Genomic DNA, 72,089 nt, shown 5'->3' with positions numbered 1-72,089 from the left:
TAGCAATCACACACCAAAATCAACGTAATACTCTGCAATAGGCCAATATGCCCTTTTTATCTACAAAGCAGCATTAACAGTAAGTTTGGAGAATGGCCATTTACATGGTAGTAATGGTGTATTACAAGATGAGGGGAGGATCAGGGGATCAAACCTTCTAATTTACGTGGAAGGGATCACAACTCATTTTTATATGTTTGGGTGAATTCACAAATGGGTACACCAACCTCAATAGTGTGTATTAATGTGTATTAATGCATGCCCCAAAACAAATTGTAGCATTGAAAGCAACACTATTATTTTCATACGGGTGTGGAAAATCAGCAGTCGCCCATATGCTGTGAGACTTGTTGGGCCTGTCTAGTTCATGAATCCCATTTTTAAATACCCATTGATGGTATTCAGTCGCAGGGTGTAACATTCAGAACTTTAAGTATCAAGAAAGAAACTGAAGTTGAGTACAAGACTAATAGCCCATATAAACAATAATGTACCACCAATAAAAAAAAAGGACCATAAGACACACATCCAATATATAAAAAATATAACAATCTTTATTCAAGCCAACAACATACAAAAGATTAAAATACTGTACACAATAGAAACTCTATGAGGAACGAGGATCAGTTCCTATATAAAAAGTCTACACCCAGTTCAAAATGTGAACAAAAATAAGTATCATACATTCCTAAATAAACATGTATACAACAATAAGATGATAAAACATGACATCCAATACCAAAGATCGATTTATCTATCTATAACCATAATGTAGCACAGAATATCCAGGCTAGGAGTCCACAAATGTACCACCCCAAGCGTATCGCCAACAATTACCACCTTTCTTAGGGGTCTTATGCTAAAACCTGTGGCCAGAGTAATAAATATATATACAGTATATATATACAGTACAAACCAAAAGTTTGGACACACCTTCTCATTCAAAGAGTTTTCTTTATTTTCATGAAAATTGTAGATTCACACTGAAGGCATCAAAACTATGAATTAACACATGTGGAAATATATACATAACAAAAAATTGTGAAACAACTGAAAATATGTCATATTCTAGGTTCTTCAAAGTAGCCATCTTTTGCTTTGATTACTGCTTTGCACACTCTTGGCATTCTCTTGATGAGCTTCAAGAGGTAGTCACCTGAAATGGTTTTCACTTCACAGGTGTGCCCTGTCAGGTTTAATAAGTGGGATTTATTTGCCTTATAAATGGGGTTGGGACCATCAGTTGCGTTGTGGAGAAGTCAGGTGGATACACAGCTGATATCCTTCTGAATAGACTGTTAGAATTTGTATTATGGCAAGAAAAAAGCAGCTAAGTAAAGAAAAACGAGTGGCCGTCATTACTTTAACAAATGAAGGTCAGTCAGTCCGAAAAATTGGGAAAACTTTAAAAGTGTCCCCAAGTGCAGTCACAAAAACCATCAAGCGCTACAAAGAAACTGGCTCACATGCGGACCGCCCCAGGAAAGGAAGACTAAGAGTCACCTCTGCTGCGGAGAATAAGTTCATCTGAGTCACCAGCCTCAAAAATCGCAGGTTAACAGCAGCTCAGATTAGAGACCAGGTCAATGCCACACAGAGTTCTAGCAGCAGACACATCTCTAGAACAACTGTTAAGAGGAGACTGTGTGAATCAGGCCTTCATGGTAGAATATCTTCTAGAAAACCACTGCTAAGGACAGGCAACAAGCAGAAGAGACTTGTTTGGGCTAAAGAACACAGGGAATGGACATTAGACCAGTGGAAATCTGTGCTTTGGTCAGATGAGTCCAAATTTGAGATCTTTGGTTCCAACCACCGTGTCTTTGTGCGACGCAGAAAAGGTGAACGGATGGACTCTACATGCCTGGTTCCCACCATGAAGCATGGAGGAGGAGGTGTGATGGTGTGGGGGTGCTTTGCTGGTGACACTGTTGGGGATTTATTCAAAATTGAAGGCATACTGAACCAGCATGGCTACCACAGCATCTTGCAGCGGCATGCTATTCCCTCCGGTTTGCGTTTAGTTGGACCATCATTTATTTTTCAACAGGACAATGACCCCAAACACACCTCCAGGCTGTGTAAGGGTTATTTGACCATGAAGGAGAGTGATGGGGTGCTGCGCCAGATGACCTGGCCTCCACAGTCACCGGACCTGAACCCAATCGAGATAGTTTGGGGTGAGCTGGACCGCAGAGTAAAGGCAAAAGGGCCAACAAGTGCTAAGCATCTCTGGGAACTCCTTCAAGACTGTTGGAAGACCATTTCAGGTGACTACCTCTTTAAGCTCATCAATAGAATGCCAAGAGTGTGCAAAGCAGTAATCAAAGCAAAAGGTGGCTACTTTGAAGAACCTAGAATATGACATATTTTCAGTTGTTTCAGACTTTTTTGTTATGTATATAATTCCACATGTGTTAATTCATAGTTTTGATGCCTTCAGTGTGAATCTACAATTTTCATAGTCATGAAAATAAAGAAAACTCTTTGAATGAGAAGGTGTGTCCAAACTTTTGGTCTGTACTGTATATATATATATATATATATATATATATATATAATATAATATATATAGTATATAAAGCTGAGTGTATGTGTGTGTATGTACAGTACAGACCAAAAGTTTGGACACACCTTCTCATTCAAAGAGTTTTCTTTATTTTCATGACTATGAAGGCATCAAAACTATGAATTAACACATGTGGAATTATATACATAACAAACAAGTGTGAAACAACTGAAAATATGTCATATTCTAGGTTCTTCAAAGTAGCCACCTTTTGCTTTGATTACTGCTTTGCACACTCTTGGCATTCTCTTGATGAGCTTCAATAGGTAGTCCCCTGAAATGGTCTTCCAACAGTCTTGAAGGAGTTCCCAGAGATGCTTAGCACTTGTTGGCCATTTTGCCTTCACTCTGCAGTCCAGCTCACCCCAAACCATCTCGATTGGGTTCAGGTCCGGTGACTGTGGAGGCCAGGTCATCTGGCGCAGCACCCCATCACTCTCCTTCATGGTCAAATAGCCATTACTTTCAAAGTTTTCCCAATTTTTCGGCTGACTGACTGACCATTATTTCTTTAAGTAATGATGGCCACTCGTTTTTCTTTACTTATCTGCGTTTTTCTTGCCATAATACAAATTCTAACAGTCTATTCAGTAGGACTATCAGCTGTGTATCCACCTGACTTCTCCTCAACGCCACGGATGGTCCCAACCCCATTTAGAACGCAAGAAATCCCACTTATTAAACCTGACAGGGCACACCTGTGAAGTGAAAACTATTTCAGGGGACTACCTCTTGAAGCTCATCAAGAGAATGCCAAGAGTGTGCAAAGCAGTAATCAAAGCAAAAGGTGGCTACTTTGAAGAACCTAGAATATTACATATTTTCAGTTGTTTCACACTTGTTTGCTATGTATATAATTCCACATGTGTCAATTCATCAATTCATAGTTTTGATGCCTTCAGTGTGAATCTACAATTTTCATAGTCATGAAAATAAAGAAAACTCTTTGAATGAGAAGGTGTGTCCAAACTTTTGGTCTGTACTGTATGTATGTCCACTAAAGGAATCCCCTCTGTCGCATTTACAATCCCCACACAGGTACATCAGGTGTCTGGGAAGGTTTTAGACCAGGTCTCAGCTTTCTAGGACGTACCGTTCCTGAGATATTCCCAAAAAATGCATTAGCCAATAAAAGCTTAGTCACATGACCCTTATCAGCCAATAGAAGCTCGCAGGCCGTTAGCCTCCACATACACAGTTTGACACCAGGTTTCCATAACAACCCATCCATTTTTCTTCACTGCTGTAGGTCAGCTTTAAAGGAAATCTGTCACCAGGATAATCGCTATTGAAGTATAGCCATGGCTTAATAGCTGTGGATGACACTGTTAAGGGAGAAGAGTGCCGTGGAGGTCACAGTTCAGGGGACAGGTAGGGTGGCCACCCTGAAAAGACAGACTTAAAACCCCGCCCCAAGGTCCCACTAAGCCATGGCACCGATCCGGTTAGGACATGCCCCCTCCCACTTCTCAGCCAACAGGGATTGAAAATATTTAGTTAAAAATAAACTTCTAGGTCCCGCTAAGTCACGCCCCCGATCCAGTTTGGCAACGCCCCCTTCCACTCCTCAGCCAACAGGGATTGAAAAAATTAAGTTAAAAATCAACTTCTGTCAGCTGCACAGGTGGGAGGGATGGTGACTTTCTCTCTGCAGCTCACACTCAGACAACTCAGTGCTGCTGTCTTAGAGTGAGCTGTTCAAAGGGACACCCCCTCAATCCGGTTAGGCCACGCCCTCTCTCACTAATCAGCTGACAGGGATTGAAAAAATGAAGTTAAAAATCAACTTCTAGGTACAGTGCTGCTGTCTGAGAGTGAGCTGTTCAAAGGGACATCCCTGTGTCCGTTCAGGCCCTGCGCCAGTCGGAGGACAGGAAGTCTGAAAGCTGGACTGTCCTGCCTAAAACTGGACCTCTGGCCATCCTAGGGGTGGGCTACTCTGCTGTGGAGGTGTCATGGAACCATGAACCAGACGTACAACAAGAGATGAGTGGAAATAAGAAGGCTTTATTGAAAATAAAGCTGTAAGGCAAAAGTCCAAACGGATGGCTAAACCGAAGCAGGGTCTTGCGAAACCAGAGATCAGGAACCAGAAGGGTAGTCAGATGAAGCCAGGATCAGGAACCAACAGGGTAGTCAGACGAAGCCAGGATCAGGAATCAGCAGGGTAGTCAGACGAAGCCAGGATCAGGAACCAGAAGCAGCAGCAGTCTTAGAAGCATGTGAGCACAGGAGGACCAAGCAGGGAACTGAAGCCACAGACCTCCTATATATATGAGCTAGGCATCCAGCTCCTCCCAGTGGGAAGGAGGAGCCGCAGGATGGGAGGCTACAAGAAACCCAGAAACCAAGATGGCCGCCAGCACATGTCAAACGAAGGAGAACAGCAAGGAGGTAAGACCATGACAGGAGGTCACCGTTAAGGGGATGGTCCGCAATGGAGGTCAGTGTTAAGAGGCAGATTGCTGTAAAGGCCACTGTTATGGGGGCGGGCCCCTGTAGAAGTCATTTTCAAGGGGGTGGTGTGCTGTGAAACTCACTGTTAAAAGGGCAGGCTGCTGTGGAGGTCTCATTTTGAGGAGATGGGGCACTGTGGGGGTCAGTGTTAAAGGGTGGGGGGCTGTGGGGGTCAGTGTTAATGGGTGGGGGCTGTGGAGGTCACTGTTAAGGCGGCAGGGTGCTGTAGATATCACTGTTGTAGTGGATACTGTGGATATCTTTTAACGACACACAAACATTAAATGAAATAGATAAAATATAGTCCTTCAGCTAGTATATATATATATATATATATATATATATATATATATCATTACAAAAAGTAATACACCTGCGTGTTCAGAAACATTAAAGTGCATAAAACTCACAGTAATATCCAGTACAGAAGGTCCATGACCTAAAGTAAATATGTGCTCCAAATTGCATTCCACTGACTAGAAGTGACAAATCGCAACTCATAAGGCGCTATGGAACGCACATTAAGAATAAGGATGCCGGATGTAGTTAAGTAACTACCATAAAGAAGACATTTATATATGCCCAATAATAATAAATAACTCATCTTATTCTTAATGTGCGTTCCATAGTGCCTTATGGGTGGCAATTTGTCACTTCCAGTTTTTGGAACGCAATTAGGAGTGCATATTTACTTTACATAATTTCTGAGCATACGCAGTCTGCACTCTGGAATGCCAACACATCACCTTCTCTACCAGATGTTGCTGAAGATAAAAAAATATTGAAATTCCTCAGTGGTTGATACCTTTGGATGGCTAACTAAAAAGACAACACAATTGCAGGCATTTGAGACTACTTATGCCGCTTCCTCAGACATCTTTTAAGACAATATCTAAAGATTCATATATTTGTACACCAAAGTACATAGGAATAATGAGGTAAATTAAATGATGTAAAGCAGACCAATATGAGTGGAGGAGTAAACAAACAGTTGTAGCAGTAAACTGTTATAGCAATTATAGATAAGAAGTGTAAAAGTTTTATTGTCCTGTAATCGATATTCAGTCCATGAATGTGATGAACCCAAGAGGTCTGAGGGGCACATTCCTCAAGACATGTAGAAGGACATAAATCCATGAGACACATCTGATCTGTGTGTTAAAGGTCGTCATGAGCTTGTATTCTCAGATTCTTCTGTCCTTCTGAAATTTTAAATTCCATTTTAACATCAAGACTTTCATGTCTGTGAGGTTGTGGTCATGGCCAAGTGTTTCAGTACAGGCAGATATTTACTTTCTTCTTTTATTATGTGGCAATGAGAATTTACTCTTGTTCCAAGGTTTTGACCAGTTTCACCGACATAGAGATCTCCAGTAGGACATTTGGTACATACAATGAAACAGACCACATTTGGCATGACGCAGGAAAAGGTACCTGAGATTCTGTAGGTCTGATGTGTATTATGAATCTGTACCTTGTCAGTGGTCATTATGTATGGATGGGTCTTACATTTGGTTGCAGGGGAATGTTCTGTTGTTGGAGAGGACAGTGAGCTTCCAACAATTATGTTTTTAAGATTAGCTGGCTGCCAATAGCACATGAGTGGGGGTGTCTTGAAATACAGATTCCAAAACATCATCTTTTTGTAGTATTGTATATAGTCTTCGAGCAACCCTCCTTAGAATTTCTAGATTTGGGTTGTCGGTGACTACTAGAGGTACACAATGATTTTATTGTTTTGTTTTGTATTTTAGGAGCTTACTCCTTGGTAATCATATGTTGTTGAGAGTTTCCTGTACTTTAATGCTCCTGAACTCACAGGTGTATTGCTTTTTAATGATGTATAGGTATATACTGTATAAACAGTGAGGAACGGAAGTATTTTAACATCCTGCGATTTTGCAAGTTCTCCCACTTAGAAATCATAGACAGGTCTGACATTCACATTGTAGGTGCATTCCCACCCTGAGAGACAGAATAAAAAAATAAAAAAATCTGGAAATGACATTCTATGATTTTTTAAGAATTTATTTGTCTTGCTCTGCTGAACATAAGTATTTGAACACCTGAGAAACCGCAAGAATTCTGGCTCTCAAAGACCTGTTACTGTGCCTTTAAAAAGTCCACCTCTACTCCACTCATTAATCTAACTTAGTAGTACCTGTCTGAGCTCTTTAAAGACACTTGTCTACCCCACAGCCAGTCAGACGCCAACTACTACCATGGGCAAGACCAAACAGCTGTCGAAAGACACCAGAGACAAAATTGTGGACCTCCACAAGGCTGGAAAGGGCTATGGGGCAATTGCCAAGCAGCTTGGTGAAAATAGATCAACTGTTGGAGCAATTGTTATAAAATAGAAGAGGCTAAAGACGACTGTCAGTCTTCCTCGGACTGGGGCTCCATGCAAGATCTCACCTCGTGGGGTATCACTGATGATAAGAAAGAGAAAAAAAGACAATGCAACAGCACTCTGCAAACCAGATAAAGTACAATAATGCAATAGTCACAAAAAATTTTATAGTGCTAATACTACGCTTATTTATAAAGTGAGATCCTTGGCAAATGCATTTTGTACAAAACCAGGAGAGGTATAGAGTGGGCTCGGCATGCATGTTGTTACCTGCATCCCCTGGAAGTGATGGAGGCCATTATGGCACAAAAAATGGTAAAAGGCAGAGTGGACCAAGCATGCATGTGGAACAAACACTTCCTGAACTTTATGGCGGCCATTATGGCGCATAACAGGTAGTATTTAGTGTTAGGTTCCCGTCTTACAGAGATCGCCTTGTCGTTTGGCAGAAGGGCCCAAATGGTTTTGTACAAAATGCATTTGCCAAGCATCTCACTTTATAAATAAGCGTAGCATTAGCACTTGAATATTTTTTGTGACTATGGCATTATTGTACAGTACTTTATCTGGTTTGCAGAGTGCTGTTGCATTGTCTTTTTTTCTCTATGTCTCTAGCGATGGCAGCATGCACATGCGCATTAGGATGTCCTGACTAACCCCCTTTTTCTTTGCTGATAATAAGAAATGTGATGAATCAGCCCAGAACTACAAGGAAGAAGCTGGTCAATGACATGAAGAGAGCTGGGTTGGTAGAACACTATGCCGTTATGGTTTCAAATCATGCATTGAACGGAAGGTTCCCCTGCTCAAGTCATCACATGTCCAGGCCCGCCTAAAGTTTGCCAATGACCATCTGGACGATCCAGAGGAGGCATAGGAGAAAGTCATGTGGTCAGATGAGACCAAAGTAGAACTTTTTGGTCAAAACTTCACTCGTCGTGTTTGGAGGAAAAAGAAGGAGTTGCATCCCAAGAACACCATCCCTACTGTAAAGCATGGGGGTGGTAACATAATGCTTTGGTGGTGCTTTTCTGCAAAGGGGACAGGACAACTGCACTGTATTAAGGAGAGGATGAATGGGGCCATTTATTGTGAGATTGTGAGCAACAACCTCCTTCCCTCAGTCAGACCATTGAAGATGGGTCGTGGCTGGGTCTTCCAACATGACAACAACCCGAAGCACACAGCCAGGATAACCAAGGAGTGGCTCCGTAAGAAGCATATCAAGGTTCTTGAGTGGCCTAGCCAGTCTCCAGACCTAAATCCAATAGAACATCTTTGGAGGGAGCTGAAACTCTGTGTTGCTCAGCGACAGCCCTTGAAACCTGACAGATCTAGAGGAGATCTGTGTGGAGGAGTGGGCCAAAATCCCTGTTGCAGTGTGTGCAAACCTGGTCAAGAACTACAGGAAACGTTTAACCTCTGTAATTGCAAGCAAAGGCTTCTGTACCAAATATTAACACTGATTTTCTCAGGTGTTCAAATACTTATGTTCAGCAGTGCAAGACACATACATTCTTTAAAAATCATACAATGTGATTTCCTGATTTATAAAATTTTTCTCATTCTGTCTTTTATAGTGGGAATGCACCTTCAATGTGAATTTCAGACCCCTCCATGATTTCTAAGTGGGAGAACTTGCAAAATCGCAGGGTGTTCAAACACTTCTGTTCCTCACTGTATATACAGTGTATATATATATATATATATATATATATATATATACTACTATGGCCAAAGTTTTTATCATACGTCCCCTGGGGAAGTTGTCAAGTGCTGGCAATACTCATGGGGGATTACATGTCTGCATGCCTAGGCTGGGCATTCTGTGCTACATTATGGGTATAGGTTTTTCATCTTTGGTATGGGATGTCATGTTTTATTGATATATACACATGTTTATTTAGGACTGATTGGTACTAATTTTTGTTGACATTTTGAACTGGGTGTACGTTGTTATGTAGGGACGGAGTCTGGTCCCTCATAGGGTTTCTATTGTATACAGTATTTTAATCTTTTGTATGTAAGGGCTTGAATAAAGATTGTTAGATTTCGGGATATTGGATGTGTGACTTTTTTTTTTACAGTCCTTCTTTCCTGTTGGTGATACATTCAGGACTAATAATTTCATAAATGCATAATATCTCCTGTGGTGGCGCTGCTGAAGAATTCTTGCTGCTGAAACAGATTGCAGCTGATCACTCAGGGTCTGGGCAGCAGAAGACCTAGATACTAGGCCCTTCTAACCAAAAAGGATTGTCCAAAGAGGAAACTACATGGCCCCGTCAATCTAGAGATCTTTCGATGGACCCAACTTTTATTCTCTTCTGACATCATGTCTCAGTGACTTGGTATTGAAAATAAATGCATAAATATGATTGATGCCATCAAACAGCTAAACAGTGGGGATGCTGGGAGTCAGACCTCCACTTATCTGATATTAACGGCTAGTCCTGAGAATAGGCCATCAATATTCTGAACCAGGAATAGCCCTTTAAAGAGTATTTCCTTGAGATATCAAATTTATAAACTTTAATTATAAGCACATCAGTGGCAGCACAGTGGAGTTTGTAGGTTCTCCCCGTGTTAGTGTGGGTTTCCTCAGGGTACTTCGGTTTCCTCCCACACTCCAAAGACATACTGATAGGGAACTTAGATTGTGAGCCCCATCACAGTGTGATGATAATTGATAATATCTGTAAAGTGCTCAGGAATATAGTAGCGTTATATAAGTGAGTATAATAAATATATAAAATAAAATCAGTGATGTATTGTGTGAATTGCACTGTATCAGTTCTTGAATGGTTAAGGTTACATATGGGAAAACTCCAACTAAAGTGAACAGGTGTTTCAGATAGTACAGAGGATTACAGTAAAAAGCAGCACATTTCCACATGGCATAGTTCAGACCCTCACTCTCATTCATTATGCACTGTTCCTATAAGCCAGGTACAACATTAATGACTACAGCTGTACTTGACAAATTGGGCTGTTAACTGAGAGGGTGTGATGGGGCGACGAACCAGCGCCATAAAATGAAATGGTTATGAGAAGTCCTTCAACACATTAGTGAGACTGGGAACATATTAAAGAGAAAGGAAACATAAAGAAAAAAAATAGAAGAGGAATTCTCTGCAGGTACTGTCCCAGCACTGACAGCAGAAGACAACAGGCCTCGCTCATGATAATCCCACTGATAGTCCCTTATTTAACCCCTTACAAAATATTATTTTATAAACATCGGCAGTGCTGCTGTGTAGTCATGGCCAGTGGGCTGATGAATCGGTGCTGTCCAAGTGCAATGAAGGTGTAACGGAGTCACAAATGATTGCCGCAGAGGCAGTGGATGCTGCAACAACAGGTAGTTTTACTAAAGAATGGCAGATTAATAAAGAGGTGCTCTGACCACTAGTAGCAAGGCAGCAATTCATCTCAGAAGCGAGGCACTGTCCAACTCACAATTATGGCTGATGTTGTAATAGAATTGTGTGGAGTCTACCTAAGAACTGTTTGTAGGCCAGGCTCTCTTGTCCTACTGTCTTGGTCACTGTGTGGCAGATTGGTGCCACACTGACCACTGGGCAACCAGACTGTGAGTCCATAGCACCAGCTCCCAGCACCTTCACAGTAACATTCCAGGTCATCGCCTTCAATGGAACCTGACTCATCCACTAGGAGCAAAGCAATCACATGGGCATATGCATCTGTATCTTACCACAGCGCCATACTGGAAAAAGCATAGTCAATATTGAGTGCTTAGAAGTAGAAAACAACCACACTTTAACCATTTTATATATATATATATATATATATATATATACTTATACAGTACAGACCAAAAGTTTGGACACACCTTCTCATTCAAAGAGTTTTCTTTATTTTCATGACTATGAAAATTGTAGATTCACACTGAAGGCATCAAAACTATGAATTAACACATGTGGAATTATATACATAACAAAAATGTGTGAAACAACTGAAAATATGTAATATTCTAGGTTCTTCAAAGTAGCCACCTTTTGCTTTGATTACTGCTTTGCACACTCTTGGCATTCTCTTGATGAGCTTCAAGAGGTAGTAACATATTTACATAGCACTAAAACTATGCATATTCCCACCAAAGCAGTAGCATTTCTTGTTTGGGCTGTTTTATATTGCTTCACACCTATAGCCCTCCATGTTTGGCTGTACTAGAGGGAGGGCTGTCTGCAAGGTATTATGGGGAAGCTTCCTAGGCCACCACCGGAGGTCATGTTTTATTCTGTCTCTTTTCTGATCTGCAAAATGATTCAAGGACTTCCTGAAATTTGATTTGCCTATCTCTCTTTTTGAGAAAATGGGACAGGAAAAGTCAATAGCCCAACTTCTATGTAATCCTTGCTGAGAGGGGGATCCAGCACTGAACTGCTTCTCCTGTTTGACTTCTGCCACCACTTGCGGGAGCTCACTGTCTACAGGATTAGCTCTCCCTATTGAAGGCAGCATGCAACTAACATTATTTCTGTAATATTCATAATCTGTGATATTGATCACCTATTCTAAGGATAGACCATTATCAAATCAGCAGGGGTTTGGCTCATGGCACTCTCACCAAATGGTTGTTTGAACTGGCTGCTGCATTCCAGCATAGTAGTCAACAAGAAAAGCATATGTCCATACAAGGGGCAGTGACCGTGGATCGTCTTGCAGCACTGGTCTCGTTTCCATGTATGGGATCAGCACTGCATTACCATTCTTGGTCACTCTGCTGTTCAGGTGCCCATGCTGAAGCGCAGACGCCCATTTAAACAGCTGATTAGTGGGGATGCCATGAGTCCAACCCCCGCTGATCTGATATCCTTTCCAAATGATGTCATCAATACTACAAACCCAGAGAACCCTTTTAACTGTAATAAAGGTATAGTACATTTATAAGACCTCTCACTAGCGGTGGGAACCTTTCTTGCTTTATTATGGGACTCTATGACTTCTTACTACTCCTTCGCTCATACAGATGACAAAAAGAAAACAGCATTTTTGGTCCTTTAACGCAATGCTAAGTGCTTGGATTCCTATTGTGCCAGGAGCTGTAAATTACATGTAAAATAACTGAAATTAAAAATGTATAGTGTTCCTGACAACATTTTGGAATGCGAGAGCAGAAATCAAACATGTCTGCTACCTTCAGCATCTATATGTAATACCTCTCTGATTCTGGGTATTTGTAATATGAATTATTAAGCAGTTGCTGCTTTTATTTTGATGGCGAAGGTTTTTGATGAATGTGGCAGAGTAATTACTTCACATCCCGGTAGAAAAATATTTAATTTTATTTACTCTGATAAATAATTAAATTGCTGCCATGATTGCGTTGTCTTAAGATTCCCTCCCGCTCGCTGCTGTTTGCATCCTTCTAATTAAAACTTGGGTGCCAGCATTAGGACCCATACACAGGAAATAAATACTGACATGCAAGGGAAAGAACCTAAATAAATGAAAATACAAGCGCACATGAAAATGGAAAAATATATACGAGAGCAATTTCTATGTAAGATTATAACATAGGGAGATGCCGCTACAACATAATGCAATTTTATTGAGTGCTTACACAGGTATTTATGTACTTGCCGGTAGGTACAGAAAAAGTGGATGTCAGCCATTTTAGTGTGACCTCCACCCATAATTGACCCAGACAACCCACTCTCCCACCTAAATGAGAAAGTCATTTAAAGCAAATTCTTTGAAGTGAATTTGATAAAAAAAATATATATATTACTCATTGCTCATCTTCATCTATTTCCTTTAAACTTTGTAAGGAGCACTTTAAAAGGGTTATCCAAATTCGAAAAGACCCCCCCTCCCCCAATGCCCGGGCACCTCGTATACACTATACTTACCTGCTCCCCGGCACCCATGTCGTTCCGGATCCCTGAATGGCTGCCGCTGCATCTCCTCATCGTTTAGATCAAACGGTGCCAATAGCAGGCCGCAACAGGGACAAGCCCCCTTGAGGCTGGTCACAGCCGCGGACTGCTATTGGCTGCTCCCCCTGTCACCGGATGTTTTGATGGAAATGCAGCAGCGGCTGTGCAGGGATCCAGAGCAACCCGGGTTTCAGGGAGCAGGTAAGTATAATGTATACAGGGGCCCGGGCATTGGAGGGGATCTTTTATAATTCGGATAACCCCTTTAACTACTGTATGTGTGAATAGATAGTTGTAAAACTGTAGTAGAATTGTGGCAGAAATGCAACTAAGATGGGTGCAGGAAATTTAGTGACATCATAGTCACATGGCAAAGGTCCTAAACCATAACCACAGATGAGGACACAGACCAGAATAAATTGTAGGAGGAGGACACAGCTCAACAAAAGGTCTAGGATGAGGAATCATCTGGAGACTGAAGAATGTGGAAAAGGTCTCCAGAACCATAGGAACCATTCTCAGTGAGTAGGATGCAAGGGGACATGGGGAGCCGTATGTGACAAAGGGGACAAGGTGAGCAGTCTGTGGGAGGGAGGCATGTGGAGCGGTGAGTCTGAGAAACAGGTCAGCATGTGGAGCAGTTGTGTGAGAAAGAGAAGAGCATGGGAAGTTGTCTGTGTGATAAAAGGGGAATCGGGGGCCGCCTTTATTGTTAGTGATGTGGGGTGCACTGGAGGCACATGGGGAGCTGTGGGATGTTTTCTAGTGGTGTGTTTTAAGTAGTGTGTGAATCTGTAATGACATCGATTGTGCAGACCTGGACTTCACCTATACCAGTCGCCTTTCCCAAGTCCTAATAATAGCTCTTGGTATTCAGGTACCCACAGGATTTGCAGTAGGGCTGAATTGCACAACAAGTGGATAGTATCCAAAACGACATATATGAAGCATGTATCAACAGTGTCATATAAACAAGACTCTCAAACAAACTCACTGTTAGCCCAGCTCTATGTGCCTGCGTTGCTGCCCCTATACATGGGTGCCGGGCACCCTCGCTCCCTCCTGCTGCTGTGCTGACAAGCGCAGGCAGTAGTTAGATTAAACTGCTGTATCTGTGCCCGTGCCACGAGTGCAGCTGTGTGTCTGGCATCCTCCAGTGCAGCTATGTGTCGATGGACTTAGAGTCCTGTACTGTTTGTTAGGGCGTGCGTGGGCTTGTCTCTCCTCCTTTTGTGAGACAGCATATGCACTCTCTTTATCTCCCAAGCCTATGACTGGGTCGCACAGGATGTATTTAACGGCACTTCCTGCCTCAGAAAGGCACCTGAGCAATCTTGGTCACTAGATAATTTAGTCCCTTCTGTGAAAGTGTTTGGTAAGTTTCTGCTTTACTGCGTACCGGACCCTGCGCCACAGGTTCTTTGCGCCACAATCTGCGACTTCTCCCTGTTCACGCAAGGTCTAAGAAAAGTGGGCATGGTGTGGGTGAGGATGGTGCAGCAGGTCTTTTTTAGGAGTAGAAAATGGCAGTGTCTCTATATAACTGCTGTGAATCCTCCGCCAGGGCAGGGCTTTATTAAGAACAGGGTCTAAAACGCTGGTCTTAATAAATGTGCCCCTAAGTCCTTTACAGCCTGTTTGTGATCTTTTTGCCACAGCAGGAAGACTACAGCCTGGGGCGTCAGTACAGTGCAACATCTACAGTAGATGTTACCCACTGTAAGCAAATCTGAATCCATACTGGCTGGAGATCAGTAGCTCCAGTGGCAAGTTCAACCTGAGGGAGAATGTGCAGGACATTGGCATTATGGAGCCAAGCAGCCCACTAACAATTTACACAACACAACGGGGACCTGGTATAAAGAAGGACTAACTGCAAAGGGAGGTAGAAGAACAGACCTCCTGCTTCGCTGTCACATCTCTGAGTTATTCTGTTTGAGACTGCTTCCAGTATCAATCTATTGAAGAGACTGTTGTGCAAAGAGACTATTTACACATATACAATAAAGAATAGCCCTGTTGCCATTTGTCATTGTTATTAAACATTTGCTCAAATTGTTCCAGTAAAGCGTCTATTTGTCATTCATCCACCTGCTTCTTACAAATGCAGTTGCACCCAGGGGCGTAACTACCGTGTTTCCCCGAAAATAAGACCTACTTCCAGTTTTGCCTCTTGCTGTAATATAAGGCATCCCCCCGAAAATAAGACCTCCCCGATAATAAGTCCTCCCCGATAATAAGGCCCCCCGGAATATAAGGTCCCAGAAGTTACTGTAAGACGTCTGACTCCTCTGGATCGTAGCCAGAGCTGTTCAGGCGGTGCGAGGTCTCTTTAAATCAGAGAGCCCGCGCCGCCGCCACTGTCCGCTGGCACAGGGGAAGAGGGTCACTTAAAATGACACAGGGGGATCAGAGGGGGGAATCAAAATGACACAGGAGGATAAGAAAGGGGTACTTAAATGGTAATCCCCCCTCAGATTCTCCTGTGTCATTTTGATTCCCCCCTCTGATCCCCCTGTGTCATGGAAAAATAAGACATCCCTGAAAATAATACCTAGCGCCTCTTTGGGAGCAAAAATTCATATAAAACACTGTCTTATTTTCGGGGAAACAGGGTATCATAGCGGCAGACCATGCGACTGCTATGGGGCCCAGAGGAAGAGGGGGGCCCAGTCTTAGTTGGGATTATATCCTCTTCTACTGGAGGTAAAAACCTGGTCTGGACTCTGCCCTCGAAAGGAACAACTTTTAGCAAATGAGGCAGTGGAAAAATGTCCCAAGGGTCATTAAAGGGTTTCGGCGGAAACCCTTCTGTCCTGTGTGGGGGGCCTGGTTTGATCCTTGCTATGGGGCCCTTACTGCTCTATGTACGCCACTGATGGCACCTTAGCAAGCATCACTAAACACTGAAAATGTCAGGTAACAATTACATTTACTGATCTCCTTGTTAATACCATATCTAGACATCCAGTCAAATACTTTGTTGAATCTTTGTTCATATGTAAGGCACAGGTGGACAGGGGACAAACTGACTTAACAGCAGTTGCAGTCAAAGGGGTTGTGCAGTGTCAGGATATTGATGACCTATCTTCAGGATAGGTCATCAATATCAGATTGGTGGGGGTCTGACTCTCGACAATCAGTGGGAGTGCTAGTCCTCTTCTATATTACCTGCACATAGTCTACATTTGTAGCACCATTGCAGTGTAATTACAGCGTCTTCCTCCATTCAAGTGAATGGGATGAACTGCTGTACCACACACATAAGTGTCTCTGGGGACTACTCTGCACATACATGCCTGAACAGAAGTAACAGATCTCCACTGAATTGAGGACCTGAACAGCCTGGTCATGTGACAACAGGTCCTTCAACAGCTTCTGCTTTCTTACATCTGTAGGTTACACATACTGTACATTATTATGGAAACATACTACTCTCTCAAGCAGCATCTGTGAAATATAGTTCCATAGATACAATTTACATTTCTCCTACTCCCCTCTTTATTGATAGAATACAGAGAGTTAGCTTTCAAAAGCACTAGATAAAATAGTCATTTAGTAGTGGCAGATTAAGTAGGCCAGTCTTCCCCCAACTCCCGTAACCTCCACTCTACCGTGTCTATAGTCAACCCCATTTTCCTGTGCTAGCAATGTTTCATCTAAGACTTTTTAGTTAGTGTGGTTATTAAGTACTGTGTGATCAACTAAGCAAATAATCCTTTTTTTCGGACATTGTACAAACAAAACCCCTATGCGCATATATTATAGATACCAAGTTGTTAAGGCTCTTTCTCAAAGAAGCACATATTTAAAGCCACATAAGCCGCAAACATAAATTATACTTTTTCTGTTTGGGACATAACTATAGAAGGGTACATGCAATCATTGCACCCAGGCCCTGCTTTCATTATGGTCTGGGGCAGGGGTGGCCAACCAGCGGCTTGCAAGACGCATGCGGCTCCTCACACCTTCACTTGTGGCTCTCAGAGGAGCGCGCTCACCTCTACATATGCGGCTCGCAGGGGAGTGGGCCAGGGATGTCGCAGGTATCAAAATATTAGCAGCACAGGGAAGAAGGAAGAAGAAAGCAGTCCCCCCCCCCCCCCCTTCCCCGTGTGCTGCTGCTGCTGCTGCCACCAATGAGAATGCAGAGGGGAAGAGGAGAGGAGGGGAGGGGCTGTGGCCACTGCCACCAATAAAGTTAACTCACTCATTTATTCAAAAACAGGAGGAGGGTGTTGGCTGCAGAATAATATAGCCCGTACCCTACCTCTATGAGTGGTAGCTGAGATCCGCGGCGGTTAACCCCTTAGGTGCCACACCTGAGGGGTTAACTGCCGGGGATCGCAGCGCCGTCATAGAGGCCAGGTGTCGGTTATGTGATTCTGCCGACACCCGCCTCCTTTATCTGTAAAAAAGGTTAATTGTCATTGGTGGCGCAGTGCCCCCCCTCCTTAATATGTGGAGGCCCGCACTCTGACCTGACGCTGTGCACGTCAGGTCACTGTGGAGAGGGCGCCACAGTCTTCAGAGCAGCGGCAGCAGAGGTAGGATAAGCCCGCTCCAACACAGTTTTATATCAAAGTACTGATCATGGGGGTCTTATCTGACATGGGGGTAGTATGTGCTCAGATAATACCCCCAAATCCTCATCAGACCCACAAAATTAGCCTCCCCAGTTCTCACATAAGACACCAAAAATCAGACCCCCCATGCTCACATCTCCCCTATGTCAAATCACCCCCACACACACACATGATATCAGAATGGGGGTGGGGGAGTAATCTGAGCATGGGGAGTCATCTGAGCATGGGGGATCATCTGAGAATGGGACGTCATCTGAGAATAAGGCGGTCATCTGAGCATGGGTGATCATCTGAGCATGGGGCGGTCATCTGAGCATGGGGCGGTCATCTGAGCATGGGGCGTCATCTGAGCATGGGGCGGTCATCTGAGCATGGGGCGGTCATCTGAGAATGGGGCAGTCATCTGAGCATGGGGCGGTCATCTGAGCATTGGCGGTCATCTGAGCATTGGCGGTCATCTGAGCATAAGGCGGTAATCTGAGCATAAGGGTGTCATCTGTGCATAGGCGGTCATCTGAGCATGGGGCGGTCATCTGAGCATTGGCGGTCATCTGAGCATTGGCGGTCATCTGAGCATAAGGCGGTAATCTGAGCATAAGGGTGTCATCTGTGCATAGGCGGTCATCTGAGCATGGGGCGGTCATCTGAGCATGAGCGGTCATCTGAGCATGGGCGGTCATCTGAGCATGGGGCGGTCATCTGAGCATGGGGCGGTCATCTGAGCATAAGGGTGTCATCTGTGCATGGGGTGTCATCTGAGAAATCTTTAAACACATTGTGAAAAACAAAGATTGCCAGAAGTCTCACTAAAGCTGTCTACACTACAGGTAGGAAAGGTGGTTTAAATGCACTTTTAAATGTTTGATAACTCAATTGCAGTAATACTGTCGTGTGCACGCTTATTTGTGTAAACGGATAGCTTGTGGCTCCTGGCAGTCATACCATTTATTTTTATGGCTCTTTGTGTCTAAGGTTGGCCACCCCTGGCCTGGGGTTTTAATTTATTTAGGGATCTGTTCTGGGGTCTGCAATTTATTTAGGGATCTGGTTTTGTTCTGAGTTCATACTGGGATCTGGCATAGGGTCTGAATATATTTGTATCTGCTATAGTAAACCATTGCATTACTTAGCAAAATAAAATTTGCTGTATTGTGTGCCAGATATTTTTCTGTGATATGGGGTGTGCTATTGTATGATGGCTGGTGGGTTTGTGTACCAGGGCCACCTAATAGTTACAGTCCAGCCCTGATATAAATGCCACATGATAGGTAGCAGGCTCAGTTACAGATTCCACAGTGGGGTCCAGAAACTTCATGTTTCACCACTGCTTTTTCTCAACACCACCCAGGGCTGGATTACCATGATTTAGATCTTCAGGCACAGTTAGGACTATGACAGTGTGAAAGAGCACCATAGATTGAGGGAATAAAGTAATCTTTAGGTAGAGGTTCACTACTGAGAAACAAGGATCCTTCTGTGACATGGCCCTTAAATCAAGATCCGTCAGCTTTCAGACACCACAGCAGTTGGAATGGTAGACTCCTGTGCCCTCAAAAATGCCCAATCTACCCAATTATCTAGTCGCCTTTTGGTACCATCTTTAACCATTGACTACTACCTCAAATTTTTTATAATCTTAGAAAGCCTTTTCTCAGTTCAGGAAAGCTCTGGACCATGTAAGTCCTATTGCCTACTGTAGTCTCTTCCTCCTTTCATCACCAAAAAGTTTTGTAAAAGACTTAGATGGTGGATACATTTTGGGGTGACTTGAAAATGCTTTGTATTATGAATTTAGAACTTGAGTCTTCTTTCAGCTTTCAGTGTTGCGCTCATCGGGTGAACCACATGTTCCCTTCTGAACTAAAAATCAAATATTTATGGTTGCAGTAAGAGAAGACAGGAAACACTGTAAGGATTCGAGGCAGGTGAGCGTTAAAAAAGGACACCTTTATTTTTCAATGTATATGCAGCGACATTATGGAGGAAGATGAGGTGTGTTACCTAGGACCATCTTCTCATTGTCTTATCCTTGCTCTGCACCTTGTGCAGGGCAAGTTTGAAAACAACAAAGAGAAATCATTATTTTTCCTGATAAATAAACCAGTGGCCTATATTCCTCGGATCACTCCATGAAGAACTAACCAGAGAGCTTCAATAATGCATCCCCCGAGCGCGGACTGATTAATTCATGAGAACACATCCCGCCTGCTCTACTTCCTTACTGCTATTTGGGAGAGCGAGGAGGGAGTGTTGCAAACTCAGGGAGGGAAGATCTGAAATGGCTGCCAGATGCCTGCAGGGACGAAAAGCCTTATACCACTGGGAACATGCCAATTTTCTCCAGTTTAAGAAAAAGTGTGTTGGACCCAAGAGGCCTTTTAGTTGTGGGACTCAGATGAAGTCACCATCCTCACAGCCTGGTGCACAGTCATACTTCAGTAGATGGAAAGAGACTGCATACTGCTCTAGAGCATTGTATATGGCAGATTATCAGATATACTGCTGGATTTTTTTACAGTCTAAGTTATGTAAGGATTCTGGTGCTTGAAAAACAAGGCTTCTTGTATACATTCCTGTAGATTTATGCAGAGTTGGTGCATCAATACAAAAAGTTTTTGTATTTAGAATGTTTGCAGTTTCACAATTGTAAGCAAAGTCTGGATTATAGAACATCTATATGTGTTGTGGGGATTCGCTCTGGTAGTTGGGATAAGCGGGTGCAGTACAGAGGCAAAGTACAAGTTCGTAATTCAAATGTCCGTGTTTATTCATACATAAGGTCAAACAAAAACACTCTTTGCAAGGTTGGTGTTTGTTCACACCAAGTAGAAAGTTCGTGCATAACAAAACAACGTCACCTTGTCGGCGGTTCTGCCTCCAGCAGTCAAAATGCAGGGATTAGGTAGCCTGCTCTCCCAACACAGAGGTCTCAGCTTTTCAGCCCAGCAAAGGGCTCAGTTCCCACACTAGCAATTGCCAGAGCTCCTCTGTCAGAGAGAGGTAATCACTCCCAGCTGACACTGCTGACTGGGTTTATTATAGGCCAGTCAAGACCCGGCCTGGAACGTGGGGAGTAGTCACCTACCACAGAAGAAATGCACCAAACGGATATGCCACTGACTATACTGGCTAGTCATAAATGCAGATATTAAAAGCTGAGACTTTTGCCAATATATTCCTGTCAGGAAGATATCGGAGCCCACATGCACCACGTCACGGCTCTCAGCATGGCAAGGGGTCCTACCACTACGTTACCTATGGTGTGAACAAGGTCTGAAGGTGATGTAATCCAGCTCATTAAAAACAAAAACACAAAAAATATTTTGCATACGGTGGAGGATGTCAGCGCGGTCCGCATGTGGACCGCGCCGACATCCTCCACCGTATGCAAAATATTTTTTGCTGGGGATAGTCGTTTGCTGCGGTCCACATGCGGTGGGACTGCTCCCCCAATGAAAAACACGCTACAGTGTTAGGGGTTGAGCAGCTCCCCAGATTTGCCACTATATTTCTGTGTTTTTGTCTTGTTTTATATGTAGTGTATGTGCCTTTACCTGGCATTTAAACACTCTCCTTTGCACCTGGTAGCCTCCATCACATGGTCTGATATGGGTGTGGCTTACAGTCTGGCTTTGTTCACATTGCACTAGTTGTCCTGCTAGGCGGTTGTGTGGAAGCTTGGCTGTGAGCTGGATTACATCACCTTCAGACCTTGTTCACACCATAGGTAACGTAGTGGTAGGACCCCTTGCCATGCTGAGAGCCGTGACGTGGTGCATGTGGGCTCCGATATCTTCCTGACAGGAATATATTGGCAAAAGTCTCAGCTTTTAATATCTGCATTTATGACTAGCCAGTATAGTCAGTGGCATATCCGTTTGGTGCATTTCTTCTGTGATTTATGATTATATTTTCATCCGCACAATGCTCCGTTTTGTGTAGGATGCCTTTGTGGAGCATGTGGACCGCGCTGACATCCTCCACCGTATGCAAAATATTTTTTGCTTGGGATAGTCGTTTGCTGCGGTCCACATGCGGTGGGACTGCTCCCCCAATGAAAAACACGCTACAGTGTTAGGGGTTGAGCAGCTCCCCCAGATTTGCCACTATATTTCTGTGTTTTTGGAGTAGTCACCTACCCATCACTTATGACTACTCCCAGTAAGAGCCGTCCCGGATCAGCTATGCAGCCATACTAACAACAAACAATGTCAATCAGCACTAGCTGCCGCTGACACTTAAAACAGGAACCTCGGTGACACATACCTTCCATCAATGACAACCCCTTGCGCCTTCGTACATACCTTCCCCCTTTGTTCAACTCTGAGGGTGTGAACACCGCCAGACAGTGTACACGGGACAGGGCATCTGCGTTTCCTGCCTGCCCTATGTGCCACGGAAAATTTAAAGTTTTGTAATGACAAGAACCACCTGGTGACCCGAGCATTCCTCTCTTTGGCCTGGCTCATCCACTTGAGAGGGGAGTGGTTGGTGACCAGACGGAACTTTCTCCCTAATAGATAATAGCGGAGAGACTCGAGTGCCCATTTGAAGGCCAGGCACTCTCTCTCCACTATACTGTACCTACTCTCGGCTGGGGTGAGTTTGCGGCTCAGGAAAACAATGGGATGTTCCTCCCCATTAATTTCCTGAGAGAGTACAGCTCTGAGGCTTACTTCAGAGGCATCAGTCTGTACCACAATTCCCTCTTGAAGTCGGGTGTCACCAAAACTGGTGACCCGCACAGGACCGACTTCAACGCGGAAAAAGCCTCTTCCGCCTGGTCATTCCAGTGGACCATCACGGACTTCCGTCCCTTCAAGAGCCCTGTCAACGAAGCCGCTAAAGTGTCAAAATGGGGAACGAACCTCATATAACAGCCCATCATTCCCAGGAACGACTTTACTTGCCTCGTGGTGACAGGTCGGGGCCAATTCCGAATCGCCACTATTTTGTTCACTTGGGGTTTGATAACTCCACTTCTGATGACGTACCCCAGGTACTTAGTCTTCTCTGACCATATTGCGCATTTCTTTGAGTTAGCAGTCAGTCCAGCCTTCCTAAGGGAGTCCACTACAGTCTGCACTTTGGGTAGATGACTTCCCCAGGCGGTACTGTGGATGACGATATCGTCCAGGTAAGCCAACGTGTACCAACAATGTGGACGAAATACAATGTTCATGAGTCATTGGAACGTGGCGGGGGCACCATGCAGACCAAAGGGTAACACTTTATACTGATACAGTCCCTCAGAGGTGACAAAGGCAGTTTTCTCTTTGGCAGCCTTCGTTAAGGGCACCTGCCAGTAGCCCTTTGTGAGGTCCAAAACAGAAAAATATCGTGCTTGTCCTAACCTCTCGATAAGTTCATTTTACCCAGGGCATGGGATACGCATCGAACTTGGAGATTTCATTTAGTTTGTGAAAATCGTTACAGAACCGTAACGTCCCGTCACTTTTGGCTCCTCAATGATGTCTAGTTTCAGCATTAGCTGCACTTCCTCCGCGATGGCTTGTCACCGGGCCTCGGGTACCCGGTATGGTTTTAACCGGACTTTTGCCGGAGGCTCAGTGACAATGTCATGCTGGATTGCGGAAGTGGGTCCAGGGAGGTCCGAAGACACATCTGTGTTCCAACTAATGAACTCCTTGGCTTCCTCAGCCTGTTTAGAGGAGAGACTGTCAGCAATTTTTACTGTGGCAACTGCCTTCTCTTGCATCAGACCGAAGAACCTGAACCTTTTCTCCTACAAAACCTGGCCGCGGGCTGTCTTTAGTAGAGGACTCCCTATCTTTCCCTGGTTTTAGTAAATTCACATGGTACACCTGCTCCGGGTTTCGCCGCCCCGGCTGGTGTACCTTGTAATTTAGCTCTCCCACTTTCTCAAGTATCTCCTAGGGCCCCTGCCACCTATCTAGGAACTTACTGTCTATGGTTGGTACCAGAACCCGGGTTAAAGTTCTGGAGCCGAGCATGCCCATTATAGACCCTATTCTGGGCTCGCTGCGCTACCTCCATATGCTCCCTGACCAGAGGCAACACTGTCTCCATCCGTCCTTGCATCTGGGTGATGTACTCAATAACACTTTTGTGTGGTGTGGGTTGTTGTTCCCTTGCTTCTTTGGCTATGTCCAACATACCACGAGGGTGTCTACCATATAGCAGTTCGAAGGGCGAGAACCCAGTAGAGGCCTGGGGCACCTCTCGCACTGTGAACATGAGATGGGGCAGAAGAAGGTCCCAGTCCCTCCCATCCTTAGACACCACTCTTTTTAACATGTTTTTTTTATGTTTGATTAAGGGATTTCTGTCACCTGAAAAATGGGTATTAAGTTGGCTGACATTAGCGATGTGCTAATGTCAGCTGAACATAACTATATTAGTGCCATCTCACTGCCTGAAGCCTTTATTGAGAAAAACAAACTTTTATAATATGCTAATTAGCCTCTAGGAGCAGGGAGGGCATTACACCTGCTCCTAGAGGCTCCGTTTGCCCACCTTTCACGCCCTTCTTCTCTTGATTGACAGGGCCAGGGCAGCACTGCTCTCCTCCCGCCAGCCGTGTCTAGTAAGAAAATCTTGTGCCTGTGCCATCCCGTTCAGTATTCGGCGCAGGCGCAGTGAGGGAAGGACGTTCTCTGCCAGCCGGATTCCTCACAGTGATGTATTCAGCGCAGACACAGTGAGGAAGCCAGCAGCTGCCGAGCGTCCTTCCCTCACTGTGCCTGCGCCGAATACTGAATGGGACAGCGCAGGCGTGAGATTTTTTTTTAGCAGACACAGCCGGCGGGAGGAGAGCAGCGCTGCCCTGGCCATGTCAATCAAGAGAAGAATGGAGTGAAAAGAGGTGGGCAAATGGAACCTCTAGGAGCAGGTGTCACGCCCCCCCCTGCTCCTGGAGGCTAATTAGCATATTATAAAAGTTTGTTTTTCTCAATAAAGGCTTCAGTCAGTGAGATGGCACTAATATAGTTTAGTTCAGCTGACATTAGCACTTTACTAATGTCAACCAGCTTAATACCCATTTTTCAGGTGACAGAAACCCTGTAAATCTTTCTACCAGGCCATTTGTTTGCAGGTGATATACGGACGTCCGAAGCTGTTTTATGTGGAGCAACTTACAGAGTTCCCTCATTACCTTAGACATAAAAGGGGTCCCTTGGTCAGTCAGAACCTTTTTAGGTAGTCCCACTCGGGAAAACATCTCCATTAACTCTTTGGCTGATGTATGTCGCAGTGGCACCGTCTCCGGGTACCAAGTGGTGTAATCGAGTATGACCAAGATGTGTTGGTGCCCTCTAGCGGACTTCATTACTGGGCCTATGAGATCCATAGCGATTCGCTCGAACGGGACCTCTATAATCGGGAGAGGCACCAGGGGGCTCCAAAAATGTGGCTGGGGGCTATTTATCTGGCAGGTTGGGCAAGACTTACAAGACTCTTCTACCTCTCTGAACACACTGGGCCAGTAAAACCGCTGTAGTATCTGGTCCTGTGTTTTCTGCCACCTCAAGTGACCCCCAAGAACATGTTGATGGGCAAGCTCCAATACGAGCTTGCAATATGCCAATGGGCACCACCAGCTGTTCAATATGCTCACCCGTAGTTGGTTTACCCAATATAGCATTTCCTGGTGAATGACAAAACGGGGAAACATCGACTCGGCCCCAGGTTTTTGTGGTTCCCCATCAATTACTATCACATTCTCCTAGGCCTAGGATAAGGTTGGGTCCCGGTGTTGTGCGGTTCTGAAATTTTCACTGGAGACTTTGAGGTCTGCCAATTCAGGACCCGGCTGCAAGTCCCCAACGTCTCCTACCAATACACTCAGCAGGGTTGTCTCCCCCTCTTCCACTGAAGTGGCGTACTCCTGACTCAGGAGCATCAACAACTCTCACAGCCGGCCACAGGGCCAGGAAGCACGGAAAGTTTCTCCCTAATATTAGTTCATAAGGTAAAGTCGTGGCAACGGCCACCTCGTGGGTCCACTTGCCGCCTCCCGTGGATAGAGACACCAGGGCGGTGGGATAGTCCTTTAAATCTCCATATATGCACACAACCCCGATTTTTCAGCCAGTATACTCGTCGGGCCACACCAGGGTAGCTCTTACCAGGGACACCAGACTCCCTGAGTCCAACAAAGCCACTGCCAGAGTGTATCCCACTTCTACCTGGCACAGGTGGTTATTGTCTATAGTCCCTGGGATAACTGATGCACACAGCTCCCTGGCGTACAACGAGTTGCGGTATCCATAGTTAATCTCCCTGGGTTCGCCCCGATGGTGACAGTCGGCCCTTGCGTGGCCAGGCTCCTGACACCGCCAGCATACTATCGGAGCCGGGCCTACGGGGGGTACACCCCGGGTGTGCTTGGTTGGCACAAGTCTCTGGGTCTGGGATGAAGATTACTGGGGTTTGGCTGCCCCCCTCCCAAATGAACCCACTTTCAAATACCTGGTAGCCTCATAGTGTTCCACCAGGTCCACCATCTCAAGGGCATTACCAGGAAACACCTGGCCGATTCAGTGCTGGAAAGGGTACGGCAAAGCCCTCCAGAACACGTCAGCCAACAGACAGTCCAACATAGCAGTGGGACTCGGCACGTCATGTTGCAGCCATTTTTGCAACAGGTGTAATAGGGTATAATACTAGGGCCTCGCGGGCTCAGCCGGGTTAAACTCCCATTAATGCACCCGCTGGGCCCAGACTAATACATTCACCCCCAGTCTTGCCAGGATCTCACCCTTTACTGTCGGATAATCAGCCGCTTGATCATCCGGTAAGTTAAAATACACCCACTGGGGTCCAGACGCCAGGAACGGAGCGACGACCTCACCCCATTGCTCCTGGGGTAGCTTCTCTCACGGCTACCTTCTCGAAGATCGCCAAATAGGTCTCGACGTTGTCTGCGGGGGTCATCCTGGGGATCGCCGCACGAACCGCTTTCTGGGCATCATGGACGCTCTGGGATGCTCCTGCTGCTTGTAAAGCCAACATGTTGTAACAGGAGCTGGTTTGTTTCCTGCTGTTGCTTATTGGTCTTCTACTGTTGCAGGTTAGCCTCCATGAGAGTTTTCACGACAGCTTCCATTTTGTTGAGGGACACGGGTTGTATTCTCGCTGGTTTGATGTAAGACATACAACCGTGCCCAGAAAAACTAAAATATTTCGGTCTTCACGCCAGCTTCACTGCTTTGCATACACCTTCCACCAATTGTGGGGATTCGCTTTGGTAGTTGGGATAAGCGGATGGAGTACAGAGGCAAAGTACAAGTTCTTCATTCAAATGTCCGTGTTTATTCACACATAAGGTCAAACAAAAACACTCCTTGCAAGGTTGGTGTTTGTTCACACCAAGTAGAAAGTTCGTGCATTACAAAACAACATCACCTTGTCTGCGGTTCTGCCTCCAGCAGTCAAAATGCAGGCTTTAGGTGGCCTACTCTCCCAACACACAGGTCTTAGCTTTTGAGCCCAGCACAGGGCTCAGTTCCCACACCAGCGATTGCCAGAGCTCTTCTGTCAGAGAGAGGTAATCATTCCCAGCTGACACTGCTGGCTGGGTTTATTATAGGCCAGTCAAAACCCGGCCTGGAATGTGGGGACTAGTCACCCACCCATCACTTTGACTACTCCCAGTAAGAGCCATCCCGGATCAGCTATACAGCCATACTAAAATAGCAAAGTGTCAATCAGCATTAGCTGCCGCTGACACTTGAAAATACCGGCTGTTACTTCACCTAGGCCAGGAACCTCAGTGACATATACATAAAAGTAAGGGAACATTTTAGGGCAACAGTTTAGTTCACCCCCAGGTGATCTACTTGGCCAATCTATTTTTCCATCAGAAATGGAGCTCATAAAAATTGGGCTCAAAGTTGTAACTATAGGATGTGAAGAGGGTGAGATATCAACTTGGGCTCTGAAGTGTGAGGGAACCACATGAGACTGATACTACAAATTGGGGGCACTGTTAGAAAATTTGCATTGGGGCCCAGTAGCTTCAAATTACGCCTTTAATTAGGTTGTTGGTAGAGCTTGGCATAAAGCATAGAATCCTATATAATACTGAGTATCTTTGCCTTCACACCAGTTATTAGAGCTTCAATGCGACTAAAATATTAACCTAACCTAAAATACTGAAACAACTTTGTGTCATGGAACCATGAACCAGACGTACAACAGAGATGAGTGGAAATAAGAAGGCTTTATTGGAAATCAAGCCGTAGCAAAAGTCCAAACGGATGGCTAAACCGAAGCAGGGTCTTGCGTAGACAGAGGTCAGGAACCAGGAGGGTGGTCAGACGAAGCCAGGATCAGGAACCAACGGGGTAGTCAGACGAAGCCAGGATCAGGAACCAACGGGGTAGTCAGACGAGGCCAGGATCAGGAACCAGAAGCAGCAGCAGTCTTAGAAGCATGTGAACACAGGAGGACCAAGCAAGGAACTGAAGCCACAGACCTTCTATATATATGAGCTAGGCATCCAGCTCCTCCCAGTGGGAAGGAGAAGCCGCAGGGTGGGAGGCTACAAGAAACCCAGAAACCAAGATGGCCGCCAGCACATGTCAAACAAAGGTAAGACCATGACAGTACCTCCCCCTCAAGGGCCCCTCCTCCGCGGAGTAAGGAACGGTTTCTGAGGGAAGCGTGCGTGGAAGGCTCGGAGCAAAGCAGGAGCATGGACATCTGCGGAGGGAACCCAGGAACGCTCCTCTGGACCATAACCACGCCAATGGACCAAAAACTGCAACCGACCGCGGACCAGGCGTGAGTCCAGGATATTGCTCACCTCATATTCCTCACGATTGCCCACTTGGACCGGACGGGGCCGAGGAACCGAGGAAGTGAAACGATTACACACCAACGGCTTCAACAGGGAGACATGAAACACGTTGGAGATCCGCATGCCAGGAGGAAGCGCAAGGGCATAGGCTACCGGGTTTACCCTGCGAAGCACTCGGAAGGGACCAACAAAGCGAGGCGCCAGCTTGGGAGTGGGCACTCGAAGGTTGAGGTTGCGGGTGGACAACCATACACGGTCTCCGACCTGGTAGGAAGGAGCGGGCGCTCGTCTGCGATCAGCCTGGAGTCTCTGGCGCTGCGCAGAGACCTCAAGGGACCTCTGGATCTGTACCCAAGAAGCACGTAGGACGGAAAGGTGATCCTCCACAGCCGGAGTATCCTGGGGAGAGAATACCTCCGGTAACACGGCAGGTTGGAACCCATAATTGGCCATGAAGGGAGACGTCCCAGAGGAAGAGTTCACCGCCGTGTTCCTGGCAAACTCAGCCCAAGGCAGGAGGTCAACCCAATTGTCTTGGTGATCGGAGACATAGCAACGAAGGAATTGCTCCAAGGCCTGATTAGATCGTTCTGCGGCCCCATTGGACTGAGGGTGGTAGGCCGAGGAGAAAGAGAGATGAATCCCCAACTGGGAGCAAAAGGCGCGCCAGAACCTGGACACAAACTGACTCCCCCGATCCGACACAATCTCCTTGGGCAAACCGTGCAACCGGAAGACCTCCCTGGCGAAAATCGTGGCCAACTCTTGTGCAGAGGGTAACTTCTTGAGAGGAACACAGTGGCACATTTTGGAAAACCGGTCCACAATCATGAGAATGACCGTATGGCCTCGGGATGCAGGGAGGTCCACAATGAAATCTATCCCCAGGTGTGACCATGGGCGCTCCCCGGTGGCTATGGGTTGCAAAAGGCCCAACGGAAGGTGCCTTACTCTGGGCACAAACGGAGCATGCCGCTACATATGCGGCGATGTCGGAACGTAGAGAAGGTCACCAGAACAGACGTGAAACAGCCCAGGACAGCTGGTTCTTTCCAGGATGCCCCGCGGCCTTGGAGTTATGGTAGGTTCACAACAACCGAGTGCGCAACTCCTCAGGCACAAAACACCTGCCGTTGGGTCTCCCAGAGGGAGCACCAGATTGAGCCGCCAAAATCTGCTCACCCAGGGGAGAGGTCAGGCTGGTGCGAATGGCGGCCAGGATCTGATTCGGAGGTATGACCAAAGTCGGAATCGACTACTCCCCGGACAGCTCGGAGTACTGCCGTGATAAGGCATCCGCTCTGATGTTCTTGGAACCGGGTAGGTAGGAGACCACGTAATTAAAACGTGACAAGAACAGAGCCCATCTGGCCTGACGTGGTGTCAATCTCTTGGCCTCAGAAAGGTAGGTCAGATTCTTGTGGTCCGTCAGGATGAGAACCGGAACCACCGAGCCCTCGAGCAAGTGCCTCCATTCTTTAAGGGCCTGCACAATGGCCAATAACTCCCTGTCACCAATCTGATAGTTGCACTCTGCGGAAGACAGTTTCCGGGAGTAAAACCCACAGGGAAGCAGAGGACCCTCTGGTGTTCTACGCTGAGACAGAAGGGCGCCTACTCCCGTCTCAGACGCGTCCACCTCGAGGACAAAGGGCAACCCAGGGTTGGGATGCGACAGAATCGGAGCCGACACAAAGGCGGACTTTAGAGCCTCAAAAGCTCGGATGGCCTCGAGCGGCCAGACCTGGAAATTACTGCCCTTCCTGGTCAGATCCGTGAGAGGCTTGGCTAGCATGGAAAAGTCCCTGATGAACTTCCGATAATAATTGGCGAAGCCCAAAAAGCGCTGCAGGGCACGGAGACCACTGGGCTGGGGCCACTGTAAGACAGCCGAAACCTTCTCAGGATCCATGGAGAACCCCTCAGCGGAAATGATGTAACCTAAGAAGGTTACCTGGGATCGGTGAAATTCGCATTTCTCAAGCTTACCGAACAGCCTGTTCTCTCGTAACCGTTGCAACACTCGTCTGACATCCATAATGTGGGCCTCCATGGATTCAGAATATACCAAGATGTCATCCAAATAGACCACCACACACTGCTGCAACAGGTCACGGAAAACATCGTTGATGAATTCCTGGAAGACTGCGGGCGCATTGCACAACCCAAAGGGCATAACCAAGGATTCATAATGACCGGTCCTGGTGTTAAACGCGGTCTTCCACTCATCGCCCGCCTTGATCCTTACCAGGTTATATGCCGCCCTCAGGTCGAGTTTGGTAAAGACCGTGGCCCCTTTGAGGCGATCGAACAGCTCGGAAATCAAGGGTATCGGGTAAGCGTTCTTGATCGTGATGCGATTGAGACCCCTGTAATCGATGCAAGGCCTCAACTCACCGCCCTTCTTTTTCACAAAGAAAAATCCAGCCCCTGCCGGGGACGAGGATTTGCGAATGTGTCCGCGTGAAAGCGCCTCCCTCACGTACTCCTCCATGGCCTCATTCTCCGCTACCGACAGTGGATAGACTTTGCCACGAGGAGGAACGGCACCGGATTGTAACTCTATGGCACAATCGTATGGGCGGTGCGGAGGTAGGGCAACCGCGCGCACCTTATCGAATACATCCCGGTACTCTTCGTATTCAGGAGGCAACAGAGAGTCCGAGGAAGTACACAGCAACTTGACAGGCCCATGGATGCAACTAACCCCACACTGCGGTGACCACGAGAGGATCTCGACCGATCTCCAATCGAAAGTCGGATTATGCTTCTGGAGCGAGGGGTACCCCAAGACCACCGAGTAGTGTGGAGACGAAATAACCTGGAGACAGACCGACTCTCTGTGAACGGCACCAATGGCTATCCCCACTGGAAGGGTCTCATGAGTCACGTGTGGCGGCAGAAGGGGTCTGCCGTCTATCGCCTCAAGAGCCAGTGGGGAACCTCGAGGCTGCAGAGGAATGGAATTGGCGGCAACAAACACTCTATCAATGAACAAACCACCAGCACCAGAGTCCACCAACGCCTGGGTCGTCACCGAGCCCCCGACCCAGGAGAGGACAACCGTGATCAGTGGTTTGTCAACACGGGAAACCGGGGACGAGGAGACTCCACCCAAGATCTGCCCCCGACAGGACCTCAGGTGCGAGCGTTCTCCCGGACGGTTCGGACATGCCAACCAAAAATGCCCACCGAGACCACAGTACATGCATCGGCCCTCGCGTCTCCGGAGTGCCCTCTCCCCCTCGGACAGGCGAGCAAACCCCCGCTGCATGGGTTCACCCCCAGACAAGTCATCCCCAGGAGGCGTGGGAGGAGAGGGAGGCACGGGTGGGACAGCAAACGTAGGCGCCAATCTGTTAGGAGACCTCCGCAGGCTCTCCTTAAAGGAAGGTCTCTCCCTGAGTCTGGTGTCAATCAAAATCAGGAAAGAAATAAGAGACTCGAGCTCCACTGGTAGGTCCTTAGCTGCAACCTCATCCTTCAAGGCATCCGAGAGACCATGAGAGAAAGCAGCGACCAGAGCCTCATTATTCCAGCCCACCTCTGCTGCCAGGGTACGAAACTCAATGGCGTATTCAGCTACGGATCGTGAACCCTGTCTGATGGACATAAGGAGCTTCGCAGCAGAGGCAGCACGAGCCGGCACATCGAATACCTTCCGAAGAGAAGCAACAAAACCGGAAAACTCGGCAACCACCGGATTGTTGTTTTCCCATAAAGGGCTGGCCCAGGCCAAGGCCTTGTCCGAGAGCAGCGAGATCAAGAAGCCCACCTTTGATCTCTCAGTAGGAAAGGCATGTGGCAGCAACTCGAAATAAATGCCCACCTGGTTAAGGAAACCTCGGCACTGAGTTGGCTCTCCCCCAAAGCGCTGTGGAAGGGGGGCAGAACCGGTCACACCCCGAGACACCGCAGGCGCAGCAACAGGTGTCGGGGTAGACTCTGGCGCAACAACCGGGGCGGCAGTAGGAGCGGGCCCAGGAGCGACAACAGACCCATCGGCAACGGAAGCGAAATGAGCCGTGCGTTCAAGCAGGGTTTGCAACGCCACAGCGAACCGACCCAACAGGTGATCCTGCTGATCAAGTCTGGCAACCAGCGTAGGTAGCGAGGATGGCCCTGTACCGTCAGAATTCATGGCTTGGTCCTAATGTCATGTAACCATGAACCAGACGTACAACAGAGATGAGTGGAAATAAGAAGGCTTTATTGGAAATCAAGCCGTAGCAAAAGTCCAAACGGATGGCTAAACCGAAGCAGGGTCTTGCGTAGACAGAGGTCAGGAACCAGGAGGGTGGTCAGACGAAGCCAGGATCAGGAACCAACGGGGTAGTCAGACGAAGCCAGGATCAGGAACCAACGGGGTAGTCAGACGAGGCCAGGATCAGGAACCAGAAGCAGCAGCAGTCTTAGAAGCATGTGAACACAGGAGGACCAAGCAAGGAACTGAAGCCACAGACCTTCTATATATATGAGCTAGGCATCCAGCTCCTCCCAGTGGGAAGGAGAAGCCGCAGGGTGGGAGGCTACAAGAAACCCAGAAACCAAGATGGCCGCCAGCACATGTCAAACGAAGGTAAGACCATGACACTTTGCAATAGTCTTAAAGAAGCACAACCACAAAATGTTTATTCTCTGATCAATTAGAACGGTACATAATTTGATATTGGCTGGGCGTCAGACTCCTGGCAGTCCCGCTGACTAGCTGTTTGAAGAGGCCACTATGCTCACTGGAGCTCCGGTGACTCTTCTCAGCCTCTTTTCAGTTTACCAAGCACAGCACTGTACATTGTTTAGCGACTGTGCTTGGTATTGCAGCTCCGCACCATTCACTTGAATGGGAATAAGCAGTATCTAGGCCAGTGATGGTGAACCTTTTAGAGACCGCCAAACTGCAACCAAATACCCACTTATTTATTGCAAAGTGCCAACACGGCAATTTAACCTGAATAGCAATATAGTATATCTTCCATGTACTTTATCATTTAGCTATAATAGCTTAATAGCCTACATTCAGTGTGCTGCCTGTGCTGTTCATAGTGCGTCCTGTGCTGATGAATGGCAGGAAAAGTCTAAAGCATATTGGTATGCCATAGACTTTTTCCAAGGCACGGGTGCCCACAGAGAGGGGTCTGAGTGCCGCCTCTGGCACCCGTGCCATAGGTTCGCCATCACTGATCTAGGCCATGTGACTGATAAATTTGATGTCACTGGCCTAGAGAAAGGCCTAATGGAGCACCAAAGCCTCTTCAAATAGCTGATGGGCGAGGGTGTTGGGTGTCAGACCCTCACCGATCTGATATTGACAATTTCCTGGATAACAATTTGACAAATTCCTGGATAACCCCTTTAATTAACCACTCCTTTCTGGTCCTCTGTTGTGTCACTCTGCATCTAATCGACACTCTGCATCTCCAACTGACACAGCATCTTATGTGTGGCAAGAAGGCAGTTTCTCCTATAAGATTGATATCGAGACTCTCATAGGACTGAATAGAGAAACTGACTTCCTGCCTACAAATAACATGCTGTATCAGTTGGAGAGTCAGTGTTGATAACATGACACAGTGGGAACCAGAAGGGAGTGTATAACTCACAAATATAGTCATTGGCTTATTGTTTCTGCAGTCCATCCCAACCCCCTATAGAAAAGAAACCTCCTATTCAGCTGCCCCCTTTAACACTGCCATCCTGTAGCTTCCACAAACACTCTGCCTACTGCTGGCCATGTGCCCACATTACTGTACTGTGGATATACATAGGTCTACACAAGAGGTGTAGACACAAAATAAGAGATTTTAATCAACACTTTGCCAAATAGCTTCTTTGTTTTTAGATGCAATGCAGAATAATAAAACATTGGTTGCAAAGGTGAACATATACTTTCAACAGCAGAGGTGATAAATAAGAGATTAGAGAACATATACTGATCACGAGAATTAAAATAGCAGTAGTTTAGTGTACTACACTGTATGGGAGTGATGGAAACAGCTGACCTCTTCAGTGAGTCCCTTTTCTAATAATTAGTGCGGTGCAGTTGCAGTACCCCAGAGCAAGGGGTACTTACAAATCATTGGCTGTTTAATGTTTGTCATGTTATTTAATGTCATTTGATGTTCTGTATACCTGGTAATGTCTGGAATTGACAGACCTCTGGCACAGACCACACAGGGATCTTGGGTGTGATCCTGGATCCTCCTGTTGCTGAGTCTAGAGAGTCCCAGTAAAGAGCGGAAGAATAAGGAAGCAACTCCTTGTACTCTATTCCTCACAAGACTGGACTAAAGCTACAGAGACTCAACAATATCTGAATGATCTACAAAAAGGATTCAGAAATCTACATGACTGAGCATTGGAGTTAGTAAAGTATCCTGCTATCTAAGCTATTTAGACTTTACTGCAATGAGGGGAATACTGTTAAGACATCTTTCACACTTGGACACTACTTGGCCAGTCATATCCCTAACACTTGTATGCCTCAGCTGCAAATTACAAGCATGATTAAAAAACATGAGATTGCCACTGAAACCTAAGAAAGATAGAGAGGAAAGAGTAGGATCATTTCCATTCTTTCTCAAATCCATACAAAATCATGTGGGGAGATTCACAATGTATATTGCTATAGTTGGATATACTACAACTCCCATTTTGCCCTACAGTAAAGAGAGATGTTTATTCTGTTAAATCTGGCCTGGTTATTGACTCCTGCACCATAAACGGGCCATTGTACTCTACATGTCCTGCTTTGCCCCCATACAAACACTGAACATCACGGGCACCCCGACTACTATCAGGCAGGAGCCCTGACATTAGGGAGTGTTTCCCAGAGGGAGAAAGGGTGCACCCTTCTTTCACTGCATGGCCCTAGGGAGCAATGGTCTGAAACTCACTGTGATTGACTGTGACAATTAGAGCCACTAATACTTCCATCCTCCGCCCCGGCTCCTCCTGGGCTTGATGCACAGTCAGACCTCTAGTAATCCAGTGGGTTGGTGAACATTTTGGGCTAGAGAACCCTTGTATGAACTGTAAGATCTTTCCATGAATTAATTGAATGTATTTTATTGTATTCATTTGACGTGAAATTCGGTGCAAACGTGATGCTAAAGACATATGGGTTCTATGTCAAAATCACAGCAAAAATCATATTTTTCTTAGGTGCCATAGAAACCTCCTTTTTCAGCAAACTGACAACTTTCTGTCAGTGTGGCCTTAAAACATGGTCACTACTCATATATTACTGCTTATAATTCATCTACTCAGAGCCAATGACGAGGTCAATGTCTGGAGCAGAGCAGACACTTCTGCATGAAAAGTGAGGCTCGGTGCTGAGATGCACTTCAGACTTAAATAACGTCACATGGAATTTATAGTCACAAAATACTCAGTCCACAATATGACACTTACAGATGACTGACATATTTAATTTTAATAATTTCAAGGCAGCACACACCTTTATTAAAGGGGTTGACCGAGTTATGAAAAAAATGAATATAGCACTGAAAATCTGATATATAACTGAGCTAAGCAAGTTTTATGCAAAAAAAAATATATATATATATTTCCTCATTTCCCTGGTTCTTTTCTGGCCCTTTATTTACATGCAATAAAAACAATCTCTGCCCCTCCCCCTGCACTGCTAAGGGAGTGGATACAAGAGGTGCCCTGAGTGACATGTCTGCCTGCTGGGAGACTCTGCAGCATGTTATATGTGTAGGACTACAAGTCCCAGCTGTACAATGACACTGCTAGGGGAGTGGATACAAGAGCCGCCCTGAGTGACATGTCTGACTGCTGGGAGACTCAGCAGCATGTTGTATTTGTAGGACTACAAGTCCCAGCTGTATATTGACACTGCTAAGGGAGGGGATACAAAAGCTGCCCTGAGTGCTGGGAGAATCAACAGCAATTAGTAAGTGTAGAACTACAAGTCCCAGCTGTATAATGACACTGCTAATACACACAGGATCTTCCCCTTACCGTCTTGTGCAATGCTCTCTCCAGTATGTCAGCTCCAGTGCCCAGCATTGTCTCCTCACTGCCTGCAGAGCTACCCAGTGTATGCAGCTGAAGGGGTTAAGAATCCTAGCAGAGAGTAGATGGCAGTGACCTTTATCAGAGCAGGGAGAGAAGCTGACATCACAGGTGATGTGACCCTCAGTGAAATCTGAGAAACCAGCCACTGGAGATAAAGGGAGTTAATTGGAAAGCTGTTACATTTGCTTAGTTAGGAACATAGAAAGAACAAAAAAAATAACTCGGATAACCCCTTTAAGCATTTTTACTATGAGAGTTTCCCAGCTAAGGTTCCTTCGATTCACAGGAGGCCCTGTAGTCAGAGACCCAAGCTAATGAGCCCAATAAAGGGGCCCACACTCACACCTCTTACACAGTCGCAGAATGGTACCCACATAGGCATATATGTATTATATGAGCTCCATTCATAGGCAATAAAGTGCAAACATAAGACCCATTAATTTCACAGACTTTGGGTAATCATCTGTCCCCCTACTCAGGAACCCACCAAATTTATGGGATAAAAGGTTAGATATGGAGCCCATAAAATTTGAATATCAGCCCTGGTCACATATACAGTAGGGATGACAAAATGTTGGACATTGGGCAGGCAAAACAGCCAACAAGTGTTAGCCAGAGCACAATGGAAAGTTTTGAAGGGCAAAAACAGAGATCAGTCAGTGGCGGCTCCAGAGCCTGGTCTCGGGAGGGGCACAGTCTGTCAGACTTTCACTGGCACCGCCGCAGTTGTCCACAACCTGTGAGATGAGGTCCCGTCCCTGTCCCGACTCCCGTGCAGCGCTCCTCTGTCCCGGACTTCCAGTTCCCATTTTTTTTCTCACTGGCTATGAGAGGGAGAAACAGGGCAGACTCCTCCCTGGTGTTCCGAAAGTAGCAAATACCATACAGCGCGGGAGAAGGTAACGGGGCCACAGCGGGCAAATGGAGCAGTGCCCACTCTCTTGCTATATTCTCGGGGGGAGGGGCAGATGACCCGTTGCCCCCCCTCCTGGATCCGCCAGTGAGATCAGTACCAGTAGCACATAAAGGGGTTGTCCCCACAATCTCACTGGACCTGTGGACGCATAGTTATCTGCTCCCCAGTGATCGGTTCTGGCTCCTTCAGTCTACAGCTGAAACCGCAGGGGTGAATTGAAGGAGCCAGAACGGTGGGGAACAGGTAAGTATGCTTCACTCTGCAGGTCTAGCAAGGTGGGTTGGGCAACCAGAAGGGCTGCCAAAGCTAAACAACCCCTCTAAGCTAGGACTATATAGTGATTGATGGCACTTACAAATTACATTGACAGATTATTGATTGCAATGAGTATGTGAAATGCTTAATTTCTCTTCCAGTGGTGCAAGGGAATTTTAGACTTGCTGCCAGATTTCCCCACAGATCACTGGGTCATCCTGTGATCATTTTATCATCAGGAGAGCCTTTTTACAAAAAGAGGTTGTGGAGAATTTGAATATCTGGCAGAATCATATATAAAGCAGATTAAAAATATTAAATATAACACTAATTGAACATCAATTTTTTATACTATCCACAGTGCAGTGTGCTGATGAAACCCAGCTAACTGCAGAAGACAGGAGCGCACCACACATGCGCATGACTTACGCGATCCCAGACCACACTGCAAGATGTCAATCATACACAAGAGGGGACTGTTAGGGGGTGTGCTTACCTTGACTTGAAGCAAAGAGGCCGCTGCCCCCTTGACTTCAGGCTAATCGGCAAGATAGCGCTCATGGCACTTAAAACATTGTTTTTGTCATGTATGGAGCAACAGATTACTGGATCAAACACATGATTAATAACAGATTGGGGGCTACTATAAAGGTAATGCTGGCAGTTTTATATGCGCTTTTGAGGTGACAGGTTCCCTTTAACCAGAATATAGAAAAATACCTGCCAAGTTTAGCTGTGGGATGTGGTGTAACACAGGCCCCAGTAAAATGAATGCCCCTGTTGGCGCCCCCTAGTATTAAAAATGTCCAATTAGTGGCCCCCAGTATTAATAATGCCCTGGTACTGGACCCAAGTAATAATAAGGCCCCCATTAGTGGCCCTCAGTATTAATAATGCCCCATTAGTGGCCCCCAGTATTAATAAAGCCCCCATTAGTGGCCCCCAGTATTAATAATGCCCCATTAGTGGACCCCAGTATAAATAAGGCCCCCAATAATGGCCCCAATATAATGAATGCGCCTATTAGTGCCCCTAATATTATTTTTCTTCCATTACTGTCTCCCAGTATTAATTATGCCCCCATTAGAGGCCACAGTATTATTAATGCATGTTCCTCACTATTCTTGTGCAAAAAAAAAATTATGAATAAGGTGAGTTTTTTTTTTTTTTTTTAACACAAGCAGAACAGGGGTGCAAAGGCTGTACTAATAGGCGCTCCACAATGGAAGCGCTCGTTAGTAATACTGCACAAGTGGAAACCATACGCTTGGCCCACACAGAGCCGTGTGCACACAGAGAGGGCTCTGAGTGCCTCCTCTGGCATGGTTGCCATAGGTTCGCCACCACTGCACTATATGGTAATAGTGATCCATTACATACAATGAAAACTCATTTTTTAATATGTACTGCAACCCAAAGACCCCTGCATGGGAAATGTACAAGAGTGGTGCTGTTTTTGGAAGAAAGCAATAATGGCTTATTCTCAGGATGGGCCATCAACATCAGATTGATAGGACATGATCACTTTATTTAATCAACTTGCAAGAATCTTTGACCCTATGACCCTAAACTATGACCCTGAGCTGCATCTACTGTATTCTTGTCTTCTTTAGATGTATCACCATAACTGTGGCTTTCTTCATTGATCTTTGGAGCTTACCCAGTATTTGAGAGTAGGAATATACTAATTTTTGTGAAGAAATATCACTATATTTTGTATACACTGGCAATCCATCTGAACCAGATGCCTTACCCTTTGGGTTTGTTCATACAGTGAATTTTATGCTATGAAAAACAGCTGCATAATCTGCGGCAGAAAGCCCCATGAGGCACATTTATTAAGACTGGCGTTTTAGACACCGGTTTTAATAAAGGCCCTGTGCTGGCGGTGGATTCGTCAAAGTTATGAAGAGGCGCAGGTCTCTCATAACTTCGGCAAATCCAGCACCAGTTCTAAATTTAAGACATTTCTCCTATGCTCATTCAATTTCTTTAAAGCATATGGACTATTTCATTTTACCTCAACCTTTTTTTATTTTATTTGTATAGATGTTATAATACTAGGAAGCCCCTCTTAATACATGTCAACTTAAAAAAAAATCGCAGAGAACAAGAATTGATAACTACACACTGCATTTATGTTTACAAACATATGGGCAGCATGGTGGCTCAGTGGTTAGCACTGGTGCCTTGCAGTGATGGGGTCCTGGGTTCGAATCCAACAACATCAGGACAAGGACAACATCAGCATGGAGTTTGTATGTTCTCCCCGTATTTGTGTGGGTTTCCTCCCACACTCCAAAGATAGGGAACTTAGATTGTGAGCCCCATTGGGAACAGCTTGATGCTAATGTCTATAAAGCTCTGTGGAATATAGTAGCATAAGTGTATAAAATAAATGTACATGCAGATTAAAGGTGTTGTGCAGGAACAGAGCTGAACTTGGACATTCCCATAATTTCAACCAGGCAGCCCCCCCTGACTTGAGCAACGGAGCAGTTGATGCTTGCGCAGGGCAAGAGCTCTTTTAAGTCCGTCTTTTGAGGGTGGCCTAAACGGCCACCCTACCTGCCCCCTGAGCTGTCACCTCCACAGCACTCCACTCCCTTAACAGTGTCATCCACAGCGCCCTGCCCCTTTAAAGCTGACCTGCGGCAGTGAAGAAAAATGGCTGGGTTGTTATGGAAACCTGGTGTAAAACTGTGTGTATGTGGAGACTAAGAACCTGCAAGCTTCTATTGGCTGATAAAGGACATGTGTGTATGGCAGTTTGAAGAGAAAGACCTGCAGGCTTCTATTGGCTAATGTAGATCATGTGATGTGCCATATTTGCATTTTTGGGGAATATCTCAGGAACAGTACATGCTAGAGAGCTGTGACACCCCTCCCCCCACAAGATTTCTTGCCAGGTAGCAAGGGATGTGTATACCAAGTTTCGTTGAAATCAATGGTTGCGTTTTTTAGTGATCGCGAAACATGCAATTAGGTCCATAAATATTGGGACATCAACACAATTCTAACATTTTTGGCTCTATACACCACCACAATGGATTTTAAATGAAACGAACAAGATGTGCTTTAACTTTAGACTGTCAGCTTTAATTTGAGGGTATTTACATCCAAATCAGGTGAACGGTGTAGGAATTACAACAGTTTGCATACGTGCCTCCTACTTGATAAGGGACCAAAAGTAATGGGACAGAATAATAATCATAAATCAAACTTTCACTTTTTAATACTTGGTTGAAAATCCTTTGCAGTCAATTACAGCCTGAAGTCTGGAACGCATAGACAACACCAGATGCTGGGTTTCATCCCTGGTGATGCTGTGCCAGGCCTCTACTGCAACTGTCTTCAGTTCCTGCTTGTTCTTGGGGCCTTTTCCCTTCAGTTTTGTCTTCAGCAAGTGAAATGCATTCTCAATCAGATTTAGGTCAGGTGATTGACTTGGCCATTGCATAACATTCCACTTATTTCCCTTAAAAAACTCTTTTGTTGCTTTTGCAGTATGCTTTGGGTCATTGTCCAGGAGCATCTGTACTGTGAAGCGCCGTCCAATGAGTTCTGAATCATTTGGCTGAATATGAGCAGATAAACACTTCCGAATTCATCCTGCTGCTTTTGTCAGTAGTCACATCATCAATAAATATAAGAGAACCAGTTCCATTGGCAGCCATACATGCCCACGCCATGACACTCTCACTACCATGCTTCACTGATGAGGTGGTATGCTTAGGATCATGAGCAGTTCTTTTCCTTCTCCATACTCTTCTCTTCCCATCACTCTGGTACAAGTTGATCTTGGTCTCATCTGTCCATAGGATGTTGTTCCAGATCTGTGAAGGCTTTTTTAGATGTCATTTGGCAAACTCTAATATCTTGTGGTGAACCCTCTGTATTCACTCTGGTGAAGTCTTCTCTTGATTGTTGACTTTGACACACATACACCTACCTCCTGGAGAGTGTTCTTGATCTGGCCAACTGCTGTGAAGGGTGTTTTCTTTACCAGGGAAATAATTCTTCGGTCATCCACCACAGAACATTCTTAAAAAGAAGGAACGCATTGGTGAGCTCAGCAACACCAAAAGACCCGGAAGACCACCTCTCGAGGAGGTAGGTGTATGTGTGTCAAAGTCAACAATCAAGAGAAGACTTCACCAGAGTGAATACAGAGGGTTCACCACAAGATTTCCGTGGTCTTCCGGGTCTTTTGGTGTTGCTGAGCTCACCGATGCGTTCCTTCTTTTTAAGAATGTTCCAAACAGTTGTTTTTTTTTCTTTTTCTTTTTTCTTTTTTCTTTTTTTCCAGCCTAATGATGGCTTACTTCACTGATAGTGACAGCTCTTTGGATCTCATCTTGAGAGTTGATAGCAACAGATTCCAAATGCAAATAGCACAATTGTAAGGAACTCTGGGCCTTTTATCTGCTCATTGTAATTGGGATAATGAGGGAATAACACACACCTGGCCATGGAACAGCTGAGAAGCCAATTGTCCCATTACTTTTGGTCCCTTAACAAGTAGGAGGCACATATGCAAACTGTTGTAATTCCTACACCGTTCACCGTATTTGGATGTAAATACCCTCAAATTAAAGCTGACCGTCTGCAGTTTAAGCACATCTTGTGCGTTTCATTTCAAATCCATTATGGTGGTGAGTAGAGCCAAAAATGTTAGAATTGTGTTGATGTCCCAATATTTATGGACCTGACTGTACATACATACATATATACTGCACATAAATATATACGTCCTTTATATATATAGATAACACACTGACGGGCGGAGGCTTCCGCCCAGCAGTGTGTTCGGTTATGTCACCGGCTCTGATTTACAGGCTAGGGCAGCGCTTAAGCCCGTCCATCAGTGCCGGTGACGTCACCGGGCTCACTGCAGAAGCCTCTGACTGGCATCCCGAAGGAGAGCCCGGTTCATCACTGGAACTCCACAAAATGCCTTTTCCCTGCGCGATTCAGCTCAGGGGAAAGGAGAGCACTGGAGCATGAACTGCTCTGTCGCTCTTGTCAGGGGGGCTGCCTGGGTAAAATTCTGGGTATGTCCAGGTTCAGCTCTGAACCCGGATAAGCCTTTTAACAGAAAAACTTAATAGAATAGGCAAAATTATCCAATGATGGAAAGAGGGGGTTAAGGAAATTGGATTGTTGGCAGTGTGGGACTGGGGTTATTGGGCCCACCAGAGGAAATTATTCTCGGGGCCCAACCCTTATATCAATAGAATGTAAAAAAAAATTGAACCAAAGAAAATAGACTATAGAGGGAAGTGATTAGCTCTAAAGGCCGTTTCAAATATTCTTTTTCTCTCTGGTACCTCTGGGACTCTGGTGAGCCAGTCCAACCCCGATTATTGGCTAGCTACAACGAAGACCAAGTAACTGGTTTCTCAGTATAGCACCACTTAATATGCTAGAAAAAAGTGTATCTAGGAGAGGATCTGATCGGGCATGTGCCCGGAGTACCAAGGATGAAGAAAAGCCTAGCTGGGTATGTTATAATGTTAGAACTCCATAATTAAAGGGTTCCTGTCAGCTGCAAACCGCTTTCAAACTCACTACTTGGTACGGCTGTCTCTCCATATTGGGGAGGCAGTGGCACCAAGTAGTGAGTTTGAAAGCGGTTTGCAGCTGACAGAAACCCTTTAAAGCATAATAATAAAATTACATAAAAAGAAATCAAAATAGAAACTGTGTGAAAAATCGTCCAACCTAAAGTAACAACATTTTCAATTACTTTTTGCTCCTTTTTGAATGTACCCAGGTTCTGACAGCGAAAAGTATTGTGTAAAAAATGTTTCTCTTACATTTTTGTACGTATAAAAAAATGACATGTATAAGGATACTTCAGGAATGAAGAATAATACACTTTGTCTTACAGTCTTATACTAGTAGAATCCTTTGTGAATGCATCTATTGTCCTTTGTATCTGAACCTGCCGTGATGCTCTGAACTGATAGTAAAGAGTGCAGTATCTGCCCCCTGCTGTCTTTCAAGGGAAATTACAAAAAGGAGAAGCTGTAAGGACGGTGAAACAGGACATCGTCTGTATTGTGGATATGATAAACTAGATTATATATTAGTTATGCCATACAACAGCATAAAAATTTTAATTGTACGTAAATAAAATCTTCCCACTTTTTCTTTTGAGGGAACTGCAATGAGCTTTGTTTTAATTTTAACCCATAAATGTACAGTATACATGTTTTGCTTGTAACTATTGCCAAGAATAAAAAATGAAATCATAGGCATGTCAACCTATAGATTTAAAGAGACACAAAGACTAAAGTTTTGTCACCCATATTACAAATGTCAGATAGATGCTGCTCCTATATCTAGAACGGGCCCCAAAGTGAAAGACTGCACTTGCATGGCACTGTCTTCATTCACTGTTATGGGACCTCTGAAAATAGCCGAGCGTGTTCAGCTATTTCCAGAAGTCCCATAGCAGTGAATGGAGAACAAGCCACGCAAGCGCATCCACCTCTCCATTCACCGCAGCAGAATGCTGGAAATAGCTGAGCCAGGGCTTGACTATTTTCGGAATTCAAAAAGTGGTGAATAGGGGAAGGGGGTGCATGTGTTGCTGCTCTCCCTTCTCTTGTGAGCCCCGTCTTGGATATTGAAGTGGGTCCCAGAGGTGGGACCCTCAACTACCTGATATTTGTGTCATATCCTAGTGATATGTCATAAATGTTGAGATGGGGTAACTCCTTTAATGAAATCTATTTCTGTTATCATCCATTTCAGGGATATTGTACTGTTCTTTAATGGGATTAATAAGAAGATGTCCAGAAAATCCTGTAACCTTTATGACCCTCATAATCACTACTATATCTATTACACACATATATTGGTGGATCTTTTTGTATTTTGGGCTTCAAAATCTTTAAATCCAAGCCCAAATCTATTTCCTATGTGAAAACTATCACCTTCAATAAACTTAAAGAGAATCCGCCACTCATTTTTTGCTGCCCTAAAAGCAGGATAAACTAGTGACAGATCCCATTAGCAAAACCCCGTGCCGCTCTCCTTAACTGATCAGGCCCCTTTGCTGGGTCAGTTAAATATGAGTTTGACTCCATTTCCTGTTCATAAGGTGCAGCATTTAATAAAAATAAAAAAAAGCCACCCAAAACTGTTGAGGGTTGTATTCATCTTGCAACATTAAGCGGTTTCTGATGATACTAGTTTAGTGGGATAAATCACTACTAAGATACCAATGGCTACAATGCTGTGAAAATGTACATGCCTCCTTGTGGAGGACCAAGTAAGTCCATATATTACTTGAACAGTTACTTGATTTCAATGGGCACCATGTTATGCTTTTTTCAACTATGGCGGCACTGCAGGGAAATTGAACATTCAGTTCCCTCAGAGATCAAACATCACTCTTTGTCATAGTACTGTCAACTCCCTAAAGAGTTTGTTTCACTTCAGCAAATATCATTCATCTTGTAGAGGTAGATAATACAAGCCACTTACTAATGTATTGTTATTATCCATATTGCTTCCTTTGCTGGCTGGATTCTTTTTCCATCACATTATACACTGCTCATTTCCATGGTTATGACCACCTTTCAATCCATCAGTGGTGGTCATGCTTGCACTCTATAGGAAAACACTCTGGCCTTTCTAGTGGCCTAGACTGTGATTTTTCCTATAATGTGCAAGCACGACCACTGCTGCTGGATTGCAAGGTGGTCATAAATATGAAAACGAGCAGTGTATGATGTGATGGAAAAATGTATCTAGACAGCAAAGGAGACAATATGGACAATGACAATACACTAGTAAGTGTCTTGTATTAGCTTCCTCTATATAACAAATGCTATTTGCTGAAGTGAAACAACCCCTTTAAATCACCACTCAATCATCCAGAAATAGGAACAATTGAGACAAAAATTACCAAAAATATACCAAGAAATATGAAAAACAAATCATTAATAGCCATGAGTTTGCTGAGTAATAAGGTTGCCAGAAACATCTAAGAAAGCTTATGTTCTCTATGTAGCAATCAGAGGATATGAGAAGTTGTTGAGGAAAAATGACTCTGCGTGCATTCTTTCTGTTCCTTTCCCACACTGAATTCCTCAGCCCAAAAAGAGAGAAAAGAATTTGCTTTGAGTTATGTGGTTTTTCTGGGTCTCTGTGAGATTTTCTTACAGTTCCAGAAATTAATTTGTGGCTAATCACAAAGATGTGGATGCCAAGTAGAGGGAAACCTCAAAAATTCCTTAATTGGATCAGAGAATTTAGTGAGAGAGATGAAGAAAAAGAGAAGAAGAAAACCATCAATGATGATGTGAACAACACTGGGTTCTAGCAAAAAGAGTCTGCTAAGTCATTATGTTGGACCAATTTTGGTCTATTTGACTTCCACCGCTAAATTTGGTTCCCGAATGTAGGAAGGAGACTTTAAGAAGAACAGTCTGATCTTCCTTAATAAATAAATCTGGTGGCTTCATCTATGTTCTATCAATCACACTCATGTCAAAGCCAGCTGTAGCCTGTTTCCACAATAGAAAGGGTAAAGGGCACAGAAGAGTTTTTCAAACATATCAAGATCAAAGAGATGACTCTCAATAAAAACTGTACTTTTATCATTTGTACTTCAAAAAGTTACAATTTCAACCTTATATTAAAAATAAATTGATACATGTCATGAACTACCCAAAAGCTAACAGTCTGCTAATGGGTTTGTCAGATTTATGGGAGGAACAGTGCAGCAGTCTATGTCATTAAAATCTGACTGAACTGACCCTAACAACAGTGTGACTAGAGGGTACGACCTGACAATGCAGCTGACCACATATGACCAAGCCACAGACTCCCATGGCAGCCAATATTCACACGATTTAGAGAGTAAAATCATTTGGTCATTGGCTGCCATAGGTGAGCATGGCTTGGATGGATGCGGCTAGCCACACTATCAGGCCATACCTATAAAGGGGTTCTCTGAGGGGGCCAGGGTTGGTGCAAATAAAAAAAAAGACAGTTTAGATAGTTCCAGGCCCAGTGCCAAGCTTGTCTTGTCTCCACCGTTTCTGGTCACTGCTGAACTGGAAGTGTGTTGTCTACATGCATGTCACTGCTACTGGTCAGTAAATAGTCTAAATGGTTACCTGTGCAGGAACGTGAGCTCGGTAGTCATGTGCCATTCCTGCACAAATCACCGATGAAGCCATTGATTGGCCGGCAAGGTCACATACTGTACATACTGACAGCACATCACACTTCTGGTCCAGCAGGGACCAGAAGTGGCAGAGATGGAAGCCCGGAGCTGGAAATGGAGTGCTCTAAAAAGGTGAATCCTTAACTTCTGCACCATGACCAGCCCCCTCACCACTGGTTCTCTTTCCCGTTAAAACCTTTTCAGTTGGCCATACACATTAGATTAAAGAATCCCACTCATTAGGTCCTGTTGATGCAAAATTAAAGTCATTTTGCTTCACTGGTTGGAAACCACTACAGAAACAGATATTGATGGTTTATGTGTTATAACCTGACCTCCATCATACACAAAATTCCACACTGCTTCTCTATACTTCTATGAAGTAGTCAGGGAAAATCTTGTTTTTGTGCATATGAACACAAGTAGGTTTATTCATTCCCATTAATAATAGGTGCAATTGTGAAAAAGGTGGCTGTGCCATGTCACAAAAAAGTTTTTGTACTGTTAATAGGCTTCTTGTGAGAAGGTGTCTGTGGGGTAATGACTAAAGAAGTTGCTTTTCTTTCAGTCTTAAAGGCGGGGTGCCCCCTTATGACACTGTTAGGGTAAATTGTTGCAGAAACTTCTGTGACTGTCCCATTCATGGTGCTTGCTGCAAAAACAATCATTTTTAGATGAATGAAACAACTTTGCTGCATATGAATTCACCTTTAGGGTACATCCAGACAGAGGTATGCTCTGCATATTTTCGGGCAAATTGCGGGAAGAAAATTTTCTGCATTTTACAGCAGCAAAGTGGATTTCAACTAATCTCATCTACTCATGCTACATAAAAAATTTCAAAGTATGCTGCAGATTTATGACGTGGGTTTCATCCCTTGCCACGCATAGGGTGAAATCCATAGCAAAACTGCATCACTATCCACATGCAACTCTGATTTTCTGCAGTAATATACAGTGCCTTGAAAAAGTATTCATACCCCTTGAACTCTTCCACAATTTTTCACGTTACACCCACAAACTTCAACGTATTTTATTGGGATTAAATGTGATAGACCAACATAAAGTAGCAAGTATGTGTGACGTGAAAATCAAATGATACATGGTTTTCAAATTTTTTAATAAATAAAAATCTTGCATTTGTATTCAATTATCCCATGATTGTACATCAATCGTGGCATAACTACGATTTAAAAACACAGAAAATTAAAAAAATCTGGATAGTTAAGCCCTGCCCCTTAGGCCACCCAGGAACGCCATCAAAGCAGCCCAGAATACCCACAAAATGGGCTTTTACTGCCCAATTTGTAGGATTGCCCTGGCAAAATCAAGACCGTTGGAAAGAGGGGTGGACTTTCCATAGACCCTACAGGGTGGGCCGATGCCCAGGGGGCTGTCTGAGCTGCTGGCCGAGTACATAACGATTTGATGCTCTTAGCATTAATAAATGATGTGAGCGTTAGGTACTTATGCAGTTGGCTAACGGCCGCAGATGCCCTCCTGAACTCAACTGTATCACTGTCCTCAGGAGGCTGCTGTATTTTGTGTTGGACTGTGGTATTTGCTTCTGCTGAGGCAGTATTTTGTGCTGCACTATGGTATTGTGGGCCCTGCCTACTTCTGTTGCCCAGTCTTTTGTCAATTTAGACCCGCCTACAACATGGTTTTTTTTCCAGGGCCACTTTAAGTTCCCAGTCAGCACCTGGTTGTGAATCTCATTAGACATGTTAGATATATTTCACCTGATGGCTCACCATTTTCCTCTAGAAAATGATCCAAGTGTTAGTCTATTTTTCTATTCCTGTCCATCTAAGCCCTTTTTCCTTAAAGATTTAACATAATTTTGTCACATTTTGGGTGAAGCGAGTCTTAGAGTATGTTCACATAGCTAAAATCCACAGCAGAAAAATCAGCAGCAGAATCAGTAGATGGAACGAGATCGTTTTTGGTGGCTGATTAGTAATTTAGCCGTCGTTTTTCCAAGAGTTTTAGAGGAGTTTTTCATTGAGGGTTTCCTACATCCCCACTGACTTCTATGAAATCCACAATCAAATCTGCTAAGAAGTAACATGTCATTTCCTAAGAGTTTTTCAAATCAGCTACTGAAAAAGACTACCATTTTTGCCCTGAGTGCACATTTTAAGTTTTTTACATTAAGGTCAATGGGCAAACTGTTGGTGGAGTACTGAATGTGGATTTAGTAGTGGAAATAGACCGTTTTCTGTTGCTGAAACAGTGGCAGATTTTAACAGTGTGAACGTACCCTTACTCTAGGGTGTGGGAAAATGTATCCCTAAGTCTACCCCTATCCTAAAACATAGCCCTTAATATACAAAAAATTTCCATGCTCAGTCAGGGCTTGGTGGGCTCGATATAGATACAGTTCTCGGGGACGAGAATATCATGTGGAGCGCAAAGCATCTCACATGATCACACACACAGGAACTGGAGGGAGGCCGGAGAACCGGAAGTCGCTCCCTGGAACGCATATGCGTTTTAGAGATCGGAAGGGCGGCGCAGCATTGACTACATAGCCCTGCCCCTAGTAATCAGTATATCCGCTCATTGGAGCGCATGTGCGTTCCAATAACGGGAAATGGGGCCAAGCTGGGAATTAAGCTAACCACTAATGTCGCAAAGTGGTAGCTCTTTAAATACAGCCATAGCACCAGTGTGTAAATCGCCTACCAGGGGGAAATAGAGCAGAGGGAAGACTCCACCATGTAAGTACAACATAGTTTATTTATTTCAACCAGAGGTCTTTGACCTTTTCAGTGTCCACCGAGCACTAGCATCAATGTTGATGATGTATCCTATTTTCAGTGTGAGTCCTGTCATGAAACCATGACAGGGGAATAACAGAAAAATTTAGTTGCTGTGGTCCACCCCATCTACTGAATCGTGAGTCTGCACTAACCAGTGATTCTATATATATTTAGGTGATAAACACTGAAATTTACTGTGGTCTATAACTGTTTTCTGCCCCATATAGGATGCGGATAACATTATCTGTCTTGGATGGAGTCTAAAGCAGGCACGAGCATCATTAACATGCATATCACTGGCCTGTAATAATATCATCGAATATATCTATAAACCTGAGCATATCCCCTTGTCTTAATTTTAACTATATGTAGAGCGTCTATCTCACTCGTGCGATCTGGCTTTACGCCGGCACTTATCTTGGAGCATATTCTCCATGTGACCTGGTTCTGCACCAGCATTTATCTAGTCACATACATAATTTTGTATAGATTTATAGTTTTACTACACCTCCTGATGATTCCCTAGCACTGACTTGGGGGAAACGCGTCGAGGTAATTGAGGCGTATGACTATAACGTCAACCCTGATCAATTGTATTTTTGTATTTGTCTGTACTGTTTTGTGTTTCCTTTTCCTTTTTTTTTTTTTCCCATCCAGTTGACCTATATAGTTGGTTATTTAATATCCATACCTCATACCTGGGACAATTTTTTTTTACCATCCCTGCGACACCCCTATAGGGAACTGTGAGGGTTAGCAGTATAGGTACGTGGACAGGGGGCCTCGACCACCAGGAGCCCTCCCTGGGCTGAGGTTTTAGGATAGGGGTAGACTTAGGGATACATTTTCCCGCGCCCCAGGCAAATAATTTTTGCTGGATGTGGTTATCGGTCACTTAATTTTTCTGTCTGTATACTAATTAGTTTGCATATAGCAGACCCTTCTGGGATCCTTTTAACGTATACCATTAAAGTATTATTTTAGGGGTTTATTTGTCTATGCTGGAAATTATGATATATATATGTACCCCACTATATCAATGTTATTGATTCTGCTGGAACTTGATACCCTTACTCTAGCCAGCAATCCAATTGAACTTGCACAAGATCAAGAAGCTGTGCTGTCCTACACCAACTAGTGAAAAACCATCCAGCCACGCAAGATGTGATGGTTCCTCACCTTTGAAATCCACATGCAATTATCCTATATAGGTGGGTCTCATATAGAAGTGAACATATAATATACCAACATATTCAGTGTAACTCATTCATGGCTCATGGACCTCATGACAAGCCGACTGCCGAGGAGCCCGTAGAAAAGTGGGTGGGCAGCATGGGAAGTACTTTCAGTTTGGCAAAACTGACAGATCGTCGCTGTACTAGCGGTGGCGGCCAGCGTTGTAAAGGAGAATTAGCTTGGGGGAAACACGGGGGGGGGGGCAGGAGCAAGGAATAACCTAGGTGGGGGAAATTGACGCCCTGTAGCGACACCTATGAATGCACCTAACATTAAAAGGCATCTGTCGCCAGGATCAACCCTAGGGCTGAACCTGCCGATTCAAAACATACTACTCGGTGCATCACAGTTCCTCTGCTCCGCTTTCCTGGATGTCTGACCCTATCAATCAAGTGGAGGAGGAAGTGTGCAAGGAAGCAGAGTAGTGGAGTTAGAGTGGCTAAGGCTTACCCTTGGTGCACTTAAAGGGTCTGTGTGTATATATGTGTGTACAGCTGTGCTGTACATTGCATAGGCAGTGAGGGTGGGTATGGATGGATTTTTTTCAAAATAAACATTATATTGAAAGCTCTCTTATACTGCAAGTATAAGGGGGTATATAAAAAAGGCAAATGCTGGATAACCACCATCATTTGTGTATAATTCTAAATTTCCATAGAATAAAGTTCTGTGTAGCTTTAAAGTCAGTCTGTGCATTAAAAAAAATACTCCCGATAAACAGAAGAGTATATAATTGAGACATTCTCGCGTCTAACAGGTAGAATCGCACAATTTTCTTTTTTAGCTATTATTAACATATTAAAATTTTCTTTCTTTGACATCCAAATTACTTCTCTTTCAGGCTCTTTTTTTTGTGAAACTTTTATTATCGGATATTGTTTCATTTTATGCATTTCAATGTATTTAGTATTTTGAATATTTCATACTCTATGAAGCTTTTAAGCATTATTTTTTAATGCTCTTTTTTAATACTAACAAACATACATCTAACAACCAGACCAGTGCTGTGGGTCCAAGCTGCTGTTAAAAAAAATCTGATAGAAGGATCAACCAATGAACTGATTACATGATGTAATCAGATGTTATCTGAGATGAACTCAACTGTATCACTGGAAAAAATTCAAATCAGGTCGTTACAAAAAAAAAAAAACACAATTCAGCTGCAGTTATATAGGTTTTGTTTTGAATGCGTTTCCTATGCGGTAAAACTGACCTGTTACCTTCATTCTCCAGGTAAGTGCAATTACAACAAAACTATATTTAACCCCATTAAGCACCGGGCTCATTTTCACCTTAAGGACCAGGCCATTTTTTGCAAATCTGACCAGTGTCACTTTATGTGTGAATAACTTTAAAACACTTTTACTTATCCAGGCCATTCTGAGATTGTTTTTTCGTCACATGTTGTACTTTATGAAATGGAGTAAAATTCATTTTTATTTATAAAAAAAAATACAAAATAACAAAAAATTGAAAAATTAGCAAATTTCCAAGTTTCAATTTCTCTACTTCTATAATACATAGTAATACCTCAAAAAATAGTTATTAATTTACATTCCCTATATGTCTACTTCATGTTTAGATCATTTTGGGAATGCCATTTTATTTTTTGGGGACGTTACAAGGCTTAGAAGTTTAGAAGCAAATTTTTCGGAAATTTTCCAAAACCCACTTTTTAAGGACCAGTTCAGGCCTGAAGTCACTTTGTGAGGCTTACATAATAGAAACCACCCAAAAATTACCCCATTTTGGAAACTACACCCCTCAAGGTATTTAAAACTGACTTTACAAACTTTGTTAACTCTTTAGGTGTTCCACAAGAGTTATTGGCAAATGGAGATGAAATTTCAGATTTCTATTTTTTGGCAGATTTTCCATTTTAGGCCTCTTTCACACTTGCGTTGTCCGGATCCGGTGTGTACTCCACTTGCCGGAATTACACGCCGGATCCGGAAAAACGCAAGTGTACTAAAAGCATTTGAAGACGGATCAGTCTTCAAAATGTGTTCAGTGTTACTATGGCAGCCAGGACGCTATTAAAGTCCTGGTTGCCATAGTAGTAGTGGGGAGCGGGGGAGCGGTATACTTACAGTCCGTGCGGCTCCCGGGGCGCTCCAGAATGACGTCAGAGCGCCCCATGCGCATGGATGACGTGCCATGCGATCACGTCATCCATGCGCGTGGGGCGCCCTGACGTCACTTTGGAGAGCCCCGGGAGCCGCACGGACGGTAAGTATGCTGCTCCCTGCTCCCCACTACACTTTACCATGGCTGCCAGGACTTTAGCGTCCCGGCAGCCAAGGTAACCATTCAGAAAAAGCTAAACGTCGGATCCGGCAATGCGCCGAAACGACGTTTAGCTTAAGGCCGGATCCGGATCAATGCCTTTCAATAGGCATTAATTCCGGATCCGGCCTTGCGGCAAGTCTTCAGGATTTTTGGCCGGAGCAAAAAGCGCAGCATGCTGCGGTATTTTCTCCGGCCAAAAAACGTTCCGTTCCGGAAATGAAGACATCCTGATGCATCCTGAACGGATTTCACTCCATTCAGAATGCATTAGGATAAAACTGATCAGGATTCTTCCGGCATAGAGCCCCGACGACGGAACTCTATGCCGGAAGAAAAGAACGCAAGTGTAAAAGAGCCCTTAATCAATTTTTTCCAGTAACAAAGCAAGGGTAACAGCCCCAAAAAACTCAATATTTATTGCCCTGATTCTGTAGTTTATAGAAACACCCCATATGTGGTCGTAAACTACTGTACGGGCACACGGCAGGGTGCAGAAGGAAAGGAACACCATATGGTTTCTGGAAGCAGATTTTGCTGGACTGGCTTATTTACACCATGTCCCATTTGAAGCCCCCCCTGATGCACCCCTAGAGTTGAAACTCCAAAAGGGTGACTCCATTTTGGAAACTATGGGATAAGGTGGCAGTTTAGTCGGGACTATTTTTAGGGTACATAAAATTCACCAAAATGATACGCAACTGACAATACTGTTCCAGTCAGGAACATATCGGAGCCCCTCATGCACCACGTCACGGTGTTTCAGCACGCATGGGGTCCTACCACTCAACTGCCCGTGGTGTGTGAACAGGGTCTGAACTAACTCACAGCCAGACTCTCACATGCCTCCATAGTGGAATCACCAATGCACAGTGAGGTAGGATAAAGCTGTGAGCCGCACCCACAACAGACCATGTGACACAGAAGCTACCATGTGCAAAAGAATGTTACCAACAAAATAAAGTGGCACATTTCATACACATAAGGACAAAAATTTGCTAAAAAAAAAAGTGGCCTGAACGGGTGAAAATGCTCCAAACCCAGACACTGTAGCGTGTCTATAACCGGGGGAGCAATTCCTCCGCACGCGGTCCGCAGACAACGGCAATCAGTTTTGAATACCTTGAGGGGTGTAGTTTCTTAGATGGGGGTCACTTTTATAAAGTTTCTACTCTAGGGCTGCATCAGAGGGGCTTCAAATGGGACATGGTGTCAAAAATAACAGTCCAGCAAAATCTGCATTCCAAAAACCATATGGCGCTCCTTTCCTTCTGCGCCCTGCCGTTTGGCCATACAGCATTTTACGACCACGTATGGGGTGTTTCTGAAAACTACAGAATCAGAGGAATAAATATTGAGTTTTGTTTGACTGTTAACCCTTTCTTTGTTAACAGAAAAAATTGATTAAAATGGAAAATTTGGCAAAAAATAGCTGTTTTGGCACTTTTTTAATTTTTTGGACTGTGTTCATTTGAGGGGTTAGGTCATGTGTTATTTTTATAGAGCAGATTCGTACGGACGCGACAATACCTAATATTTCTAATTTTTTAAATTTATTTAGGTTTTAAAAAAATTACATTTTAGTATCTCCATAGTCTGAGAGTCCGTTTTTTTTAGTTTTTAGCCTATTGTCTTAAGTAGGGGCTCATTTTTTTGCGGGATGAGAGGATGGTTTTATTTGCACTATTTTGGGGTGCATATGACTTTGATTGCTTGCTATCACACTTTTTGTGATGTAAGGTGACAAAAAAAGGCTTTTTTTTGTCACCTTACATCACAAAAAGTGTAAAAGCAAGCGATCAAAAAGTGATATGCACCCCATAATAGTGCCAATAAAACCGTCCTCTTATTCCGCGAAAAACGAGCCCCTACTTAAGACAGTCAGCTAAAAATAAAAATAAAAATGACTCTCAGACTATGGAGATATTAAAATGTATTTTTTTTGTTTAAAAAAGGATATTATAGTGTAAAACCTAAATAAATTTTAAAAAGTAGACATATTAGGTATTGCTGCGTCTGTAAGAATCTGCTCTATAAAAATAACACATGACCTAACCCCTCAGATGAACACAGTCCCAAAAAATAAAATAAAAACTGTGTAAAAAAAGCAATTTTTTTATCCCCCTCCTGTGACACACTCTGCACTTTTTGGGGGACCGTCCCTTCTTTCCAGTATGGGGGACCACACCTGGAAAGTGTTGGCCAGGGACGATTCGGGCGCCTCCAGTTTCCGAGGTACTCCGGCCTGCTCTTTCCCAGTCAGATAAGATCAGGGCCCTGTAACGCACCTAGTTGATCAGTTAGGATCTCAACTGCGGAAGCAATGGACATCCACTATTATCCCACCACCCTTGTGTTTGGCTGTGGGATTCGCGGTTACTCAGTATGTACCCCAGGCGTCACTCTCAGTCTTAGGCGGAGAGTTTGGGGTAACAAAATCATTTACCGCTATCCATCTAATTAGTTTTACTGATGGTAAGGAGGGACTCTCAGAATTACATGAGTCACGAGTTAGTATAAGCTTGTGCAACGTTCAGAGTTAGCATCTAGTATGCAATAGCTTCAGAGTTAGTATATAGCATGTCCTCAGTTTAGGATATAGTATGCCATAGGTTCAAGGTTAGTATATAGCATGTCCTCAGTTTAGTATATAGTATGCCGTAGGTTCAGAGTTAATATAGCATGTCCATAGTTTAGTATACACTATGCAGTAGGTTCAGAGTTAGTATAGCATGTCCACAGTTTGATATATACTATGCAGTAGGTTCAGAGTTTGTATAGCATGTCCACAGTTTGGTATATACTATGCAGTAGGTTCAGAGTTTGTATAGCATGTCCACAGTTTGGTATATACTATGCAGTAGGTTCAGAGTTAGTATAGCATGTCCACAGTTTGGTATACACTATGCAGTAGGTTCAGAGTTAGTATAGCATGTCCACAGTTTGGTATATACTATGCAGTAGGTTCAGAGTTAGTATAGCATGTCCACAGTTTGGTATACACTATGCAGTAGGTTCAGAGTTAGTATAGCATGTCCACAGTTTGGTATACACTATGCAGTTGGTTCAGAGTTAGTATAGCATGTCCACAGTTTAGTATACACTATGCAGTAGGTTCACTCTGAGTTCCAGGACATTAATCAGAGCAGGTAACAGGCATATACTTGCGGTTAGTTGGTCCTGGCTAGAAAGCCAGTGGCAAGAAGGTAGACAGTCCTTCACGATGTAGTTAGGCATCCAGGTTTAGATATGTGGACAGAGTCTTCAGATACCATGGAGCTAGCAGGGTGCGCACTCCATTAGTGGAACACCCTGCTTAGCACCTGTCTTCAATTTAAGGGCTGAATGGTAAGTGGGCGGAGTCACAGAAGGCCCGGCGGCCACTGCGTTCCACGCTGGAGCGCAAGCCAGCGTAACAACACAGGCGGTCGCTGCGTTCCACGCTGGAACGCAAGCCAGCGTATCATCGCAGACGGCCGGTGCGTTCCACGCTGGAGCGCAAGCCAGCGTATCGTCACAGGGAGCCGCTGCGGTCCAGGCTGTATTGTTACAGTACCCCCCCCCCCCTTTAAGGGACCCCTCCGGGGTACCCCGCTAGGAGAGGGTCGGTTGGGAAATCTTCTATGGAACAATCTTTGGAGTCTGGGAGCATGAACGTTTTGCACATCTTCCCAAGAGTCATCCTGGGGACCATACCCCTTCCATCTAACGAGATACTGGATCTTCCCCCGTCTTCTTCTGGAATCAATGAGCTGCTCAACTTCAAACTCTTCTTCTCCTTGGACCTCTATCGGAGGCAAGGGTCGAGGGTCATTTGATAGGAACGGTCTAGGTCTAAACGGCTTCAGTAGTGACACGTGAAATGTGGGATGTACCTGTAATCGAGGAGGAAGGGTGAGTCTCACCGTGTTGGGGTTAATAATCCTTTCTATCGGAAAAGGACCCAGGAATTGTCTTCCCAATTTCTTGGAAGGTACCCCCAACCGAAGGTTTTTTGTTGATAACCAAACCGAGTCCCCGACCTGGTAGGGAGGACTTTCTCTCCTATGTCGTAGTAACGCTTCTGTCTTTCTTTTGCCCGTTGAAGGTTGTCTTTTAGCGTCTTAAGGGTAGTTTGCAAAGTGGTCAGATAATCGTCTGTGGCTGGAACGTTTGTGGGAAGGCTGGTTTAAGGAAGAGACCTAGGGTGAAATCCGTAATTAGCAAAGAATGGAGTATGTAATGTGGAGGAATTCGTAGAATAATTATAGGCGAATTCAGCGAGAGGAAGTAGGCCCTCCCAGTCATCCTGGAGAAATGAGCAGTGACATCTGAGAAACTGTTCCAGACACTGATTCACCCTTTCAGTCTGCCCATTAGTATGGGGGTGATAGGCGGTAGACATTCTGTGGTCGATTTGAAGTCTGGAACAAAGTGCTCTCCAGAATTTGGATACGAATTGCGAACCCCTGTCTGATATGACCTGGCTAGGAATTCCATGTAACTTAATAATATTAGACAGGAATACCACGGCTGTGTCCTTGGAGGAGGGTAACTTCTTGAGGGGCACGAAGTGTGCCATTTTAGTCAGCAAATCCACTACCACCATGATGGTGTTGTTTCCTCTGGAAAGGGGAAGTTCAACTATGAAATCCATCGAGACCCATTCTCAGGGTCTGTTGGCGATGGGAAGACTCATTAGGAGACCATAAGGTCGGTTCCTGTCAGTTTTACATGAGGCACAGGTCTCGCATGTGGAAACGTATTCCTCAATTTGTTTGGTCATCTTTGGCCACCAGAAGTTCCTGCGTATCAGGGTTGTGGTTTTAGCAATGCCGGGATGTCCCGCGAGGGGTAAATCATGGCAAAGTTTGATCACCTGATTGGTGAGGGAGGGTGGTATATACAGTTGGCTGTCCTTGTAAAGGAGACCCTGTTGATTCTGTGAAAGACCAGGGGGGGGTATTAGCATGGTCATTAATTAGAGCATCCTTGAGCTGGGTTTCCAACGTTATGGTGGCAAGGACGAGTTTCTTCGGTGGAATGATCCATGTGGGGGCCGTGTCTGAGGTGCGAATTTCAGCCAGTCGTGACAAGGCGTCGGCCTTCCCATTTTTTGAGCCTGGTCGGTATGTAATTTGGAAGTTAAACCTGTCAAAAAAAAAACTCCACCGTACTTGACGGCCTGATAATGTTTTATTGGTTTTCAGGTATTGTAGATTACGGTGATCCGTATAAATTGTGATGGGGTGTATTGATCCTTCTAGTAAATGCCTCCAATTTTCCAGGGAGCATTTTATGGCGAGGAGTTCCTTTTCGCCTATGGGGTAATTGAATTCGGCGGTATTTAGCGTCCAAGAGTAAAAGCCGATAGGATGTAACGGAGTTGAAAAAGAGCTTCGCTGGGACAGAACAGCTCCTATGGCTGCCTGGGATGCGTCTACTTCCAGCACGTAGTGATGGTTCGGATTTGGGAGAGTCAGTATCGGTGCCGTAGTGAACCTGTTCTTTAATAACTCAAACGCTGATTGGGCGTCCTTGGACCAAACGAACTTCGTGTTGACACTAGTTAAACGGGTTAGTGGCTTAGTGGTAGCGGAGAAATCCTTAATAAATTTCCTATAGAAGTTTGAGAACCCCAGGAACCGTTGAAGAGCTTTCCTGGAATCCGGAATCGGCCAATTTTGGATGCAAGTGATTTTTGAGGGATCCATCTGGATACCTTTGGGTGAAATTATGTATCCGAGAAAGGGAAGAGAGGTAGTCTCGAATACACATTTTTCCTGTTTGATGTATAAACGATGAACACTTAACCGTGCGAGAACCCAACGGACATGTTTCCTGTGATCGTGTAAGTTATCAGAATACACTAGTATATCATCAAGATAGATGATTACACATACGTCCATTAGATCCCTAAAGATGTCGTTAATAAAATTTTGGAATGTGGCAGGAGCATTGCACAACCCGAAGGGCATCACTGTATACTCGAAGAGTCCATACCGAGTGCGGAAAGCTGTCTTCCATTCATCCCCTTTTCTGATCCTAATTAAGTTGTATGCGCCTCTCAAATCCAGCTTGGTGTAGATTGTTGCTGTTTGTAATCTTTCTATGAGTTCGGATATTAGCGGCAAGGGGTAGCGATTTTTGATTGTTACTTTGTTCAAGGCTCTGTAATCTATAATGGGCCTTAAGCTTGAATCTTTGTTTCTCACGAAGAACATCCCTGCTGCTGCCGGGGAGGTTGAAGGCTGAATAAAACCTTTTCGTAAGTTCTCTTCTAGGTACTGTTTGAGGTGAACAAGTTCTGGTTGTGCCAATGGATAAATTCTACCCGTGGGTATCTCACTACCCGGCAGCAAGTCTATGGGGCAATCGTAAGATCTATGGGGCGGAAGAGATTCCGCCTTCTTTGCGCTGAACACCTCAGCAAAGTCTGCGTATTGGCTGGGGACCTGGTTCACTCCCACGTGCATGAGAGATTTAAGGGGAAAACAGGTCTCCATACAATAAGGTGACGTGAACTGAACTCTCCCCTGTTCTGAAAGGCCTCTGTCAGAGCTTCTCAGCTGTCTGGTTGTGACACCACCATGGCTTCAACGGTAATCCGGTTTTGGTCCCACTGTAAGGTGAGAGACGTGTAAATGTAACCACCAGTACTATTTTTTGTACTGCCTATGGTACAAGACGTGCCGCTCTTACCTTCGCACTTCTTACGTATCGCGGGACATCCGTCAACGGTATGGTCAGCAGACGCACAGTATAGACAGAGCTTGAGGTTACGTCTCCGGGCTTTCTCTCTCTCAGTCAGAGGTCCTCAGATGGCCCCAATCTCCATCATCTCTACAGCAGGACCCTGGCAGAACGGTCTTGGGTTGGGTGTGAAGCCTGAGACTCTCTCGGCTCTGCGTTCCCTCAGCCGTCTGTCAATGGTGGTGGCCTTCTGCATCAAGGCATTAAGTGTAAGTGGTAATTCTCCTCGGGCTAATTCGTCCTTCAGGGCCTCAGAAAGACCTAGGCGGAACTGATTCCTGAGAGTGATATCATTCCATTCAGTCTCCCGGGCCCAGCAAGTGTATTCCGCAATAAAGTCTTCTACAGGTCGCTTCCCTTGTTTAAGGCTGCGTATAGCGGTCTCAGCGGTCAGCTGTTTACTATGGTCCTCGTAGAGAAGGGCCATTTTTCCAAGGAACAGAGGAAAGGATTCCAGGACTGGGTCTTCTTTTTCTAAATAAGTATTGGCCCATGCTCTGGGCTCCCCCCTGAGGTATGAGATCATGGTAAGTACTTTTGATCTGTCAGTTGGGTATGTCTGGGGCTGCATCTTAAACATTAATTTGCATGCGTTCAGGAAATCCCTGAACTGTCTTCGGTCACCCGAGAATAACTCAGGTGGGCTTACTTTGGGTTCAGGTCCATCACGGTGGTGTCCTGGCCCCTGAAGTGCCTGGTTTTCTAGCTGGAGATGTTGTACAGTCACATTGAGGGTCTCCACCCTCTTAGTGAGGGTGACGAGGTGACCTGCAACCTCCGCTGGATCCATCTGGGTTCCACTAATATGTAACGCACCTAGTTGATCAGTTAGGATCTCAACTGCGGAAGCAATGGACATCCACTATTATCCCACCACCCTTGTGTTTGGCTGTGGGATTCGCGGTTACTCAGTATGTACCCCAGGCGTCACTCTCAGTCTTAGGCGGAGAGTTTGGGGTAACAAAATCATTTACCGCTATCCATCTAATTCATTTTACTGATGGTAAGGAGGGACTCTCAGAATTACAGGAGTCACGAGTTAGTATAAGCTTGTGCAACGTTCAGAGTTAGCATCTAGTATGCAATAGCTTCAGAGTTAGTATATAGCATGTCCTCAGTTTAGTATATAGTATGCCATAGGTTCAAGGTTAGTATATAGCATGTCCTCAGTTTAGTATATAGTATGCCATAGGTTCAAGGTTAGTATATAGCATGTCCTCAGTTTAGTATATAGTATGCCATAGGTTCAAGGTTAGTATATAGCATGTCCTCAGTTTAGTATATAGTATGCCGTAGGTTCAGAGTTAATATAGCATGTCCATAGTTTAGTATACACTATGCAGTAGGTTCAGAGTTAGTATAGCATGTCCACAGTTTGATATATACTATGCAGTAGGTTCAGAGTTTGTATAGCATGTCCACAGTTTGATATATACTATGCAGTAGGTTCAGAGTTAGTATAGCATGTCCACAGTTTGATATATACTATGCAGTAGGTTCAGAGTTTGTATAGCATGTCCACAGTTTGGTATATACTATGCAGTAGGTTCAGAGTAAGTATAGCATGTCCACAGTTTGGTATACACTATGCAGTAGGTTCAGAGTTAGTATAGCATGTCCACAGTTTGGTATACACTATGCAGTTGGTTCAGAGTTAGTATAGCATGTCCACAGTTTGGTATACACTATGCAGTAGGTTCAGAGTTAGTATAGCATGTCCACAGTTTGGTATACACTATGCAGTAGGTTCAGAGTTAGTATAGCATGTCCACAGTTTAGTATACACTATGCAGTAGGTTCACTCTGAGTTCCAGGACATTAATCAGAGCAGGTAACAGGCATATACTTGCGGTTAGTTGGTCCTGGCTAGAAAGCCAGCGGCAAGAAGGTAGACAGTCCTTCACGATGTAGTTAGGCATCCAGGTTTGGATATGTGGACAGAGTCTTAAGATACCATGGAGCTAGCAGGGTGCGCACTCCATTAGTGGAACACCCTGCTTAGCACCTGTCTTCAATTTAAGGGCTGAATGGTAAGTGGGCGGAGTCACAGAAGGCCCGGCGGGCACTGCGTTCCACGCTGGAGCGCAAGCCAGCGTAACAACACAGGCGGTCGCTGCGTTCCACGCTGGAACGCAAGCCAGCGTATCATCGCAGACGGCCGGTGCGTTCCACGCTGGAGCGCAAGCCAGCGTATCGTCACAGGGAGCCGCTGCGGTCCAGGCTGTATTGTTACAGGCCCTGAGGACTGCCTCATAGAACTGGAGGAATTTCCCTGTGTTGCCAGCGCTTCAGGACAGCACAAAACAGTTGTACAAGGCAACCTGTACCAAGTACAACCATGCCCGGGTTTTGCGCATGGCGTTATATGGCTTGAGGACTTGATCAGAGAGATCAGATCCTCCCACATACCGATTGTATTTGACGATACAATCGGGCTTGAGGACCATTGCCACAGTACCTCACACAGGGACAGGGGTGATGCCGTTATCGTGAATTGTGGACAGTACAAGGACATCCCTCTTGTCCTTATATCTGACCAGCAACAGTTTTCCACTGGTAAGGGCACAGGTCTCACCCCTGGGGATAGGTACCTGGAGGGGGTGGGTAGGGAGGCCGCGTTGATTTTTCCGCACAGTCCCACAAGCGGACGTGGATCTGGCGGCAAAGGACTGGAACAAGGGGATACTAGTATAAAAGTTATCCACGTACAAGAGGTAACCCTTATCTGGCAGTGCATGCATAAGGTCCCACACAAGTTTCCCGGTAACACCCAGACTGGGGGGACATTCTAGGGGTTCAATATGGAAATCTCGCCCCTCGTACACACGAAACCTGTAAGTGTACCCTGAGGTACTCTCACAAAGTTTGTACAGCTTCACGCCATACCTCGCCCGCTTAAAGGGAACATACTGGTGAAAAATGAGTCTCCCCTTGAAAGCAATGAGAGACTCATCAACAGCGACCTACCTTCCAGGTACATAGGCCTCCAAAAATTTGGCCCCGAAGTGATCGATGACAGGCCTGATTTTGTACAGGCGGTCATAGGCAGGATCACCTCGAGGGGGACATGCTGCATTATCTGCATAATGCAGGCCTTTCCGGATGGCCTGAAAACGGGAACGTGTCATGGCCATACAGTACAGTGGGGTCTGGTAGAGGACGTCCCCACTCCAGTACAGCCTGACACTGTTTTTTTTTACTAGGCCCATGTTTAGCACGAGGCCCCAAATTATTCTCATCTCGGCTGCACTGACCGGAGTCCAGCCACCAGACCTAGCCAAAAGTGTTGAGCAATGAACTGTTGGGCGAACAAGTTCGTTTGCTCCACCATCAGATTCACAAAGTGGTCACTGAAAAAAAAACTAAAATAGTAATATTCAGTGAAGCCCACTGTAGGAATCTGGATTCCTTATTGGCCAACAAAATCAGGAATCACGGACTCAAAATCCTCTGGGGTACAAATCCTCAAAAAATCCTCAAAAATGACCAAGTCTAATGACCAATGACCAAGTCTAATATTTTTATGTGATCGATAGGGGCCAGGTGTCTGTCTGAGCTGATGGTTCTAAGCAGAACCAAATTAGCTCTGCAGTAAGGCTTCACAGTAATATGTCAGTCCCAGTAACAGGAGAAATCAGCAATAAAAAAATGTAATGTTTAAATGTCCCCAAAGATCTTGCATGACCTTATGGGTCATACAAAATAAAGAATTTTTTTTTTTTTTTATGTCGCCACACTGCAGCTTCTAGTCCTGTCCCCAGTAACCATAATCCATACATCCCATATATAAAAATGTATACTCCCATGTATTATTAAAAAGGGCCCAAAAATTGATAACATAGCCTTATGATCCCGGACCCGAAAAAAAAACTAAAAGTGGACCCATATTGTAGGTGGGTCCAAACTGACAGAAAGTGGGGCAACACAAGTGTGCAAGAGCCAACACATGTAGGTAGGGACAACAGAAGTAGGTGTGGCCAGCAATACTCTAGTGGAGAACAAAATACTGCCCTAGCAGAACCAAATACCATAGTGAAGCGCAAAATACTGCCACCCACAAAACAGTATAAAACTGTATCATCGTCCTGAGGATGGCAATACAGTTTGATTCAGTAGGGCACCTGTGGCTGCTGGCCAGATGCATAAGTGCCTGATGTGTAGTGGTGTAGTGCCCAGGAGCAGAGGTACTTTGAAGTCTGGAGATTTGTGGACATTTGCCCCTGTTTACCCTATGCAAAGTTATCAACTCCTCACTTTATTTTACTTTAAAGGTTTAACTTGAACTGACTTATACTGTTTAATACTGTGTAACTGCATTTTATATGCTTGTTGTGATATACCGGTATATCCTCTTCATTTGCACAGTATTTGCACAGCACTGTGGAAAAGACTACTGAACACTGAGAGACAATTGACTCGATTTTCTAGCTAATAATGAGAAGCTGGTAATTTTCGACAGCTACCATAGGGTTCAAAGAAGAGTGTGTTTTGGAGGGAAAAAGACAGACTTGCTTAACACCAAAACCAGAAAGAGTGACTTTTTAGACATCTGGTTTAGCTACGTTATTATGTCTGAAGACTTGTTTTTGTCTGGAAAAACTGCTGTGCCATTGCCATTGAGTATTACTGAAGATCTAATACAAGTCTATGAGAAACGAGAATTGTAACATTGTATTTGTTTGTGCTGGGTTTCTCCACTCTATCCCTCCCACTAGAAGGTTCTAGTTCAGTTAGAAACTGTATATAATGAGAGCAGTCAGAGCATCTGGTGTTTTGCAGTTAGGAAACAGTGCTTAGAAGAAGAGACTCATGCCAGACTGCATGGGTGACCAGAATAAGATGCTGGGATGGAGTTGCTGAGTCATAGACCATGGATCACCATCCCTGTGTTCAAGGGGCCAGCCACACTACTGAGCCACAGACCGTGGGTCTTCAGCCTTTGGCCACGGTACCAGCCTTCTGAGAGGAACAGCTAGCTCAGGCCTTTCCTCAGCATCAAATCCTTCTGCTGCCCAGGAGGAGACTGAAGAAACAAGACCAGTGCATTTCCTGTATTGTTGTGCACTTGATTTCCTCCAGTAAAGATGTGCACTGGTTTACTGCAGACCCTGGCTCTCTGGACTTATTTCCCATTGGGGTGAACCAAGCCTTACCATCCCTTACAGAGAGCCTTACCATCCCTTATGGAGAGCAGCAACATGTGGTGACACATCTACGGTGTCCTGGGGGACCCAGCATAGTATTGGGTCCACCCCAAACTTGGCCACTGCAGATGCTCCTACATTAATTAATGCTGAGAACATCAGATCTTTGTGTACCTGGCTGGTGGCCATGAGGAGGGCTTTGGCGGCCAAGGAAATTTCCCTGTAGGGTCTATGGCCAGTCGGCCTCTGTCAGGAAGGTGGGGGGAGGTTAAATGGCCTGGTCTTGAGCTGGTTAAGCTAAAAACTTTGTAATAGGGTATGTGTAAATGGGTCGTCCCCTAAGTTATCTCCTGTATGGCTGGCAAAGTACCTAATGATTCTAGTTACATAACCTCACAACCATCCACACAATGGTGTCACGGGTGATGTTGCAGATAGCTGGAACTTATGAATAATCGTCCGACTGGCTTGATCCCAAACTAAGGAGCATATAGGTGAGCCCTATAAAACTCTAAGAGATCTCCCTGACTGCTATGCCCATGCAAGGGTCTCAATGGTAGACGATTGCATGCCCACATACCTATGACTGTGTGACACCTGAAAACCCTATAATAGTGAGGGGACATGACCACCAGCTCCCTGCACTTAATACGGACGCAGTCAGGGTCACCTAGAATCAAGCCAGCAAGGAAACACAATACATTAAAAGACTTATCTGAGCAAACAGCAGCAGCAGCCTCCAGCAGTGAACACTTCATCCAGGAAGTAGTATAAACCGCAAAGTGAGGCAGTATGGGAGGGAATATAAAGGGAGACGATTAGTCTAAATAGGTGATACCTGGGAGAAGGAAAGAAGATGACAAAGTGAAACCAAAACAAAGAAAGTCATGCAATAGGTAGAGAAGGACGTCTGCCAGACCTTCTCACATAACTGGCGGTGACAAATGGACACAATGCTTTGAACACCATAGTGGCTACACTCAATGTGAACCTCTTAATAAATTTGGTGCATTTTACTCAAATGAACATCAGATTAAGGCTGGTGTTTAAACCACACATGCTGAACAGTAAAGGCAGGATCTGAACCCCCCAGACTGATGATGTTTCAACTACTAGGTTATACAGACCCTAGCAAAATGACAGTGCCAACAACATATGACTGGATTACAAAGAAGGGAGGCTACAGTCATAAATAAACAGTAGGTAATTATGAAAGCCATTTAGTAGGAGAAAGTAGTGCAGAATTGGGGAGATAAAAATAAAATAGGTGGACAACTCATTTAACTCTTTCCCACCCCACGCCATACTGTTATGTTGTTTCAGCTACCTAACGAGAAGCAACATAATAGTATGGCACAGTGGCGATGCAGGCTCTATTCTATTTATCCAGTGCATTCTTTCAGTGCTCCTAGTAGTCAAATGGCACAACATTTGTATGCCATTTTGGCTACTAGGGTTATCGACCTATAGCTGTGATAACCTGCCCTTACATACAGTAGTGCATTTGGCTGAAAGATTAGCATTGAAATAAACATCCACCTTCTAACACAATTTAAGGTCCAAAATTCTTAGAGTTAAATTCTGCCTGCCTGTCTGAAAGCTATATACTGTAAATGTATGCCGTGAGCTCCCCCTAGAGGTGTCCTCAGGCAGACATATTTTTATAATTTATTTCTAAGGCTGAAAATGTATAAAACTTTCAGATTTTTATGAAGATATGTTATGAAATTATTAGAACAGAATAAAGGATCCCTCCTTCCATATGATTTGCCTCCACACACGCTCTATACAGTACACAATGCGGTCATGTTTTACATTCTCCCATGTAACTCAGCACTCTCATTCTCTCGCTGAGGTCTCTGCTTTCTGTCATCCATGTCTCTCTACAGTATTTCTCCACCAAAGCATTTGTTTTTCATTACATTGCCATTAGTGCAGCAGTTATTTCTGCTCTGTTTTATGACATTTAACTCTTTTCATCCAAGCTATATCTGCCTGCACTCTATAAGGCTGCCATGACAAGTACTCTTCTACATTCCAGCCACCGAGGGGTTAAGATGATAGAATGTGCTGCGAATTTGGAAAAACAGCTCCTCATTGAGTCACAATTATTTTCTTTACCCTCCTATTTGGTGGGGCGGTGTGAGCCCAAATGTAGTGGGGGAGAGGCTTTATTTAAAGATGTTTTTGTTGGCTTCGGTGTAGAATGTGTCAGTTTCAGGGTCATTATTTCCCAGAGAGCAAAAATCTGTCATCAAAAAGTGGTGCAACTGTGCCTCATTAATACCCATGTGCCAAGAGCATAGATGTTCTGACCCCCAGATGTAGCACCCCCTCACAGCTTATATGTAACAATAATAGAAAGTTATCTGCAACTTTCTAATAAACTTTCAATTTTACCATTTACATGATCACTGTTTTCTGTCAGTGAACGGAAACATTCTTGTTAATGTTTGGCACCAAAAAGTCTAGGCGTTCCTTTGGAAGCTACAAACTATATATCAGTAGCACAACTAACTCCTTTGTACTGGTTTTATTATAAAGGTTCATTTATTTCAATGGGGCAAAAAAGATTTTTTTTGCGGACCCGCAATTTGCGTACCTCAAAACACATACGGATGGGTGAATGTACCCTAAGGGTAGGAAAAATGGAAACTTTGGAGACTGGATTTATTAGTAACAAACTCATTAGTCTAATACAGTCTGATTTACTAATAAATTATACCTAGCTTAGGCAGGCCAGAATGGGACCGGAATTCAGCCCTGGCATTTTAAAACAAAGAGGCCCACTTGCTGTGTGGTGGATGTAAAATATGTTTGTGCCACCCCTCTGCCCTAGCACTAATAGCATATTCAGATGGACATTGCATTCAGCACTAACAAACATAAAGGATTATACAATATTACGTACCTATTACATCTAGTCACATCTCCTCTGATTATGCAAGTTCTTTTTTCTTACCTTCTCCATTCAGCCCAGACCACTATGACAACTTCTTTCAGCCACGTCTCCTCTCATCAGGGTTTTTCCCACACAGACATCTTAGAGTCCTCACTTTTCCGTCATCCTCCCCCTACTGGTGCCTGAACAGTGCTATCCTGCTGCTACCCCCAACACGCTGTTATCCAATAGTATAGTAAAGAAATAACAGTAACATACAAATAGTCCTTAGTCCATACTAATAGTGCTGCCAAAAAGTCTGATCAATTGTGATTCTCTCCCTGAGTGCTCCCATTACTAATGGGGACACCTGCAGTAAAAATGCTCCCTGAAAGTTCTCCTGTTAGCAATAAGGCCCTCCATATTGTACCCAATTATAATGCCCTCACAGTATCCCCAGAAGTAATAACTCTCCCTAAAAGGCACCCAGAAGCAATAAAGCCACCTAAAGTGTCATCTGTACAAATATGGACCTCTAAAGTGCTGCAATAGCAATAAGACTCCTTAAAGTGTTTCTGTGGCAGTAAGGCCCCCTAATGTGCCCACAGTAGTAAAATGGCCCCCTAAAGTGTTCCCTAGTAGCAATATCCCCTTGTAGTGCCCCCAGTACTAATAATGTCCTCTGGGCTTGAGCAAATTAAGCTTCCTATCATAGATCCCAAGTTGATTCATTCAAAAACTTTGATTTAATGCTGTTTGCGTACAGCATTAAAAATTTATTGGCTCCATAGAAGTGGGTACCAGTACCAAAACCTATTTCGGATACCTAGTTTAAATTGCTTTTAAATACGCATCATCAAGGTCTCATGTGACAGAAGCTGCATTAACATCAAAGTTTTTGAACAAATCGACTTCGCATCTATGATCCAAAGATCAATTCGCTGAAGCCTAATGTCCTCTGTAGTACCCCTAGTAGTTATAATGTCCCCTTCTAATGCCCCCAATAGATACAGTCATGTGAAAAAATTAGGACACCCTTTGAAAGCATGTGGTTTTTTGTAACATTTTTAATAAAAGGTTATTTCATCTCCGTTTCAACAATACAGAGAGATTAAAGTAATCCAACTAAACAAAGAAAACTGAAGAAAAGTCTTTTCAAGATCTTCTGTAAATGTCATTCTACAAAAATGCCTATTCTAACTGAGGAAAAAGATAGGACACCCTCACATGTATTCCCTCTTAAATTGGCTCAGATCTCACACAGGTATATCACACCAGGTGCACATAATTAGTAGATCGTTACTCTGCATGTTGAATGAGGCTTGCCCTATTTAAACCTCAGACATTTAGTTTGGTGTGCTCCTGACTGTTGAAGTGAGAGTGAGCACCATGGTGAGAGCAAAAGAGCTGTCAGAGGACTTCAGAAAAAAGATTGTAGCAGCCTATGAGTCTGGGAAGGGATTTAAAAAGATCTCAAAAGATTTTGAAATCAGCCATTCCACTGTCCGGAAGATAGTCTACAAGTGGAGGGCTTTCAAAACAACTGCCAACATGCCCAGGACTGGTCGCCCCAGCAAGTTCACCCCAAGAGCAGACCGCAAGATGCTAAAAGAGGTCTCCAAAAACCCTAAAGTGTCATCTCGAGAACTACAGCAGGCTCTGGCTACTGTTGATGTAGAAGTACATGCCTCTACAATCAGAAAGAGACTGTACAAGTTTAACTTGCATGGGAGGTGTGCAAGGAGGAAACCTTTGCTTTCCAAGAGAAACATCGAGGCCAGACTGACATTTGCCAGAGATAAAGTTGACAAAAACCAGGACTTCTGGAATAATGTTCTTTGGACAGATGAGTCCAAAATTGAATTATTTGGACACAACAGCAGAGGACATGTTTGGCGTAAACCAAACACAGCATTCCAAGAAAAGAACCTCATACCAACTGTGAAGCATGGAGGTGGAAGTGTCATGGTTTGGGGCTGCTTTGCTGCAGCAGGACCTGGTCAGCTCACCATCATAGAATCCACGATGAATTCTACTGTGTATCAGAAGGTGCTTGAAGAACATGTGAGACCATCAGTTAGAAAATTAAAGCTGAAGCGGAACTGGACCATGCAACATGACAATGACCCAAAACATACTAGTAAATCAACCAAAGATTGGCTGAAAAAGAAGAAATGGAGAGTCCTGGAATGGCCAAGTCAAAGTCCAGATTTGAATCCCATTGAGATGCTGTGGGGTGACTTGAAAAGGGCTGTACGTGCAAGAAACCCCTCAAACATCTCACAGCTGAAAAAGTTCTGCATTGAGGAGTGGGGTAAAATTTCCTCAGACCGATGTCGAAGACTGGTAGATGGCTACAAGAACCGTCTCACTGCAGTTATTTCAGCCAAAGGAGGTAACACTCGCTATTAGGGGCAAGGGTGTCCTATCTTTTTCCTCAGTTAGAATAGGCATTTTTGTAGAATGACATTTACAGAAGATCTTGAAAAGACTTTTCTTCAGTTTTCTTTGTTTAGTCGGATTACTTTAATCTCTCTGTATTGTTGAAACGGAGATGAAATAACCTTTTATTAAAAATGTTACAAAAAACCACATGCTTTCAAAGGGTGTCCTAATTTTTTCACATGACTGTATAATGCTCCCCTCTATTGCCCGAGTGCTTGTAATGTCCCTTGTAATTATAGAATCGACTACCAGTAGTATATGCTTCCAAAGCGATAGAAAGAAATGCTCACCTAAGTCTTGCTCCATGCTTCCATCTGCAAAGATGGTCACAGGCCTCTTCCAGACCACAGTCCTTCCGTCCCAACCCAGGTGGTAGCAATGAAGTCATCACGCTGCCTGAGACCCAGCGCAGACTGTTGTGATGATGTCATTGCTTCATGACTGCCTGATCTGCCTCTTAGCCTTCCGGCCTAGTAGCATATGAGAGTGAATGATGGGGCTAGGAAACACTGGGTCCTGAGCTCCTACTTTTGGGGAACTGGACCAAACATTTGGGACCAAAGCCTTGAATCATTTGGCCTAGTGATGCTCATGGAGTTAATAAATGTACATTCGCTGGGAGATTGACTGCTGGGATCCATACTGAGCGTGAAAACTAGGGTTCCCGAGTTCCCTGGGTGAATTGAGCACTGGAGCACATCAATGAATCTCCATTCCATTTAGTTCTATGGGATAATGAGAATTGCCCAAGCACTGTAATAATAATAATATTAATCTTTATTTATATAGCTTCATAACATATGCTGCAGCAATTTACTATCAGAGGGAACATGTACAAACAAAATCTGAGGCCATGCACTCAAGAGCTTACAATCACTGTACTCGGCAGTCAAATATAAGAGGAGAGATGGTCACTAAGGGTGGGTTCACATCATGTTTTATCCCTCCATTTGACGTATACATTAGAAAAAAAATGTTTCAAAAACACAGCACACCGCGTTGTTGTATCCTGCACAGTGCGGTAAAAAAAGTAAAAGTTTTTGTAGTTTTTTTTACAATTATATTCTATGCGAACGGATGCTACTGTAAGGCATCAGTCTGAGGCATCCGTGTAACGTATACGTTTTTTGTATATGTTAAATGGATGGGAAAAAGGTGATGTGAGCCCAGCCTAATAGTTTGCCAAAACTGATGATTTTTTTCATAAAATAATTTTTATTGGTTTTTAAAATTTAAGAATAAAAGGCATAGTTGTGAAAGGTGGCACAAAGTTACTGTGAAAGTCACATAATATCAGTGTAGGCGATACACATTCAACAGAATAGCTTATTCCCCCCCGAATTTAACATGCATGCTCAGCCAGTTGTGCAGGTTTATGGGGGGAATCAGAAAAAAATATTAAAACATTCTGCTGACAGTTATTTATAGGGGTTCTCCAGACCTGTAAACAGAGAAATAAGGCAGGTATGTATCCATCATGTAATACCATCAGGGAGGTATCTGATTGGCTCCAATTTTTTTCTACAGCAAGACAATGATCCCAGACAT

Source organism: Bufo gargarizans, chromosome 2 (assembly GCF_014858855.1).
Source record: "Bufo gargarizans isolate SCDJY-AF-19 chromosome 2, ASM1485885v1, whole genome shotgun sequence".
NCBI lineage: Eukaryota > Metazoa > Chordata > Amphibia > Anura > Bufonidae > Bufo > Bufo gargarizans.
This window is presented reverse-complemented; position numbering follows the sequence as displayed.